Here is a 72089-nt window from a genome sequence, read left to right as displayed (position 1 = left end):
GTTTAAATACATTTTACTTACCTATGGACCGTAGTCGATCAAGTCCATATAATTTAAAACAAATATTTATTTTCATAAAACAATTTCCACAATTTCCCAATTAAATAAAATCACCGAATTTCGGTTCGTGAATGAACCATGTGCGATTTACTCACCTCGATATTCCCGTTGCGTCTTCAATTCACACAATACACACCGAAATCGCTCACCCAAGGGAGACCGTCAATCACCTAATCACACATGACCTTAACTTAGCCAATAACTCAAAAACATATTCAAACGACAATCCAACGGTCGGATCGAAATTAAATGATGATCCAACGGTCGGATCCTTACGGATAGCCCTTAGGATCACCCTCCAAAAATCATCACGAAGATCCAACGGTCGGATCTTCCTGAATCGTCCTTACAAACATCTCCACAAATTTATACGAAAATCCGACGGACGGATTCTCACGAATCGCCTCCCTAATCACTGTTTTGCATTTATACGAAGATCCAACGGTCGGATCTTCGCCCATGACCACACAAAGTCACTGGGACAGTCATAAGATCATCATATCAAAACTACAAGTCCATCTGACGGTCCTAACTTCACAGATCACAAATCTAACGATCGAAATCGATCGAAACTTAAGAATTCATAACTTAATCATACGATATCCAAAAATTGCGTATAATATATCGAAATGATCGTATTGAAATATAGGATCTAAAAATGTATAGAAACCATATTTTTGACCCCCGGAGGTGGCCGGAAAGGGCCGCCGGAGTTAGTGGCAGAGCCGCCGCCGACCACCACCAATGGTGTCGGGGCCGGGCTGCTCTTCTTCCTCTCATCATGCTTAACAACTTTCATAACTACCATGTAAGCTGAAAATGACCGGAAGTGGTTGAAATTACCTAAAACAGTCGAGGTGGCCGGAATTTTTCCAGAAACCGGCGAGAATTTGCAGAAACCGGCGAAGCTCCGATCAACGTAAAAATGTCCTCCTTTCGCTTCGATTCCTTCAGGAGAGTTGTTCAGAACTTAAAGACGAACTCACTGGTTCAAGAATCACTCAAAACGAAGCTCTACAGCTCGAGATATCTTGATCGAAAGCGTCGGTGGCCGGAAAATTTCCAGAATCCGGCGAGCTTGAATTCCGACGTAAAAACTTCAATTTCTCGCTTCGATCCCTTCATGAAAGTTGTTCAGAACTTTAATCTGAGTTCACCAGCTCAAGAATCACAAGAAATGATGGTCTGTAGCTCGAGATATCCGGATTTGAAGGTGGTTTCCGATTTAAAACCGGTCGAGCTCCGACGAACGTGAATCCGGTCACTCCAGGTGCGATCCTTCTGGGATGATGATCATCAGGTTGAGGCGAGTTCATGGAGCTATGGATCTTGGGTTGTGGTGGCCGGAGCTAGGAGAAAACCGAGGTTGACCATTTTTGGTTCAAAGGTTGCAGCTCCGATCTGCCGGATTTGTGGCCGTTCCGGTGGAAACACTCACGTCTAGCAGGTAGCCGGCGTCGAGGCGAAGGCAAGGGAGGTGGTTTGGCGTCGATTGGTGGCCGGAGGGTGGAGAACTCGGCCGGCGAAGTTTGGTGGCCGAATGGAGGCTCGGGGAGAGAGAGCAGGCCGACAGTTTCCATTTTTGGAAACTGATTTTCGTTTTTTTTAAATTTCCCAAAAAGGAAGCTTTATACTAATTTGGAAACTTTTTCAAAAAATCATAACTAATTCATACGAACTCCGATTTTTGCGTTCCGCATATGCACGCGATCGTATCGACGAGATCTACAACTTTCATGAAGGAAGTTTTCCCAAATTCCCTAAGTATAAAAAGTCAACTTTCGTGAGCCCCTAAATAACGTACGTTTTCGAAATAAAATCGTTCGAACTAATTTCACCACTCCTCCAAGCTTCGTACTTTCTCCCACGACCACGAAATCATTTCCAAAATGTCATCGGAAATTAAATTGAATTTTCGGGGTATTACAATCTACCCTCCTTAAAGGAATTTCGTCCCGAAATTCTAGCACGCTCATCGTCGAACAACTGTGAAAATCTCTATCTCATATCTGATTCCAACTCACAAGATGTATTACCATCGTCATGGTGACTCCACACACCTACACAAGCTCAACCTCCTTCCTACGAAATCTCTTCGTAGAACTATCCCAGATACGAACAGTTCTAACCACAAAGGTCATATCTCAATGGTAACTAAATCAATTCATCACTTCACAAATCACCACATAGAAACTCAATCATAATAGTAATGAGTCACGTATCACTACTCAACAAGTGTTATATCATCTCATAACAAAATCACGATAAGGTGTAGCCTTGGCTAACCCACACAATCTCCTCAACCATGAGGCATACATCACACAACCAACCATCCACAACCATTCCAGAACAAGAATCACAGGCAAAAGTTTAACTACAATTATTAGTCAAAGTTAACCACACAAATAATGTGTAAAAGAACAATGCTTCACTACACTCATAATTTAAAGAAGGTTAAACACCTCCACAACATCTTCTTATTCATCATGGGCCACTTGGCCTTCTTGTGGGCTCTGGGAGGGTCCACTAACCCGCGTTTACTCCCAGTAATGATAGCTTGGGCTTGCCCAATCCTTGGGCTAAGCATTTGAACCGGCCATTTGGGCTGACCATTTGGGCTGAACATTGGGCTTCCATTTGGGCTTAACATTCGGGCCGAACATTTGGGCTGGAAACTCGGCCCACCAATTTTCAGCTCGGCTACGGTATGAAGTTGTACATACCGTTGGTATACCGTATCGACTTTACATACGTATACATACCGTACATACCATATGTATATCATACCGACCGTATATACGTATGAATACCGTACAGACCGTATATACGTATGCATACCGTACATACCGTACATACGTCCGTATATCGAGCAAATACGAGATCCAAAAATATTTGTAGGAGGTAAGGTTCAAGCTCCCGACCTCGAACACGAAGGTTTTGCTCCCAACCACTGAAGCAAGAGCTGCTTTCATTAATATATGCACACGCGTTATATTTATTATGTCATAGGCGACATAAATAAAATAAAGGGGGAGGCAAGGTTCGAACCTCTGACCTCTTGTATAAGAGCTTTGCTCTTCAACCACTAGAGCACCAGCTGCACTCGTTATTCTCCATGCAACTCCTTTTATTTATTCTATCATAAGCGATAGAATAAAAACAAACTGTCGGTACACTCCACGTGCCACGACACGTCGCTTTAGTGATTTACGGAAAGCAGATCCCTTTCGGCGAAAGCTGTCTGCCACAGCGTCTCGAGATTCGCTCGGTCCCCTTACACGCTCTCCACGCGCCAACAACTTTTCCGTGTTTTTGGGCGACTTTAATCCAACGCGTAGTTTGAATCTCTGAGATCGTCCATCCAACGGTGGAGATCTGCTCACCTTGTTCTATAAATAGGTGCATTCGGGGGATGAGACTATTCACACCAAAGAAAAGAAAATTTCCCCAGAGTTTTAGCCATTCTCTCTCAATTCTCTTCTTCCATCCGATAACTCAAATCTCTTCTTCCATTAGATAAACTCAAATCTCCACCACCTATTTCATCAACTTCAATCCTTTTAACAACAATCTCTCTCAAACACTCAACATCATCTTCTTCAATTCTCACATTTTCTCAACCCTATCTTGTGCTCTATATAAACCTCCTTTTATCTCCTCCAGATTTTACTCGGTTTTGTCTAAGCGTGCAGTTTCAAATTCCTTCTCCTTCATCATGGTTCGAACCAAGATTACCGCTCGCATGAGCGTCAATCAACGCTGTGTTCTCTCTTTAGAAGAAGAGGGTCGTCAAGCGGCCGCTTGCGCTGGCCTCACTCGTCCTGGAGACCATCGTCCTATACGTGAGCGTAGCCGCAGTCCCCCTCCTCTGCCTCGTCGTTCTCCCAGACTGCATCCCAGCGAGTCCTCTTCCTCCCTAGCTGCTCGTGCTCCTCGGCCTGTGGCCACCCTGGAAAGCTTGTCAGACTCAATTGATGCACTGCGTTCCTCCCTCCGTGATGGTATTATGGTGACGGATTGGCGAGTCACATGTATGATCGATTACATCTCTGACATGAACCTCTCTTTGATCCGTTGCCATACCGCAATGAACAAGCTTGCTCAGGAGGTCAATAACATGCAGTGTCATCCTCCTGGGTTTCCTTGCAAGGAAGTTGCTGCGTCACTCCACAAGGACCCTCCTCCTGAGGCTGAAACCAGCAAAAGGGCTGCCACTCGTCCGCGCACCGCTCCTCATGTTCCTTGGGAAGATCTTGACTCAACCAGTAGTGACTCGCAGGACAGTGAAGAGGTCGATGATCAAGTCACCAAACTCAGGGAGGAGATTGCTGAGCTTTCCCAATCAAAGGGGAAGAAGTAAAAACAATTCATCTTTTAGTTATTGTATTTCTTTTTCTGCATTTTAACTTTCGTTGGACAATAACTTTATTTTGCTTTTGACTTGTAATAAGACTGAATGTATGTGGTAGTCTTTTCTTTAAAAACAACCAACAACGCCACCAAGAATCGAACCTTGGTCACCCATTGCTCTTTCAAAATTAGTCAGCTCTGCTGCACTCGTACTTCTAGTAATTCCTTGAAGTTTTCTAGATTAGTCTCCAACCTTACGTAAGACATATCTTGATTCACCAATCAATACTGGTAAAGCACCTAATATCTCACCCTAACTATACCCCCGTTCAAAATCCTATTCTCACAACATCTGTTCCAATGCATTGATAATACAACACTAGCACCCCTAGGGTTGCAAAACAACATTATCACCTCAGCTCATATGTCGACACAATGTCTCTTCACAATCAACCCTATCACAAGGTCGTATAAATCTTTCCATATGTCAAACCATACACAAAATCTATCATAGAGATATATCCCCAACAATCACTCTCAAAACGCAACTGTAAATCAAGTCACACAAAGCTCTAGCTAAAATCAAGGAATAATAAAGCTAAACACTTCCCAAGCTTTGCATACAACTTTTCTTTTCTTAGAATCTCCAGCACACACCATAGATGCTATTGCTACAGGTACCATACTTTTCCTCACATCGATAATAAACTCTACTACCCTCCTTATAGGTAACCTAGGTATCTCCCAAATTACATCACTACACTCAAAAATCAATATAGTCTTGAGAATTCTACCCCATAATCTCTCACACTCCTATCATCTTGAGTTAGTGAGATCAATTCTCTTTCCAACTGCTCATAGATTCTCAATTTATACTAATAACTCAATCTCACACAAGATTAGTATAGTTACCTCAAAGCCGCTTTATACACGTATCACAAGTCAATTACCAAACTCCACTAAGACATCTCGTTACAAAACAAGATATCTAATCCTTGATACGTACATCCCATCCAAAAACATCTGTACGTCCAACTTAAAAAGGAAAATTACTATCGATTAATACTTATATCCACATTGGATACGTGCATAGGTCAACACCATGTCCTTCATCCAAACACTTCAACATACGAAAGAACTTCATTTCCATAAAACAATCCTCACCGACTCATCAGAGTTAAATCCAGAGGTTCCTATTCCTCGAAGATCACAACTCGCGGAAACTAACTTATTCTAATACAACTTAGAAGACAACTCTACCGTCCTACGGACATACACGCTGTCTAGACCCCATACTAAGACATACCCAATGATTATACCAGTACCGAAGAGTATATGATGGGGATCCGCTGCAGACGGGCCATCACTCGGGAGGTACTGATTATCACCAAATATGTACCTTACGCTCTGATACCAAACTGTCACGCCCCGAATTTTGAATAAAGGATTCAAATCCGAAACATGAATTAATACAACTCACATAAATACAACCTGAATTTTTTTCTCAAAAACAACCACACCTCACATCGCTCGATATTACATAAACCAAATCTCAAATTTGTTTATTACAGCACACTCTCACCAAATTATATTGTAAGGCTCAAATGAGCATAACTCACCTCACAATTACAATTGCTGTAAAACTAAAACAAATTCTCTAACCCGCACGATCACCGTCCTGATTCTCCTGACCTGTAGGATTACCCGCTACACAATTTGAATAGTGTACCGGGATTGCAACAACACAAACCCGGTAAGCTTTTGACAGCTCGTATGAGTAAATGAAAGGATTGCACGATTTAAAGTAACCAAATCAACTCAAGCATAAATTTAACTCAAGTATTTTCTTTGCATAGTAATTGAAGTGTACAACGTCACTTCAAGCATCAATCAACTCACATCTCAACATGACTACTCAAAAACAAACAACTGTTTACTCAATATATACTCACAGGCTTATGATTTATTTATATAAATCATCCCATGCAGTATATTATACTTACAGGCTTATGATTAATTAGATTAATCACCCCATTCAGTATATCATACTTACAGGCTTATGATTAATTATATTAATCACCCCATTCAGTATGTCATGTCATACCCAAGGGCATATGATAACTCGTTTATCCCCCAAGCAGTATGATGGCAGACAGACTAGAGCTCTAACTGTATCGTAAAGTGTCACCTGGGCCAAGGTTCACCTTACGAATGACTGCATTCCTCAATTCACTCGACTCCTCATTTAATTCATCTCAACGACTCAACTATCGCACTTTACTCAATTACCCATTATCATAGACAACACAACATCTAAGATAAATCACATATTCCAAAGGGTAATGCTCAAAATATAACTCAGTAAATCACATCAATACTTCACCCGATGTCACACTATCCAATATATATTCCACGTAAATATATATATACGTAGTCACCCACACAAGAGTGACCACTAATACCAACTATAGTTCACATGCCATAAAATCTAGAAATTCATTTTTATAGTTTAAATACATTTTACTTACCTATGGACCGTAGTCGATCAAGTCCATATAATTTAAAACAAATATTTATTTTCATAAAACAATTTCCACAATTTCCCAATTAAATAAAATCACCGAATTTCGGTTCGTGAATGAACCATGTGCGATTTACTCACCTCGATATTCCCGTTGCGTCTTCAATTCACACAATACACACCGAAATCGCTCACCCAAGGGAGACCGTCAATCACCTAATCACACATGACCTTAACTTAGCCAATAACTCAAAAACATATTCAAACGACAATCCAACGGTCGGATCGAAATTAAATGATGATCCAACGGTCGGATCCTTACGGATAGCCCTTAGGATCACCCTCCAAAAATCATCACGAAGATCCAACGGTCGGATCTTCCTGAATCGTCCTTACAAACATCTCCACAAATTTATACGAAAATCCGACGGACGGATTCTCACGAATCGCCTCCCTAATCACTGTTTTGCATTTATACGAAGATCCAACGGTCGGATCTTCGCCCATGACCACACAAAGTCACTGGGACAGTCATAAGATCATCATATCAAAACTACAAGTCCATCTGACGGTCCTAACTTCACAGATCACAAATCTAACGATCGAAATCGATCGAAACTTAAGAATTCATAACTTAATCATACGATATCCAAAAATTGCGTATAATATATCGAAATGATCGTATTGAAATATAGGATCTAAAAATGTATAGAAACCATATTTTTGACCCCCGGAGGTGGCCGGAAAGGGCCGCCGGAGTTAGTGGCAGAGCCGCCGCCGACCACCACCAATGGTGTCGGGGCCGGGCTGCTCTTCTTCCTCTCATCATGCTTAACAACTTTCATAACTACCATGTAAGCTGAAAATGACCGGAAGTGGTTGAAATTACCTAAAACAGTCGAGGTGGCCGGAATTTTTCCAGAAACCGGCGAGAATTTGCAGAAACCGGCGAAGCTCCGATCAACGTAAAAATGTCCTCCTTTCGCTTCGATTCCTTCAGGAGAGTTGTTCAGAACTTAAAGACGAACTCACTGGTTCAAGAATCACTCAAAACGAAGCTCTACAGCTCGAGATATCTTGATCGAAAGCGTCGGTGGCCGGAAAATTTCCAGAATCCGGCGAGCTTGAATTCCGACGTAAAAACTTCAATTTCTCGCTTCGATCCCTTCATGAAAGTTGTTCAGAACTTTAATCTGAGTTCACCAGCTCAAGAATCACAAGAAATGATGGTCTGTAGCTCGAGATATCCGGATTTGAAGGTGGTTTCCGATTTAAAACCGGTCGAGCTCCGACGAACGTGAATCCGGTCACTCCAGGTGCGATCCTTCTGGGATGATGATCATCAGGTTGAGGCGAGTTCATGGAGCTATGGATCTTGGGTTGTGGTGGCCGGAGCTAGGAGAAAACCGAGGTTGACCATTTTTGGTTCAAAGGTTGCAGCTCCGATCTGCCGGATTTGTGGCCGTTCCGGTGGAAACACTCACGTCTAGCAGGTAGCCGGCGTCGAGGCGAAGGCAAGGGAGGTGGTTTGGCGTCGATTGGTGGCCGGAGGGTGGAGAACTCGGCCGGCGAAGTTTGGTGGCCGAATGGAGGCTCGGGGAGAGAGAGCAGGCCGACAGTTTCCATTTTTGGAAACTGATTTTCGTTTTTTTTAAATTTCCCAAAAAGGAAGCTTTATACTAATTTGGAAACTTTTTCAAAAAATCATAACTAATTCATACGAACTCCGATTTTTGCGTTCCGCATATGCACGCGATCGTATCGACGAGATCTACAACTTTCATGAAGGAAGTTTTCCCAAATTCCCTAAGTATAAAAAGTCAACTTTCGTGAGCCCCTAAATAACGTACGTTTTCGAAATAAAATCGTTCGAACTAATTTCACCACTCCTCCAAGCTTCGTACTTTCTCCCACGACCACGAAATCATTTCCAAAATGTCATCGGAAATTAAATTGAATTTTCGGGGTATTACAATCTACCCTCCTTAAAGGAATTTCGTCCCGAAATTCTAGCACGCTCATCGTCGAACAACTGTGAAAATCTCTATCTCATATCTGATTCCAACTCACAAGATGTATTACCATCGTCATGGTGACTCCACACACCTACACAAGCTCAACCTCCTTCCTACGAAATCTCTTCGTAGAACTATCCCAGATACGAACAGTTCTAACCACAAAGGTCATATCTCAATGGTAACTAAATCAATTCATCACTTCACAAATCACCACATAGAAACTCAATCATAATAGTAATGAGTCACGTATCACTACTCAACAAGTGTTATATCATCTCATAACAAAATCACGATAAGGTGTAGCCTTGGCTAACCCACACAATCTCCTCAACCATGAGGCATACATCACACAACCAACCATCCACAACCATTCCAGAACAAGAATCACAGGCAAAAGTTTAACTACAATTATTAGTCAAAGTTAACCACACAAATAATGTGTAAAAGAACAATGCTTCACTACACTCATAATTTAAAGAAGGTTAAACACCTCCACAACATCTTCTTATTCATCATGGGCCACTTGGCCTTCTTGTGGGCTCTGGGAGGGTCCACTAACCCGCGTTTACTCCCAGTAATGATAGCTTGGGCTTGCCCAATCCTTGGGCTAAGCATTTGAACCGGCCATTTGGGCTGACCATTTGGGCTGAACATTGGGCTTCCATTTGGGCTTAACATTCGGGCCGAACATTTGGGCTGGAAACTCGGCCCACCAATTTTCAGCTCGGCTACGGTATGAAGTTGTACATACCGTTGGTATACCGTATCGACTTTACATACGTATACATACCGTACATACCATATGTATATCATACCGACCGTATATACGTATGAATACCGTACAGACCGTATATACGTATGCATACCGTACATACCGTACATACGTCCGTATATCGAGCAAATACGAGATCCAAAAATATTTGTAGGAGGTAAGGTTCAAGCTCCCGACCTCGAACACGAAGGTTTTGCTCCCAACCACTGAAGCAAGAGCTGCTTTCATTAATATATGCACACGCGTTATATTTATTATGTCATAGGCGACATAAATAAAATAAAGGGGGAGGCAAGGTTCGAACCTCTGACCTCTTGTATAAGAGCTTTGCTCTTCAACCACTAGAGCACCAGCTGCACTCGTTATTCTCCATGCAACTCCTTTTATTTATTCTATCATAAGCGATAGAATAAAAACAAACTGTCGGTACACTCCACGTGCCACGACACGTCGCTTTAGTGATTTACGGAAAGCAGATCCCTTTCGGCGAAAGCTGTCTGCCACAGCGTCTCGAGATTCGCTCGGTCCCCTTACACGCTCTCCACGCGCCAACAACTTTTCCGTGTTTTTGGGCGACTTTAATCCAACGCGTAGTTTGAATCTCTGAGATCGTCCATCCAACGGTGGAGATCTGCTCACCTTGTTCTATAAATAGGTGCATTCGGGGGATGAGACTATTCACACCAAAGAAAAGAAAATTTCCCCAGAGTTTTAGCCATTCTCTCTCAATTCTCTTCTTCCATCCGATAACTCAAATCTCTTCTTCCATTAGATAAACTCAAATCTCCACCACCTATTTCATCAACTTCAATCCTTTTAACAACAATCTCTCTCAAACACTCAACATCATCTTCTTCAATTCTCACATTTTCTCAACCCTATCTTGTGCTCTATATAAACCTCCTTTTATCTCCTCCAGATTTTACTCGGTTTTGTCTAAGCGTGCAGTTTCAAATTCCTTCTCCTTCATCATGGTTCGAACCAAGATTACCGCTCGCATGAGCGTCAATCAACGCTGTGTTCTCTCTTTAGAAGAAGAGGGTCGTCAAGCGGCCGCTTGCGCTGGCCTCACTCGTCCTGGAGACCATCGTCCTATACGTGAGCGTAGCCGCAGTCCCCCTCCTCTGCCTCGTCGTTCTCCCAGACTGCATCCCAGCGAGTCCTCTTCCTCCCTAGCTGCTCGTGCTCCTCGGCCTGTGGCCACCCTGGAAAGCTTGTCAGACTCAATTGATGCACTGCGTTCCTCCCTCCGTGATGGTATTATGGTGACGGATTGGCGAGTCACATGTATGATCGATTACATCTCTGACATGAACCTCTCTTTGATCCGTTGCCATACCGCAATGAACAAGCTTGCTCAGGAGGTCAATAACATGCAGTGTCATCCTCCTGGGTTTCCTTGCAAGGAAGTTGCTGCGTCACTCCACAAGGACCCTCCTCCTGAGGCTGAAACCAGCAAAAGGGCTGCCACTCGTCCGCGCACCGCTCCTCATGTTCCTTGGGAAGATCTTGACTCAACCAGTAGTGACTCGCAGGACAGTGAAGAGGTCGATGATCAAGTCACCAAACTCAGGGAGGAGATTGCTGAGCTTTCCCAATCAAAGGGGAAGAAGTAAAAACAATTCATCTTTTAGTTATTGTATTTCTTTTTCTGCATTTTAACTTTCGTTGGACAATAACTTTATTTTGCTTTTGACTTGTAATAAGACTGAATGTATGTGGTAGTCTTTTCTTTAAAAACAACCAACAACGCCACCAAGAATCGAACCTTGGTCACCCATTGCTCTTTCAAAATTAGTCAGCTCTGCTGCACTCGTACTTCTAGTAATTCCTTGAAGTTTTCTAGATTAGTCTCCAACCTTACGTAAGACATATCTTGATTCACCAATCAATACTGGTAAAGCACCTAATATCTCACCCTAACTATACCCCCGTTCAAAATCCTATTCTCACAACATCTGTTCCAATGCATTGATAATACAACACTAGCACCCCTAGGGTTGCAAAACAACATTATCACCTCAGCTCATATGTCGACACAATGTCTCTTCACAATCAACCCTATCACAAGGTCGTATAAATCTTTCCATATGTCAAACCATACACAAAATCTATCATAGAGATATATCCCCAACAATCACTCTCAAAACGCAACTGTAAATCAAGTCACACAAAGCTCTAGCTAAAATCAAGGAATAATAAAGCTAAACACTTCCCAAGCTTTGCATACAACTTTTCTTTTCTTAGAATCTCCAGCACACACCATAGATGCTATTGCTACAGGTACCATACTTTTCCTCACATCGATAATAAACTCTACTACCCTCCTTATAGGTAACCTAGGTATCTCCCAAATTACATCACTACACTCAAAAATCAATATAGTCTTGAGAATTCTACCCCATAATCTCTCACACTCCTATCATCTTGAGTTAGTGAGATCAATTCTCTTTCCAACTGCTCATAGATTCTCAATTTATACTAATAACTCAATCTCACACAAGATTAGTATAGTTACCTCAAAGCCGCTTTATACACGTATCACAAGTCAATTACCAAACTCCACTAAGACATCTCGTTACAAAACAAGATATCTAATCCTTGATACGTACATCCCATCCAAAAACATCTGTACGTCCAACTTAAAAAGGAAAATTACTATCGATTAATACTTATATCCACATTGGATACGTGCATAGGTCAACACCATGTCCTTCATCCAAACACTTCAACATACGAAAGAACTTCATTTCCATAAAACAATCCTCACCGACTCATCAGAGTTAAATCCAGAGGTTCCTATTCCTCGAAGATCACAACTCGCGGAAACTAACTTATTCTAATACAACTTAGAAGACAACTCTACCGTCCTACGGACATACACGCTGTCTAGACCCCATACTAAGACATACCCAATGATTATACCAGTACCGAAGAGTATATGATGGGGATCCGCTGCAGACGGGCCATCACTCGGGAGGTACTGATTATCACCAAATATGTACCTTACGCTCTGATACCAAACTGTCACGCCCCGAATTTTGAATAAAGGATTCAAATCCGAAACATGAATTAATACAACTCACATAAATACAACCTGAATTTTTTTCTCAAAAACAACCACACCTCACATCGCTCGATATTACATAAACCAAATCTCAAATTTGTTTATTACAGCACACTCTCACCAAATTATATTGTAAGGCTCAAATGAGCATAACTCACCTCACAATTACAATTGCTGTAAAACTAAAACAAATTCTCTAACCCGCACGATCACCGTCCTGATTCTCCTGACCTGTAGGATTACCCGCTACACAATTTGAATAGTGTACCGGGATTGCAACAACACAAACCCGGTAAGCTTTTGACAGCTCGTATGAGTAAATGAAAGGATTGCACGATTTAAAGTAACCAAATCAACTCAAGCATAAATTTAACTCAAGTATTTTCTTTGCATAGTAATTGAAGTGTACAACGTCACTTCAAGCATCAATCAACTCACATCTCAACATGACTACTCAAAAACAAACAACTGTTTACTCAATATATACTCACAGGCTTATGATTTATTTATATAAATCATCCCATGCAGTATATTATACTTACAGGCTTATGATTAATTAGATTAATCACCCCATTCAGTATATCATACTTACAGGCTTATGATTAATTATATTAATCACCCCATTCAGTATGTCATGTCATACCCAAGGGCATATGATAACTCGTTTATCCCCCAAGCAGTATGATGGCAGACAGACTAGAGCTCTAACTGTATCGTAAAGTGTCACCTGGGCCAAGGTTCACCTTACGAATGACTGCATTCCTCAATTCACTCGACTCCTCATTTAATTCATCTCAACGACTCAACTATCGCACTTTACTCAATTACCCATTATCATAGACAACACAACATCTAAGATAAATCACATATTCCAAAGGGTAATGCTCAAAATATAACTCAGTAAATCACATCAATACTTCACCCGATGTCACACTATCCAATATATATTCCACGTAAATATATATATACGTAGTCACCCACACAAGAGTGACCACTAATACCAACTATAGTTCACATGCCATAAAATCTAGAAATTCATTTTTATAGTTTAAATACATTTTACTTACCTATGGACCGTAGTCGATCAAGTCCATATAATTTAAAACAAATATTTATTTTCATAAAACAATTTCCACAATTTCCCAATTAAATAAAATCACCGAATTTCGGTTCGTGAATGAACCATGTGCGATTTACTCACCTCGATATTCCCGTTGCGTCTTCAATTCACACAATACACACCGAAATCGCTCACCCAAGGGAGACCGTCAATCACCTAATCACACATGACCTTAACTTAGCCAATAACTCAAAAACATATTCAAACGACAATCCAACGGTCGGATCGAAATTAAATGATGATCCAACGGTCGGATCCTTACGGATAGCCCTTAGGATCACCCTCCAAAAATCATCACGAAGATCCAACGGTCGGATCTTCCTGAATCGTCCTTACAAACATCTCCACAAATTTATACGAAAATCCGACGGACGGATTCTCACGAATCGCCTCCCTAATCACTGTTTTGCATTTATACGAAGATCCAACGGTCGGATCTTCGCCCATGACCACACAAAGTCACTGGGACAGTCATAAGATCATCATATCAAAACTACAAGTCCATCTGACGGTCCTAACTTCACAGATCACAAATCTAACGATCGAAATCGATCGAAACTTAAGAATTCATAACTTAATCATACGATATCCAAAAATTGCGTATAATATATCGAAATGATCGTATTGAAATATAGGATCTAAAAATGTATAGAAACCATATTTTTGACCCCCGGAGGTGGCCGGAAAGGGCCGCCGGAGTTAGTGGCAGAGCCGCCGCCGACCACCACCAATGGTGTCGGGGCCGGGCTGCTCTTCTTCCTCTCATCATGCTTAACAACTTTCATAACTACCATGTAAGCTGAAAATGACCGGAAGTGGTTGAAATTACCTAAAACAGTCGAGGTGGCCGGAATTTTTCCAGAAACCGGCGAGAATTTGCAGAAACCGGCGAAGCTCCGATCAACGTAAAAATGTCCTCCTTTCGCTTCGATTCCTTCAGGAGAGTTGTTCAGAACTTAAAGACGAACTCACTGGTTCAAGAATCACTCAAAACGAAGCTCTACAGCTCGAGATATCTTGATCGAAAGCGTCGGTGGCCGGAAAATTTCCAGAATCCGGCGAGCTTGAATTCCGACGTAAAAACTTCAATTTCTCGCTTCGATCCCTTCATGAAAGTTGTTCAGAACTTTAATCTGAGTTCACCAGCTCAAGAATCACAAGAAATGATGGTCTGTAGCTCGAGATATCCGGATTTGAAGGTGGTTTCCGATTTAAAACCGGTCGAGCTCCGACGAACGTGAATCCGGTCACTCCAGGTGCGATCCTTCTGGGATGATGATCATCAGGTTGAGGCGAGTTCATGGAGCTATGGATCTTGGGTTGTGGTGGCCGGAGCTAGGAGAAAACCGAGGTTGACCATTTTTGGTTCAAAGGTTGCAGCTCCGATCTGCCGGATTTGTGGCCGTTCCGGTGGAAACACTCACGTCTAGCAGGTAGCCGGCGTCGAGGCGAAGGCAAGGGAGGTGGTTTGGCGTCGATTGGTGGCCGGAGGGTGGAGAACTCGGCCGGCGAAGTTTGGTGGCCGAATGGAGGCTCGGGGAGAGAGAGCAGGCCGACAGTTTCCATTTTTGGAAACTGATTTTCGTTTTTTTTAAATTTCCCAAAAAGGAAGCTTTATACTAATTTGGAAACTTTTTCAAAAAATCATAACTAATTCATACGAACTCCGATTTTTGCGTTCCGCATATGCACGCGATCGTATCGACGAGATCTACAACTTTCATGAAGGAAGTTTTCCCAAATTCCCTAAGTATAAAAAGTCAACTTTCGTGAGCCCCTAAATAACGTACGTTTTCGAAATAAAATCGTTCGAACTAATTTCACCACTCCTCCAAGCTTCGTACTTTCTCCCACGACCACGAAATCATTTCCAAAATGTCATCGGAAATTAAATTGAATTTTCGGGGTATTACAGTATATTAGTGGGAAGTTTTTGTAGAAGCAAATTCATATGAGAATCTATATATATTCCTATAGTTGGACCACATATTGGCAGAAGCCTTGTACTCTTAATTTCATGAATTTGATAGCTAGAATAAGTTAGTTTGTATTGATATTGAAAGGTTCCCAGTTCTTCAGTCAATCAAAAAAAAAAAAAAAAAACTAACATGCCACTAGTTTATTAATACATATGATTTACAAAAACTACTGAACTTTGAAACTAAAGATTGAACTTAGTACTCGTATATAAGTGTGTAATTAATATACTTACCGGGAGAGGAAATAGATTGATATGAAAGCTGCTGTCCAAGGAAATCGATAAGTAGCATATTCAAGACTGCCGCAAGGGCCTAATTATCTATTATTTGAGCAACGATTAAGAGAGACAGAGAAGGAGAAGCTGCATGACTTTGCATCTGTGAGGACTTTGAGGCAAGCAATAGGCCACAAGCTCAGTAACAAGATGATTAGTGTTGATGATAAAAGTAGTCGATCTGCAATTTAGAATACGTTTGGTTTTGGAAAAATCTTGAAGATCAGTATTCTAATTAGGTTAGGTTAATCTCATCACGTCTTTTATTCAGATAAGGAAGTTATTTTATTATTATTATGATTTTTATTATTATTTTTAGGCTAATTTAAAAATGAAAATAATTAGATAATGCTGAAAATTGTTCAATTGAAGGTGATGACGTGGTACATGCCATGTAGGACGCCACATAATTTGGTATTAGTTTTTTGTATAACTTTTTGGTGTATGTAGCACTACTCATTTTTTTTTTTTTTTTTGTCATCTCTCTCTTGCAAAACAAAAGAAGTTACAATAAAAGCAAGTTGACCCCAATTTTTAATTTAATTGCACGTAATATTATATATATATATATGTATATATATTAATTTAAAATATAACTATGAGGATAAGGATCACAGTACTATTTCCGCCCATACCTGATTTTGAAAAATGAAGATCGGGGATCCCCATCCCCATTTCCTAATGCAAGACCACCATAAACCTCCACTAGCAACTGCACATCTATATTGTTATTAAGAGAAGAGAGTTTGCTCTCCAAAACTGAAATTTTTGACCAATTTAACCTTTATATATTAAAAAACTATGAAATATAATTCATCAATAAGGATAATATGGTAAATTGTAAAATATAAAAAAAATTTAAGAAAGCAGAAAATGTGATAGTTGTGCAGGAAGTTTTTCCACTACCTTTAATTTCTCTCCAGACACATAGTGTGTGGGCCCAGCTAGTTGAACATTAATGTGACCCACTCTCATATGGCCGACCTAAAGTTTTGCTCTCACAAAATCTAGTTAAAGACAAAGTAAGAATGAGAAAAGACCCCGAATTGAGAGCTACATGCGACAGCCCTAAGAGGCGCGAGGAGGGTGACGAAGGGAAAGGCCCTAGCCTAGTAAGAACATGCTTGAGCTGGTTCATAAACTATGCGATTGATCATGAACTTTTTAAGCTGATATATAAGAGTTTTAACTCGTCTTATATTCACTTCGAGCTTAATATTGGGTTTAAATTAACTAAATTCCTTTTATGAGCAGAAGTCAAATGAGCCAAAAATAGCCGAACATGCAGGAGCTAAGTTCATATTATATTGAGCTAATTTACAGCTCTAAAACTAGCTATATATTTCTCTATCCGAACCTACCGAATATTTGGAAATGAACAATTCTTAGGTTCACCCCTAGGGTGAACAAACATATTCACCCCCATTGTCGATTAACTCAATTTGACTTAATAAATTTATAATCCAACGGTGCATATCTTAAATTAGCCTTTAAAGATCATCTCTGTAAAAAATCAATTGAATCGAAAATCATTTAATTATCTAATTGAATCAAACAAATGGAGGGTTCTAACAACACTTACTGTTATTATGATGAACCGTCCATGTATTTCATAGAAATGAATAACTAAAAGGTCTTCAATTTGATTGATTTTTTACAGAGCTAATCTTTGTATTACATTATACAACATGAATGGTCGGATTAGAAAATTATAATGTTATTATGCGTTAACCACAAAAGATGGTGAATATGTTCATTCACCCAGGGGTGAACCTGAGAATTATTCTTTGGAAATAATAAAATGGAATGAGAACTCCATACCTTTTCTGGTTAGGCAAAAAATCATAAATGACAACTAAGTTATGACCCGTTCGACAATTAACTCACTGACTTTTCAAAAATATCACTTAACTCACTTACATTTACTATTAAGTGTAACTCATTGCCATTATATATTCCTTTAAAACCCGTTAAAATTGAGGATATATTTGTCTAAATACTAAAATATACATTTCCAACTTAAAAAATATAGATTTTTTTTGTTTTCAAATTAAAATTCCTATTTTTTAAAATTCTTTTTTTATTCGAAGTTATCAGAAAACTATAAAAAAAAAACTGAAAAAGAAATCAAATAACAAAAAATTCATTTTTTAATTTCAATATTTATTATTCAAATATTTATATGTAATTTGACGAAAATGACCCTCTCCATACTAATTTATAACAAGAGTTAACAACATAATAAATTGTGTTAGACGTGAGTGAGTTATGTGAAAGACAAATATATATATTTTTTTGAAATGGGGCTGGTGCGGCTGCCCTCAAGTCTTGATTAATGAAATTGCAGAATACATGGGGGGGACGTAAAACCTGAACCCCATATTACAATAAGCATAAAGAGAACATCCTGAAATAATACCAGGATTCTCTACAAAATCTATGTACTCTCACAAGCACCAATTAGCAAAGAGTGCACAAATAGCTACTCCATTTGCTTTTACATAGCGGTGACATACCGGAAAGATAACTCTATAACGAAGAAACATCATTACAAATATCACATCTTTCCCACTATGTTGCCGCACGGAAATAAATCCGGCGACACTCAATTTCATCCTGCCACTAGGAGGTTGCGTCCATTTGATCAAACAAACAGCTTGCCGCCTCGGTAGGCCAGACAAGGCACACAGAGTGTGCATACCGGGACAACGCCCACTTCGCCCTACCAATCTCTGGGGAATTATTTTTGGCATTAAGCCATATTTAATTAAATGATATTTTTAAATGATATTTTTAAAAAATAAGTGAGTTAAGTGTCGAACATGTCATAACTTGGTGACCATTTGTGATTTATTCCCTTTTGGTTATACCGACAGTTTCCCCACTTGTTTTTTTTATCGCTTTTCTCTCCTTTTTACCCACAATAATTAATTTTGCACCTGAATCCCGCACTCTCATGAAAATGAATAAATGATAGTGAGTTAGCAAACTCCCATCCAAACCCTAACCAAACACATTGGAGCACTCCACGTGGACATCTCGTAGGCAGCTGCGTTCCAACCAGTCCAGCCTATAAACCAAGACCTAAACCCTCCTCCGTAGACATATCCCCATCTACAATTTCACAATCAATTTTAGTGATCTTCATCATCATCTCATCTCTAAGTATCACGTTTTACCCTAAATTATATTTGAATTGATTTCAAAACCACTTCGCAAGTCTTTTTTTTATTTTTTATTTTTTAAATTTCCATTTTCTTTTCTAATTTAATTTTGTTCAGATCTAAATCGTAGGCTAGTTTGATAGGGTTTCGCATATGCATGTTACAGCTCAAAACTTCCGGAAGAGGACTGACCCGCAGTAATATTACGAACGGTGGAGTTGTTGATCATCGGGAAAACATGAAATTTTCTGAGAATTTTGAAGAAAGAGAACCTAGTCATGAGGTCTCTAAGTAAGTTCTTTGTTCGACTGAGTTAGGATGATATTAAACAGACATGCATTAATTCTTGACACCAATGTTTCTCGGTGTTATTAATTCTTGTGTTCTTTGTTCTAAGTCATTTCTTTGATGTGATTATGATTCTTTTTCCCCATCAGTTTTGTGGGAGTGTCTGCAGCTTCAAGTAGCGGAATAGCGAATGGAGGTCAATTAGGGTTAAACACCAGAGAGGAATTACAGGTAAAAAATTAATGGGGATAGAGACTTGAAGAAATTAGAGGCGCCCCGAAAGGGGTTGGGGGGGCTGGTGGGGTGCGATCGAACCCTTATCCTATTTGTGTATAAGTTTCTTCTTGTGTTACATAATCTGATCGAAAGTTGAAATGGCAGGGATTAAATCGAGTTTAATATAACTTAAATCTTTATCATTTCCTCTAATTTGATGCAGATGGACAGCAGTATTTCACAAATTGAGGTAGACATGAGGATACCTCAACATGCAACACCATCTCAGCAAGTCTCATTGGAGAATATGGGGTCAAATGTCCAGGTTGCAAGCAATATTTCCAGAGCCAGTGATCTACTCATGGCAGTAACTTCAAGTGCTGAAGTCAACAGAATGAAAATCAGTGAGTTAGCTTCGGAAGCAATGGAAGAGCTAACTAAATTGGCCCTAGCTCGAGAACCTCTATGGCAGTGTGACATAGAGAGCAATACTGAATTTCTTAGTGATATCGAGTATCTGAGGGAATTTGGACACATAAGTACGTCATTGATAGAAATCATTAGAATGGTTGAGGTGGGAGACTCTCAATCTGACCTGCCAAGATTCGGAAGCATTAACAATTCTGAATTTTCCATGGAAAGTGAATATAGGCCAATATCGACAACAAATCAACCTGGAAAACCAGTTAGTTTGGAATCTTCACGAGCTATTGACTATGTCAAAATGAAAGCAGTCAACATTGTTCAATTGCTAATGGATTTGGTAGGATATCTTTTGATTAAGCTTAAACCTTTTGTTCCTTTAACTGACAAGTTTGAACAAATAAACATGAAATTCTGATTGGTTATATTTTGTTTTTGTTCAGAAGCAATGGCTACTGGTGTTTCCTAATATTGTATCTAGAGCAAAAGTAGTGGGAGTATTATCATCAACAAGATTCGAAGGCAACTATGATGGAACTCTGCAAGTGGTAATCTAAATGGCCCTTATTTGTGGTAATAGGGTTATTTAGGCAATTTTCTTATCTTACATATATAACTAAGTTTTCATCTCATACAATGTCTTGCATACTTTATTTATCTGACAAAGTTTGATTTTCACTGCAACGATTATTGTGTTCTTGCAATTGCTAGTTCAAAGGAAAATCTAAAGGCAGAATGTACAAACCTACCATATCATGATATGAGACAATGATGCATGCCATTTAGTTTCAGATGTTAAATTTCCAAATTCCAATCATGCATTCTTAGGGTTACATATATATACATCATTTAGAGTAAACAATTATTCCTGAACATATGGCAATATCACCTATAGCAAGATCTTTTGCAAAATAATCACATGCCATTTATAAGATAAGAAATCATGCATGTAGTGATATTATGGAGTTTTCTGAGAACGTATTAATTCTTTGTAGTCAATCTTGTTGCTATAAACATGATAATTTAGTGGTTATTTTGCTAGCTAGTTAGCTAAGCTAGTAGCACTTAATTTGTAGGCACTGTAATCCCATCAAATACTTCTATAAATCTTTCCTTATTAAAAGTTGTTAGTAGTGCCTATAATCATAGATTAGTATATCCGTATCAGTGTGATATAAAGGGTTCTATTGGCGTTATATCACAGACGACCATGAATCGTTCATTGGTGGAGGACTCACTGCCATGCCTATTGATGTGTGGACGACTGATATTAGTAATTTGCAAAAAAAAGAAAAAAAAAACTATTAGAAGTATACTTACAAGTATTCATCATGGTATCATAAAGTTAACTATAGCATTTTGATTTCCAGATGACAGCTGAGTTTCATGCCCCAACACCACTTATTCCCGCTAGAGAAAGTTATTTTGCAAGGTATAGTAAACAGCTGGACAGGGGAATGTGGGTAGTTGTTGATGTATCCTTGGAAAAATTGTTTCAGTTTCCATCAACAAACTTTCGAAGACAACCATCAGGATGTTTAATTCAGGAAATGTCAAATGGATGCTCTAAGGTAACAATTGAGACTTTATTACCTACATGCTTATTTATTGAGAAAAAGCTATATTCAATCATCAATAAAATTTCTGTTCATGTACTATAGGTCATATGGGTGGAGCATGTGGAAGTGGATAATAGAATGGTTCACAATATGTGTAAGCCACTGGTCAGTTCTGGTTTTGCATTTAGCGCAAAGCGTTGGGTTTCCACTTTAGTTCGACAATGTGAATGGTTGGCAACTTTAAATTCTACAAGCCCTCCTACATCAGATTGTAGTAAGTAATTTTGCAATTCATTTGATTTGTTCCCGGCACTTTGACTAAAACTTGAAACAAAAGGAAAAACCAAAAGCTAAAATCGAAAATGTTAGCGAAAAATTCTTTTTAAAATGTTGTACTTTTATGTTGATTCATAATAATGTTTTCCTAATTCTAAAAATGCTAGGTGAAACTTTTAAACCACCTTATGTTGTAGCTGTGCCATAATTAAGTTGCCACATAGAAACCATTGGCTCGACTGGTTTTGATTTGATTCCGAAAGTTAATTAACATCTCTAACTAGCCTATCAGAACCTTGGTTAAGTTCTATCGGTTATCAGACAGTACATTTAACAGTCTTCATTCTGAAATTTGAACTACACTAGATTTTGATTAATTGATATATACAGTATTAATGTTTTTTTTTTTCCTTCTGAGAAGTGTTCGTATCGCGAGCTGGAAGAAAAAGCTTGTTGAAGCTTTCGGAGAGGATGATGAGAAGTTTTGTTGCTGATATTAGTGCTTCTACAGAAAACAAATGGAGGGCACTACCTGTATTTGGTGCCGAAGATGTAAAGGTCACAACTAAAACTAGCTTAAATGACCCTGGAAAGCCTCCAGGTACCACCTTATTATTTGCTACTTCTGTCCATCTTCCAGTCCCAAGAACTCAAATATACAATCTGCTTCGCAATGGTGAATCTCGAATCATGGTATGTACAGTACACTTAAAGTTTGATAATGTGCCTTTGAAACGCATACAAATTAATCCTTATTAGGTTGGAAAGCATTAAATTTCTTAGAGCCAAATCATGAATAAGAGTATATAAGGATCATATGAATCCTCTGTGACAGGTTTTCTAGGTACGTAGAAGTAGGATTATGGAAAGATATTTTCCACTGGTTATTATCAGTCATACATTAAAGCTAGGATCACAATATCTTACATTACGTTACAGAGTCTCTTGCAACTAAGAGATCCGCATTTTAGAGGAGTAGATGACTCATGTTTGTCATTGAAATTAATGGTATATATTGCAGTATCCTTATATCATTAATAGAGAAGTAAATTTAAGATTTTGTTATTTAAATCCTTTCAATAATTTCTATGCCAAAAGGCTGATGAATTTCCATTTACATTTGTGCATTACAGTGGGATATGATGTCGTATGAAAAAGATACAAGAGAAATTGCTTATATCGCAACTGGGGACCATCCAGGAAATCGCGTTTCGATAATTGAAGTAGAAAATGTAAGTTTTGCACATATCCTTCTATCCACTGAAGCAGGAGGCAGGAAAGGGCAGCGAGAGTGGTACTTCACAATCCTCACTTTCCCTTCCTCTAACTTTGCAGGGTGTAACGAAGGAGATTGAAGTTTTCTACTTCCAGGAGAGTTACACAGACTCAAATGGCTCGTACATAGTTTACGCACCGATTGACCAGTTCGCCATGTCTGCTCTCTTGGATGGCGCAAACCCAGACCATGTTGCTATCCTCGCATCCGGGTTTTCCATCCTTCCTGATAGACCAATGGCCAATGATGAATCTGGTGGAAGTCTGTTGACTCTTGCGTTGCACATCACCGAAGGAGGAGCAACGGAGGAATATATCCCTCCTCAAACTGTTCAAAATATACTCAACATTATTGCCGGAACTGTGATTCAAATCACAGAAGTATTATCAAATGATGGAGAATAGTGTTGAATCAGAGCAGTGAGTCAAGTTCCTTACTTCTGAAATGAACACGTTGTAATTAAAATTTGATTATTCAAATAGGCTATAATTGCAGCAGAAATATTATTATTTTCATTAAGACAACTATTGCAATATCCAAATGCGAAGTGCTGACACTAAACTGGTATTACATAACAACTAATCTAACTAGGTACTCACAAAGAAAGTTGTCTTGCTCAAGAGCTCATGTTTCACAAATGGAAAGAGAATTACCGCAGCAAAAGCAAAAAATGGAATCTCATCGTACAAACTCACTTCAAGAAGAAATATTTAAGGAAGTGCACCAAGATAAATATGATTGTGAGCAAATAATTGACTTGAAGAAGATCAATCACATAGAACACAACCGTCGTAAACATACCTTTGGTAAACCATTGATCCGATCATTAAATTATAGTAGTAACTTAACTCTCCAATACAACTATCTTTCTTTTCGTCTGCGTCTTCAGGTGGCGGAGAAATCTTAACCATTTTTCTCAAGAAAACAAGGCTCACTGATTGATTAATTGAAGAAGGTGATATATATACAGGACTAGTATGCAGACATATCAAATGGCCGCTCTTCAGCGGTATTTATGGTTGAAATAGAGGGTTCTCGAATATGGTCTATTTATAAAAAGATTGGCGGTTTACAAAACCGCGGTGTAATTTTGGAAAACAATGGGCGGTTTTGAAGCTTCGCGTTTTAGCTTAGTTTAATAGTTAAATGATAGCCATAAGCAAAAGCTAAGCTAGGTGCCAACTAGCATTTAGTCTAGTAAATATGGCATTTCTTTCCAACATAATATTAGTAAAGGTTTCAAAAGTTCGAATTGCTCATCCAAAATAAAAAACAGAGAGATAAATAAAAACTGAGATATTTTATTATAGCTTTTCAATATAGCAATAAATTATAGTACAAAAAATGGTATCAAATGGTTTTTTTTTTGTACATTTTACTTTTGTATATAAAAAAACACCTTTTTTCTTAATACCTTTTGATTAGATAATTTTTTTCTCATTTTTTGTAAGCTTTGTTTTTTTTTTTTAATGTTAGTTTCAGTATTTCTAAGTTCAGTAAGGTGGCTCACTCGATTGCTAAGTTCATTGTCCGGAATAGTGGATGTCATTTTTGGTTATGAGGAAGGGCCTTCTTGGCTCATGGATTGTATTGATAAAAATTTATCTGTCATCTCTAGCTCATGGGGTTTAGACACTACGTCCCCCCCCCCCCCCCCCCCAATGTATTATTCTTTAGTTAATAATATGAGCATGGGGCTGAGCGTTCCAAACCCCATTTCAACCAAAAAAAAATTTCTTTTTTTTTTCCTTCGGATATTAATTTTAATTGAACATGGGGCATCTAGGTTGTTGGTTTATAAATTTCTTTCCTGATTTTTATCAGCAATGACCATAAATATATATGGATTAAAGAACTCTCGGGAATCTGAAGGGAGTTATCCTCAGGGCTCAGGCATAGTTTCAAACTTCCAATAAAGACTATGGAGAATATCACAAATGGTCATTCAACTTTTACATGTTTGACACTTGGTCACTCACTTTTTAAATATATCACTTGGGTCACTCAACTTTAACTATGTTATTTACTTTAGTCACTTCGTTAATTTTTTTATTAAAAAAAAAAATTATTTTCTACAATATCAAGGATATTTCCGACCAACCAATTGTGAAAAACTGATAAATTTGAATTGGAATGGATAGGAGAAGTGATTAAAGTGAGACAAAATGCCCTTTTGGTGGCTAAAGTGATTGACAGAGTAATAGTTGAGTGACCAAAGTGATATATTTGAAAATTGAGTAACCAAAGTGTCGAATGAGTCATAGTTGAGTAACCATTTGTGAAATTCTCCCTAAAGACTAACCACCCTGAACCGTAGTCTTCGGTGTTAAGCTCAAAAACCGCGTGCAGAAGCTGTTTATTAAAGAGTTCACGATTTGAAGGAGGGAGCCAAAACCGCAGGGAAGGCGACAATGAGGGAGAGACGGATCGGGAACCACGTTGCTTCATGCATGTAAGAGATGAAGAACACTTAGCTAGCTGGCTCAACTTGTTCTTGAATGCTCATGCAAATGGGACAAACCCAGAGTAAAACGGATGCTCTATGCTGAGTTGGGTATTGCAAATATCCGGAGAATTTTTAACTGCTTTTGTTTTTGCATCAGAGAAAAAGGCTGAGCCAAAATTAGGTTCCCTAGGTGGTTTTGTTTTGCTAAGTAGCCGTTACAGCTTTGAAATAGGGTTGCTCACTGTGTCTTTGTATAAAATAAGCATATTTTTTCTTTTTTTTTGTTGTCTGAAATAAATAAGCATATCTTGTTGTATAAACACGAGGTGATATAGAGAACTCTCTTCGGGCCTTGCACTTTTCGCATGGGTTTGAAAACCCGACCAGTCTAAACAAGTATAAATTTATTTGGGCCCTCAATGAAGAAGCAAAACCATATTCTCTTTAATTTGAACATTAACATGCTGACAATATCCCAAGATTCATTTCGCCCTATATGTCGTCCAAATCTCGACACTCCCTTGTCCATGTGCCCCTTAAAACCAATTTAGAGTATTAAAATTGAGACGAATGCAACTTCTGAAGATAAAAACTATAGCCGCTTTTGTATAAATGGAAATGAACTGCGGCCGATTCTCACTAATACTATACTAAGTCAAATCTGCCACTTTTTTCTTTCTTTTTTTGGTTTGGGAGGGGAACAAAGCAAATCTGCTACATTTTACATGTCAATCATACGGGATCTAGTTGATTAGTAAAAAGTAAAACCACAACCACATTTTGAACACAAAGGAGTGGAAAAAATCAGCAAGAAATGATAGACAAATGTGAAAATCAGAATACCTTTCCCCATTGAAGATCCTAAGAGCGATCCATTCATAGCAATAACTATGCAAATCCAAAATCAATCAATAGCAAATCTTTGTTTTCTTGGGTAAAGATTTCATTCATTTAATTTATTAATTGAAAATATGTGGTACTTATGTAAAGTACATAATGCATGCATGCCAGGAAGGAGCTACAACCAAGTAAACTAGATCATCTTTACATCCCAAAATGGCCGACTAGAGTTTGTTCAGCAACACTCTTTCTTCACCTCATTTTAACCCTCGCCTTGGTCGGTTATATTGCCTCGGCCAAGAGAAATGGTCTAGCTTGAAGCTCATCCCCAGAGACTCGTCAATCTTCATACTCACTGATTTATCCCGGAAATCTCACCAAAACCAACAGAATTCAAAAAATGGTTGAACTCTCCAAGATTGATTAAAGTTAACTACTTAGAGTCATTGTACTGAAAACATTCACCTTCCTGTGTATAAGCATAGCCACTTCTACCCCGTACAGGTTGTTTGAGCCCAAAAGTAATTTTGGCAATATCCTTCAGTGGATCTAGCGCAGCGGGCCGACACCTGCGGCCCAAAAATAAACATACTTGGTTTTGGGTTACAACTCCGCCTATTCCGGAATCCATGAGGAGAGCGAAGTCCTATTGGAATCAAGTAATAGAGATTGACTAGGAAACTCCAGTCAATAATCCTTCTACGACAAGGAATGGTCGAAACCCTAGGTATATATACCAGGTTTCAAGGACAGATTAAGGACCTCTCTCATATCAATCAATCCTAGCGATTACAAAGCCTCCCAGGAGCAAACCTTCAACCTCGTTGAACCCCGGTGACCGCGATACAGTCCCAGTCTCCCAGCGAGCCGACTGCTAGCATCACCAGATCAACCCGGCGACCGTACTTCCAGTCCCAGTCTCCCAGCGAGCCGACTGTAAGCGCAACCGCCATTGTTACTTCCAGCGAAGCAAGGGTAACGCCCTCGCACCCAGCGAAGCTAGAGTCACGCTTTAGCGCAACCCCGTGCTTCTCCCAACTTCCCAATGATTGCTCTGCTTAGTCTACAACACTAAGTATCGATTTGGTGAACGCAAGAGACCACAACCAAAGCCCTTACCCAGTAAGGCAAGAAGTCCTTCTCCGGAAGGCTAGAGAAGAACCCCGTGACGAGGTTGGTGCTCTCCTCGTCCACGGTCGCTTGAAGAAGAAGTCAGGTCAAGGGACTACCCCGACGACTGCACCCCACGGTGCTGGCACGCCTGCGCAATCACACACTCAAAAGAGACAGTTTGCAAGCCAACTGGTTTTGGAGCCAAACACAGGTATATGATTATCTTGGTAACCCTAGCTCACACTTCACAAACATTACTTGTGGACACCGGTAGCGGGCTAGCGGCCTTACTTGGAGTATTGGACGCAATGCAAGCCTTGCATAAACTGTTTCAACCAAACTGATCCCATTTTCACACCAACTTCTTACCTCTACCTACAAAAAGCTTCCTCCGAAACACCCACTTAGCCGTGTATATAAATGTGCTGGCGGAGAATGTACCTGCAATCGAAGGTACATTGGCGGGTCTGCCGTCACGAAAGGCATTGCCTCTTTAGAAACGTTTTCACTTCCATCCAAGACTGGAAGTCCTCAGTCCATTCCAAACTTAGTCTTTGGGTGCTCAAATGACAACCATGCATGCCAAAACATTCCTTTCAAAGACACTGCAGGGCTGCAGGCTCCATTTCAGGGGTCTTGGGTTTTAATTTGACTCCAATATTCATTTGCAAGTCAAATGGGGAATGTCATTCACGGCCGCTTTTCTTGCTACTTCACTTATAGTGACACTCCAATTAATGTGCTAAATTTTGGAGAAGACACTATTATACACAATCCTCACATAACTCAATTGGTACCAATAATATCCCAATATACCGCAACTTTACTATTTTATTTTGGTTGATATTAATGTTGCAGGACGCCGCTTAGGGTTTCCACCACTGGGTCTTTTCTCTTAGACGAGAAGGTACGGGAGGAACCATCATAGACAGTGGATCAATGCTCACCTTTCTTCATCAAGTGCCTTACCGAAAGGTGATAACAGAATTCATCAACTACTACCTTCGTCTTGGCTTTCAGAGAATCAACTCAACTGGAACATTAATATTAGAGCTTTGCTATATGGACAGAAGCCCAGCTTTGAACAATATGCAGGGATGACATTTCATTTTAAAGGTGCTGATTTCGAATTATGTACAGCCAAAATATGTGTATTTTTCTGACAATCGGCCTAGCGCCAGGTACTTTTGCGTGACATTGATGCCAAGCACTATGAAGACCATAATTGGATCATGGCAGCAACAAAATTAATACACTGTTTGTTGTGATCGTAGTTCGAAACTGTTCCAGTTTGCTTCTGAGGAGTGTACTGCTAGCTGAGATCAGGAGATTTATTTGTTTTTTCTTCTTCTGAGCATTATGAAAACCGTGATCGGATAATGCTTGCAGCCTTGCAGAAACAAAACTTACAGAGAACAATAAAAGATCTCATTCATATTTATCGAACTAGCTAGTTCATACATTAATAGTTGATTACTAAAAGGGTCAAAAAGAAGGGATTTTTCCATTCAAACATAAAAAAAAAATATGCATAACAACGCCATATAATTAAGAGTGCGTTGAGCCTTAGACTTAAAAAGGATCGACTATCGATCCGGTAAGCCTATGGCAGCTTCTTCGTTGCGGATCTGAAGTACGTTGGACTTTGAAAGATCTTACAGTGTTGGAGTGCGGGACAGTTACTGGGGTATAGAATCTGCCAAAGATGAGAATAATAACCAGCAAGCAAATAATGATCAAATTGTTAAGAGTATAGGGTCAAAGTCACGGTCAATATAGATGGTCAATATCAAGTTAGTATAAATAGGGGCTTATCCTTTACTGTGAGAGTGTTAGTCATCTTTGTAAAAAAAAAAACTACATTGAAGAAATATCAGTTTTCCCTTTCTCTCTCGTTGTTCTTCTTCTTCTTCATTCTCAGTAGTCTCCATAGCTTTTCTTCTAGATTTCTTCATCTTTCGTCAACCTTACCATGAATTTGAACATGGTATCAAAGCGAAACCAAGAGCCACAGGGAACTTTAGCAATGTCATAGTCTGTCAAATCTGTGAGAAACCAGGCCATGGTGCATGGAAGTGCTTTCAAAGAAATTCCCAACAACAACAAGGCACATCAAGTTCTTCAATGGTATGCAAAATCTGTCACAAACATGTTCACTGCGCCTACACATGCAAAATCAGGAAATCTGTTAAATTGGAGGAGAAGAACTTCGAAGTGGAGAAGAAACAGTTACTTGCTAATAAAGAGGTTTTAGCTAGGCTTTTGGCTGAAATGGAGAAGATAAAGGCTAATAATGAAGATAAGCTACGGAAGATCAGTGAGGAGAGTGATATAATGAAAGTAGGTGAAGAAGAGAGGTCACAATGTCAGCGGTTGCTGTCATATTTGAAACTGGACACTGACAAGTACATGCAACAGAAAGAATTGCTTCTAAAGGAAGTTGGAGATTTGAAGCAACAAAAGGAGCTTTTTGAGAAAAAGTGGGAAGAGCTGGATGAAAAAAGTGTAAGACCTTATTGAACTAGACATCAACACTTTCTGCAAATTGACATTGTGAGGAGTTTTAGAGTTTCAGTTTGTAACATCAGAGTATTTAATAAAGCTTGTAATCGAAAATAGTTTTATTAATGCAATCTGTTTTTGAATTTGAATTCAAACATGTATGGTTATTTAGATTAATCCATTCAGATAAACATAAGGAAGTTATAAGGCAGTTGCTTAATGGAAGGAACTGCCACAACAGTTTTTCTGATATAAGGAGGATTACAACGTCCTCATTTGATCCCTGCTAGAACACCAAACCTAAAACAAAATTGTCCCATTAACAATCTGAGATTGAGGGTGCATCTAGGAGAAGCATCAATGGATTCTGGAACTACATCCTGTTAGTATCATATACTTTTATCAGTTTTGTTTTCTAGATATAATGTTCAATATGCAGCAGATTCTTGATTCATGTTGTTCTAGAATTACAATCTTATAATTGGCATAGCCTTGTTAATTATCTAGTATGACGATGAACTTAGAATCAATCATAATTCATAATCATATATACACTATGCCAAAAAGGCCTTCAGACGACACACTTCAGACGACATAAGTATTGTTTTATGTCGTCTGAGTTTTTCAGACGACATAATTTTTTTTTCTGTTGTCTGAATATAGAGTAAAACCATACTGGTTTAATTTGGAAAAATGGTGAGCATTCAGACAACACTTTTTTGTTGTTGTAGAATATGGTGATTTCCTATCTCAAATTTGGAGGGATATCCAAAAGTTGATTAAGTACTTTTCCCTCTCAAATAGCCAAGCCCTAGTTGACTGGAAAATGTTGCAACATTCAGACAACATTTAAATGTTGTCCAAGTGTGAAGCTTGTTTGAAATTTTTCGAAGTTATTTTGACTTGTGCTTTTTGATATAGAGATAGACCTCGACACAATTAGTTCACTCGTCCTTCAACTCTCTCAGCTCGACCTAGTTAGAACCCGCGAAAACGAAAAACTCAAACACCAGCCTCTCTCCTTCTCTCTCAACTCTCTCAGATCTCGATTCTCACTCTCTCCTTCATCTTCTCACTCTCTGGATTCTTATTCTTTGTCTCTCCTTCTTCTTCTTAGTCTCTACTTCATCTTTTGCATCTGGATTAATGGAGCTCTCCAGCAACAAGTAGAGCTATTTTCGATTCAGTTATTGGTAAGCAATTTAGGGTTTCAATTGTTTTTTAGTTTAGTTAATTTTCGACTGGGTTCAATCTTCGATAGATTTTAGGGTTTTATCTGCAGATTTTGGGTTTGCTTATTATCCAAAATTTTGATTTTAGGGTTTGATTTTGATTAGCTTTTTCTTCTATTTGGGGATGGGGTGATTGAAATGGATATAGCTATATTGGGGTTTTGTCTTGGGGGTTTGTCTTCGATTTAGTGCTGTGGTTTTCCTTCGATTGAAATGGATTTATGTGTTGGGGTTTTGTTTTCCATGTTGTTTGACAAGAACTCCTTCTTCTTTCAATTAAAACTGATTTGGGTTTTGGGGTTTTGAGTTTGGATAATTGTTCTTCTGTTTTGTAACATGTTTCTTCTGTTTTGTTGGCCTTGATAGGGAAACACAATCAACAGACTGATATTGGTATGTTTCTTTCACCTGATGATACATTAATCTGCTTAGAGACTAATCCAGGATCTAAATGGGCAAGTTTTGTATTAAAGAAGATATTTGTTTGTCTAAACGATTATGGAATTTCCAATCTGGACCTTAACTTTACCAGTTTTAGTAGACATAGATTAGGCTATGCAGCTATTCATCTCCTTTCATATAATTTACATGCTTTCCTAACTTACAAGACACAAGAACTATTTTTGGGTACAATCAGGCAAAAGTTATTGATCAGTTCTAACTTTAATACATCTGTTACTTGGATAAAAGGAAAACAGTATGAAATCTATGTCTTTGTGCAAGACTTTCCTCTCTTTTAGAAATGTAACTTTCACACATGGTCTTCGCAGGGAATCAACTTGCAATTGGCAAGGAAACATGAAGACGACTTGGTGTGATATCCCGTACCCGATTTTGGAGCCTATTTGATTTTCTATCTATGAGTTAGACCTTTTTATATGCTTAATTCTTATTCTTTTCTTCCCACAGTTAGTTCTGTTATATATATATATATATATATATATATATATATATATATATAGTTATTAGATAATGGTTTTAGTTTATCACTTTTGTTCTATTGCTTTCTTTTCAATTTGGGAAGATAAGAATGCTGGTTGCCGACTAAAGTGAGGCAAGGAGACGGGAAAGAAAAAAAAAAAGAAACAGGGAGAAGAAGGGAAGAATGAAAAGAAGAAGAAGAAGAAGGGGTGTAACGCCCCAAGCTGCACCTCACCAGCTTAAGCACGTCACAGTGCCGCGAGTCTCTAAAACGTAAACCGAACGCTCGATTTACATCCTAGAGAACCGCTAGGCATTTTGCTTGAAAACTTTTTGTAAAAAAATACAGCGGAAGCTACAAATATTTTTGAGGTGAAAAACTTGAGTTGTTGAAGTCTATTTCATTCGTCCAAAACTTGAATGAATGTTCACACGAAGGATACGAACTTTAAGGAATGAGCAAGCTAACTATCAACAACTTTCGGAACACGAAGTTCGAGAAAAAGAATGTAGAACAAAGTCCAAACAATGGTTTACCGGACTTATTCCGCACACCCAGCTCCGTCCGCTTTTGTCCCGTCACCAGTGCACAGTACCTGCATCCAAACTGTTGTAGGGGTGAGCTTTCGTCCTCGCTGCTCAGCAGGAAACTCTACCACGACTAGGTTTGAAAATCAACTCAACTTTGTAATCATTTGGATTTGGGCCCAGTGTAAAAACAAAGCAAATATTTATATATAAGAACGACAAACTTAAATACTCGATGCATGATTAGAAAACTACGTGCGCTTTACCTGATGGCCTGATTCCGTAGAACCAACATCTGACCTTACCAGTCACAGAGCGCCAAACTTAACACACTAGCTACACACACAGAACCGTGTCATCATTGCGATTGCGCACCGTCCGACCGGTGTAGCTAACCCTCCGGAGGTTTAGGGGTGGCTAATCCCCAAGGAAGTCATCGACCACCTTTCCGCTCTCACACACCGCCATCAACAATCTTATATGCACGTTAACTTAAAAACATTTCAAATTTGAACTAACAGTATACTTCCATCATGCATCACGTATATAATTAAATACGGAAAATCACTAGCCAGTAGAGAGTCCCGAGTCCCCTACCTGGATTCCGAAGCTTTACCATTTCACGTTGTTCGGAGATCACGAACCTTCCGTTCCTTGGGTAGCTGGAGTCCTAAGTTCCGACATTTCGATAGTTAATATCGCATTGAATTAATAACTGAAATCTCGACGATTAACAAATCGTACAACCAACTTTTCCTAGTTTGACCAGGAGTTGACCAACTTTGACCAATCGAGACTTGTTCGATAATTGACCCAAATTACCGAACCCTTACTTGAAATTACGATATCGACCAAAAATATATATATTAAGTGCACCCGATTTACTAAGGCCACCCAACATATATAATTTCTTTTCTCTACTTAATAATTTCGTCACATAGTAATTCGATGGAATTTACTATGGACACCCAACATGATTCCATCTTCATACAAGGTGTGCCCAAATTACCAAGGACACCCAAACATAACTTGATCTTTTTCACATTGTCAGAACCAATTCAACTGAACGCATACTTGCATATTTATGCTTTGTCATTTTCACCAGAATAAGAAACATACTACAACATCCATCACCAAAATCATTTAACAACTACAATCTTAGCAAACATGGACAAAACAGCAAGCTCACAACATAGCTTTCGATTTCTTCTGACTAACTACCAATTTACTCTTCTCAAACACAACATCACAGCATGCATGCTACAAGGCAGCCCAGTTTCCAGAAGTGTAAATTCTCAGACCTTCAACAGAACCCAACTCACCTTGTGATCAACTAGATCGAAAAGGAACCTCGAATTGCAGGTGCAGCTGAGCAAGAGATGGAGCCCAGGAATGCCCGAAAAGCCACCGGCGTCGAAGAACACGGCAAGGCCGAGAGCAACCCAGAAACAAAATCGTCAAAAGTTGATTAAATCTAAAAACTGATCATACTGGGATGTAGAGCATGACGAGGAGGTTTGGTTTCATACCACAAGCAGCTCTGTCGGTGGCCCGATTCGCCGGAGTTTGCAGAAATCGCCGGAGGAGACCCAAGGCTTTCCGTCGTCGAATCCCCGCTTGTAGTCGCTGCATGTAAGATCTGGAACCACAGGGACGTAGACAACGCGGAGGCGAAGGGAATGGTGGGTGTGCGACGTCGTGGGGCGGGCGGATGGTGGCGTGACGGTCGGGTTTCTTCTCGGGTCGCGGTGGCGTCTGGGTCGGAGAACTCTAGTTCTCTCTCTCTCGAATTCTCCCGAGTCTTCATACTGTTCCCCATATATATATAGATGTGTCAAAGGGATAATGGACGGCTAGGATCAAGCGGTGGGGAAAATGGATGGCTAAGATTGCTCCACTTGTTTTCTAATTCTCTAATTTATTTTCTAAAATCCCATAACTTCGGAAAATCGCTATAAATAGCTCGGTTATCCGGAAAATTCTCTGAAAATTTCCACGAACTCGTCGTGCCGTAAACTTTACTATCCACCTCCTAAATTGAGGATTTCACTTTATGTACAATTCTGAAAATATTCTCGAGCACTTTGACAATTACCGAGATCGTAAATAAATAACTTGTCGAACGATCTCAATGTAAGCTCGATAAATTTCCCGGGGCTCACAAGGGGGAGTCGGATCGAATAAAAAGAAAGAGAACAGAGAGGAAGGAAGAGAAAAGAAAGAGAAGAGAGGGAGGAGGAGAAAAACAAGGCAATCAGGGAGAAAGAAGAAGAAGAAGGGAAACATATGTATTGTGGTAAGCTTCTATTTAAGGTATAATTTTGTGTATGGAAACTTTTAGAATATTTGCTGGCATAGAAATATCTTGTTTCCAACATGCTATGTTTTGTTATGTTTGGCTCACTTATAGGTAAATACTATAATCTCGAAAACTATATATGATTAAAAAAGTATTTGATGAATTGGTTTAGCAAAGCTGACTGTCTTACATGATTAAAATTCTTCACACTGAATGACTACAGCATCCAATTTGTCTTTTACTTCATCTATATCAACAACTTTTCTAGTATCTACTATGTTTTCAAATGTGAAGACTTCTGCAGGTTTGACTCTTTTATTTGTCTTTTCATGGAAATATAGTGGACTAGTGGGAAATTCTTAACTTTAATATTGCAAGACAAGTTGATTGACATGACTATCATGATTGTTTTAATGATAATAGTCATAGGTTATATATGCGTCTTTGGAATTGGCTTTTGGGAGCCTCTCTTTTTGAGTTCTTTCTCCACACTCTGTCATTCCCTAGTAAGTGGACTAAAACGTACCATACTTTTTCTAACCCTGCCACTTCTTAATTATACTTTACAAAACTCACGAAATTGTGAAATTTGTTATGGTTTCTTGTAAGAGGTTGGATCACTCTTCTAGAGCTATATCCTGGCTTCTCTGTATATCGCGGGTTATATGAGTTTGCTCAGTACTCCTTCAATGGCAATTATATGAGGACTGATGGGATGGGATGCGGTGGGGAGATTTGAGTGACAGAGAGAATGGATGAAAGAGGTCTGGATTATCATGGTTGTCGAGTGGTTTGTGGTGCTTTTTCTTGCATATTACCTAGATTAAGCTGTATCATCATCAGGAAGTGTGAAATATCATTTTATTTTCTTTCAAAGCGGAAAGAAGAAACTGTGGAGTGCTTTGACAGTCCCACTTTCAATGACTTAATTGTGGATTGCAATGTAAAAAGTATTGAACTGTGGAGTGCTTTGGCAGTCCACTTTCAATGACTTAATTGTGGATTGCAATGTAAAAAGTGTTGAAATGTGGAGTGCCAAAATCACTTCCTGTTAGGATTACTATGATTTTTTTTTTCAGCTGAAGCAAATAAGGGGCCTTCCCCTATCAGTGATTGTTATATGATCTGACAATAGTTCATAAGTTTAGAACCCTTTGCATATCTCATGTTGTTTACGTTTATAAATTTTTAGTGGATATTTTCTTGATGCATGTGTTCTGGATAGTTATGAGTTTTCATCTTACTGGAAACATAAATAAAGCTTTCGCTTCCTTTCCAGATGGAGAAAGTCAACAAGTTGCTACTAGAACCGGATACAAGTCATGCAATTATTTGCAACAATCTCAAAAAGGTTTATCCTGGAAGAGATGGAAACCTTGAGAAATTTGCCGTGAGAGGGATGTCTCTTGCTTTGTCTTGAGGGGAGTGCTTTGGTATGCTTGGCCCTAATTTTGCTGGGAAGACCTCTTTTATTAATATGGTGAGTATACTGATTGAACCTTCTCCATTAACTTACAATAAATGAAATGTTCCTTCTGCATATTTTTTTCCCCTGTTTTCTGGTGGAATCAGTATTCATGTCATTACCACTTTACATCTAGCTGGAAACTTCGTATAGAAAATAATGTTATATTGCTCCAATATATAGCAGAAATTTTTATTGGAGATTTATAATTTCAAAATATGAGTGAATAACTTGGGTCACTTTAGCCCGAGATATAGCTATTTACATTTCAATAGGAAGTGTAAGTTGATAGTGCTTCACTCTACTCACTCTGCTTTGGTAGTGCTCTGTCTGCTAAGTTGATATTTCTAGGTTTTGTTCTCCCTTGTGGATGTTGTCCTGTGACTTCTACATTCTTACATGTTATTGCCCTTGTGATTCTTTGGGTTTATGGCATCTCTATATCTTTCAACAGATGATTGGTCTGACAAAGTCAACCTAGCTTTGGCACGGCTTTTGTTCAAGGTCTGGACATCAACACTCGGATGAAATATATACCAGCATGAGAGTTTGTCCATAGCATGAGTAAGCCGTCATACATGCCTGATTTATCAAGAAGGCATAAATTTCCTTTCTGGTCTTTCCCTTTATAAATTTAGAATTTAAATAACTTCTTGAGTTTGGGACATTTTGCAGCCTACTATGGGAAACCCTGACTGGAAGGGAGCATCTGCTTTTTTATGGAAGACTTGAGAACCTCAAAGGTTCTGGATTAAAACAAGTAAGTCATTACATACATTTATTTATTTTGTGCTTGCAGATTAAGCTTATCTGTTTTTCCTTATTTTTTTGTCTGAATTTTGTTTCTCTAGGCAGTGGAAGAATCTTTGAAAAGTGTCAATCTGTTTCATGGTGGGGTTGCAGACAAAAGAGCTGGAAAGTATAGTGGAGGTATGAAGAGAAGGCTTAGCGTCGCAATTTCACTGATAGGTGATCCTAAAGTATATGCTGATCACTTTTTAGCTGCTCTAGCTGTGTGACAAGTTTCCTGGACGTGTAAATTTCTTGATATCCTATTTACTGCATTCATTTGCAAACTCTATGTAGATTGTTTATATGGATGAGCCTAGCACTGGACTCGATCCAGCTTCAAGACATAATCTATACGGGCAAAACAAGATTGTGCGATCATCCTAACAAGTACTCTCTCTCTCTCTCTCTCGTTTTGCCTTTATTAGAAGTGCTTATGTTGTTTACGTGGACTCCACTTGTGCAGATAGCCACAGACAGCGAATAATAAGTTGGATTGATGGCACAGGACAGCTATCAGCTACATTTGACTTCACAACCAAGGGAGTTCTTCAGGTATCATCCATTTTCAATCGGTCTGAGATGTTTGACTCCCAGCTGACTGCTACACCCACATATGCACACATAAAATCTCTCTCTTGAGTGAACATCTACATTTGTTCTTGTTTTGACCATTGGATATGAGTCCTGGCCATTATAACCATTAGTATCCAGTAATTTATGCCAAGTTTCCAAACATTTTTGTTATGAATTTGTTTATTTCTATATAAGAAACTAAAATAGGCAACTATTACATGAAAATATCTTCTCATCTAAGCACATGAGTACCCCAAGTATGCGTGGTCATGTTATATTAGTTCATTTCTACAAGACTGGCATCTTAATTGAGATTTCCTTTTAACATGTTATGTTTGTTTCTCCCCTATTTTGGTGATAATCATGCATGCTTCTGTGTAGGAAGCTGTCAAGGGACAATTATGGAGATTATGTGATCCCCAAGGGAAGCCACCAGGTGTAATATAGTAGTACAGCTAGCTAGTTCCTATATTTAACTTGTGTCTAATAGAAATTCTTCCTTCATTAAGAATGTGGACTTGTTTGCAGATTCAAATTAGTAGATATGGGCCATTTTGAACTGATGCTCATGATTAGGTTTGTGTACATGAGACAATGATGGATTAGTTGAAATTGCAATGAATGCTTTTGGATGTGGATTTTATGGTTTCATGAACGGGTAATTTTAATTTCCAGATGCATGCATACCAATTGTAACAGGAGACTAGTAATATGTGTTATTTCAAATTGCAAGTTACAACAAAGGCACACCGAACGTGTGGTTGCAGCTGCACAAAAACAACACAAAAACCAATAAGAAGTCTATTGTCTTTTTGACAATGGGACAACAGAAAATTGTAGTCTGAAAGGCAAAACAACAACATAAGTTAGTTGAAAGTATTGGCTAAAGTGTATAACAACAACAAATAAGTGTGATTGGACGTGATTACAGACAATATAAAACATGTACTATTAGTAGTCTTTTTTATATTCAGACCACAAATATTTGTCGTCTAAATAATCTCAAACGACAGTAAATTGTCGTCGTAATGAGACTGACATAACAGAAAGAATATGATATCTATTGTCTAAACCATTTCCCAACATCACATATGCATAATTTCAAAATCTTTCACACAACACTTAAATGTCATACAAACCTATCCTAGAACGACACTTAATTGTCCTCTGATGCTATTTACGACCACATATAATTATCGTTTAAAGTAAATTAGCACAACTTTTAATTGTTGTTGTATGAGAGAGTTCCCAAAATGCAAAACTCATCAGACGACAGAACACTTCTGTCGTCTGATGCCCCCAAGAGATGACACCGTACTAGACGACACATTTTTGTGTGTTCAGACGACAGAACAGTTCTGTCGTCTGAAGGCCTTTTTGGCATAGTGTTATATGCAGAAGTTGCATGAACAGTTTATCAAATGTTCTTGCTGCTATAAAGATAAGAGTTGCTATATATGATCAAGTATTTAGATGTTCAGAAATAAATTGCATTATAACAATTGGTATCAGAGCCTACTATGCTCAAATTAAGATTGTTAAGATATTCATGTTTCGGTTCAAGTCTCATGATCACATCTTACATATTGCTGCATAATAGTTTCATGTTCTGGAATCCTTACTGTAATTCAAATTTGTTCGATTAATGCATAAATGGTGCTTATATATGTTCAATTTTTGATTTTCAATTACACTACAAGATTGATAAAATCATCATGCTTTATTTATGATACATATCTGCAAGTTGATTAGATGGTGTATTACAATATTCCTGAATATGTGTTTGACAGAATATAATTTCAGAAATTGCTGCATATATGATCACAACATAGTATGCTGCTAAAGTAGCCATGTATTCATGATTATATGCAAACTGAAGTGTTTTCTGGATCATGATTATGCATATATATATCCTGCCATCAAAATGGTTGTTATATAAATGCATAAACTGATTGATTCATTTATCAACAGAAAACAAAAGACTCACTTATACGTAAAATTAATTTGATTCTAGTTTCCAAAGAAATTAGTATTCAAACATTTGGTCATTTGAGTAGCATATACATGTCATTAGACATTCATATGATATCAGAGAAAAATGTGTCACAAATGACACCAAAATTCTTGAAAATACCATAGTCTGCTGATCAATGTATTTGCACTTCATTAAAATGTTGTTCAAAATTTGAATTAACATTTGGGACATATATTTCTAGTGCATAATTTCAGTTTTACAGCACTAGTATGACTGACTTAGATTGAATTGCATACAGCCATGCATTTTCTTATAAGTATCAATCAGATTCAGTTGCTCAATGAATTGAACTTAAGAAATAGAAAGGTGGTATTGAACTGCATCTAAGAATCCAAGATTTTGATCATATGTTGAGGGAGGAACCACCTGCAAATTATTAATTGTAAATAAAGCAGATGCAAGAGTCTAACATGGAGAGGATGCGTCGAGAAGGAATAGGCAATGATGATGAGATACGGACAACGAAGTTGAGGGAACTCAGGCTTTGGGCATCTTACAGAGGGCATACACTTACTCGAACTGTAAAGGGGATGATATATTATTTTTGAGCTCTTAAGATGTTGGTTTTCTGGATTCTGCATTAGAGATGGACATTCGGGAAGGTTCACAAGAAATTGGTTCTATGATGCGAGACATTGGTTTGGACGGTTTGACCTCGGAGAGGTCACCTTCTTCCAGGAGTTTAAGTAGAACAAGCAGTTGTGTGAACTCATTGTACAAAGGTCATGAAGTTGGAACTGCTTTGATGAAATATATATATATATATATATATATATATATATGATTGCATGCCAGATATATGGAAAACAAAAGGCAAAGAAAGATCTCCATGCTGATGAAATTTTATATCTGATGAAAACTAAGGAAGCACTTCGAACTGCCTGTATTGATGAGGTTTCAACTGGCACGAATGAGAAGGAATATTATTCTGTTCTTGTCAAGTATGATAATTAATTAGAGAAAGTAGTTGAATTCTATTGCATTAAGTTGCCTAGTCCCTTAAAGCTCGGAGAGGGAAAACCAGAGAATCAAAATCATGATATTATGTTCAATCCTGTTGATATGAACCAAGACAATAACTTTGAGGAGGCATGCAAAATGCGGAATCTATTGGAAGAATACAGGCACTATCATGGTATCCGGAAGCTTACGATCTTGGGAGTTAGGGAGCATGTCTTTACTGGTTCTGTTTCACACTTGCTTGGTTTATGTCAGGTCAGGAAACAAGTTGTCATCTTAGGACAGCAGGTGTTGGTAAATCCTTTGCAAGTTCGAATGCATTATGGTCATCCAGATGTCTTTGATTGATTTTGGTTCTTGAATTGAGGTGGCATCAGTAAAACTTTCAGGGTGATTAACATCAGTGAAGACATTTTTGCTGGCTTTAATTGTACTTATTTGCATGGAGGCAACGTCACCCACCATGAATACATCCAATAGTTGGACTATCTCAATTAGTGCATATTTTATTGAACATTCAGAAAAGTCAAAATTTTCAAATTCTGCAGTTCAGAAAGAGGGATAAGAATTTTTAGAACTCATAGAGCAACTTGTTATAATGAGATGTTCGACCAAAGTGAAATAGAAGAAAGAAAAAAAAAAAAGGTTCAAGAGCAGAACATACAAACCAGAGTTTAGAAGAAATGGAAACATTGGAGTGAGAAAGGTTAGGGTATCCAGGATTATATATTTGTAATATGTGGTAACACAAATGTTGTATTTTGGTCCACAGTTTGGCAGGTTTGAAAGAACAATAAATTAAATGAGTTTTACAGAACTGAGTGTTGAGAATATTATGTAATTAGTTGAGAATATTATGTAATTAAGAACAGATTTCTTGTATCTTTATTTGTATCCCTAGATTATAGGGTTTCCTTGTTGATCAAGGTTGTATATCTGTATATATTGGTGATTATCAATAGAAGAAATAACCATTCAGTCACAATTATAATTCTTTTATGGTATCAGAGCAGGCAACGTCCTGACTCTTCTTTCTTCTGCAAATTCTTTTGCAGCCTTTATCCTTCTTCGTTTTCCCTAACCCTCCATGGCTGGAGACGATATATTTTCTGAAACTCCCAATGGTGGCAGCGGCACCAGCGGCACCTCCTCTGATGAATCTGCAAATCCGCTTTTCCTCCATCATTCAGACCATCCCGGTCTCATCCTTGTCTCCAAGAAATTGACAGGAGACAATTACAACTCATGGTGTCGTGCCATGAGGATCTCCTTGAGTGCGAAGAATAAGACCGGATTCATCACCGGTGCAATCAAAGAACCATCTGCAATCAAGAAACCAGAGGAGCATGCTCTATGGCAGCGATGCAACGACATGGTCTTGTCCTGGATTCTCAATTCTCTTGAACCAGACCTTGCTGACTCGGTTCTCTCCTGCACAACACCTCATGCAATTTGGGAGGACCTTAGGGATCGCTTTGCCTTGGGAAACGCCCCACGTATCTTCCAGGTTCAAAGAGACATCTACAAGATTGAACAAGGCCAATTGTCAATCGCTGCTTATTATACCAAGTTGAAAGCACTTTGGGATGAACTTGCCTCATACAATACAGTGGAGAATTGCACTTGTCGGGCACAGAATGACCGCACCAAACTCATGCAATTCCTTATGGGCTTGAATGAATCGTATGCAGGTACTCGTGGTCAAATTTTACTAATGAATCCATTACCTTCTGTGAGACAGGCCTATGCTTCAGTAACTCAGGAAGAGAAGCAGCGAGAACTTGGCGTTGCTGCCCTTGCTCCATCCAATGCAGCAGCAATGGCCATTCGTAACTATCCCAGGCCAGGATTGATACCTCGTCGCAATCCTGGCAATCAAGGCAGCAGTTCTCGCAATCGCACTCCAGTTCAATGCACCTATTGTGACAAATTTTATCATATTGAGGAGACTTGTCACAGGAAACATGGCTTTCCACCTGGTCATCGGCTCTATAAACGCTATCCACAACAAGGAAATCGACCTCCACCACACAATGATGCCTCTGCTAATCATGTTGATTGCACACCTTCATTTAAGGAGCTGCAAGCCACACTTCCCAACCTGACTGAAGATCAATACACTCAGGTTATTGCTGCATTGAATCCGAAGCCGCCAACTCCTCAGGCTAATGCCGCTTCTGCTACAGAGTTTGCTTCAGGTTTGTCTTTGGTGGATCCTAATCGATGGATAATCGATAGTGGAGCAACTCACCACATTATTAATGCACCACATCTTTTTACTAGCCACAAGAATGCATCTTTTCCTTCTGTTTCTTTGCCTAGTGGAGCCAAGGCCAACATCACTATGAAAGGGTCAATTACCATTAATAATGCAGTTTTGCGGGATGTGCTTTGTGTTCCCTCATTCGATGTCAATTTGATGTCTGTTGGACGCACTATAGATGATTTGCACTGTTCAGTAACTTTTTTCCCTTCTTGGTGTATTTTGCAGGATTTGGCTACGAGGATGATGATTGGTGTGGGTAAGCGACGTGGAAATTTATACTATCTTGTGGCGTTGTCTTCCTCCATTCCTACCACACATCCCTTTGCCGGTCACATCACCATACCATCTGATCTCTGGCATCGCCGCTTGGGACACCCCTCTCCTGCTCGTTTACAATTTCTAGCCAAGAATTCTCTTTCTTTTGATTTTGATTCTAGTCATCAATGTGCGGTTTGTCCTTTAGCTAAACAGACCCGCCAACCTTTTCCTTCTAGTTCAATAAAAACTTCTCGATGTTTTTCCCTTATTCATTGTGATATTTGGGGACGTCATAAGACTCCTTCTCTTAATGGTGCTCATTATTTTTTGACTATAGTAGATGATTTTTCTCGTTTTACATGGGTTTTTCTCATGCGTCACAAAAGTGAGACGCAGCATTTACTTCGACATTTTTTTGCCTATGTTAAAACTCAATTTAATACCCATGTTCAGCAATTTCGTTCCGATAATGGTGCTGAATTTCTTTCTTTACGCAACTTCTTTCAAGATCAAGGAGTCATTTTTCAGCATTCTTGCGTTTACACACCTCAACAAAATGGTGTTGTTGAGCGCAAGCACCGACACCTCCTAGAAGTTGCTCGAGCTCTTCGTTTTCAATCTCATTTACCTCTTCAATTTTGGGGTGAATGTCTTCTCACCGCTGCCTACACCATTAATAGGCTGCCCACTCTTTTACTTCACAAGAAAACTCCTTTTGAGGTACTTTATAATAAACCTCCTGATTATTCTCGAATGCGTGTTTTTGGATGTGTAGCTTTTGCTACTTCTGTCAATCCTTCATCAAAATTTTCTCCACGTGCTCATAAATGTATTTTCCTTGGATATCCGATTGGTCAGAAAGCATATAAGTTATATAATCTTGAAACCAAAAAGATTTTTACAAATCGTGATGTTATTTTTTTGGAGGATACTTTCCCTTTTCAATCCTCTTCTCAAGGGCTTTCGTCATCTTCTCCTCCTTCCTTGTCGCTTCCTGTTCCTATCCTTGACAACACCATCTCAAATCAACCACCTCCAGCTCCTCCCTCTTCATCTCTCGCACCTGCGTCGCCCAGGATTGATACCTCGTCGCAATCCCAGCCCCGGATTGATACCTCGTCGCAATCCCAGCCCAGGATTGATCCCTCGTTACAATCCTCCAGCTCCCCTCCTTCCTCTCCTCTTTTGTTCGACACGGATACTTCTGTCCTCAATCCTATTGACCAACCTGTTGTTCCCATTGAACAACCTGCCATTGAACCTCCTCCTTTGGCCGACCAAGATCCTATCCTTGCTCCGCGACGCTCACAACGCCCACATGTTCCTAATGTCCGTCTCAAGGACTACGTCTGCTCGCAAGTGATTTTGCCTCCACACACTTTGTCATCTCCTCCGCCGAATCCTCTCAAAGGTACACGCTATCCTCTCTGCAATTTCATCTCTTATCAGCGTTATTCACCGCTGCACCTATCCTATGTTGCTGCTATTAGTAGGGATGAGGAGCCTACTTCTTATGCTCAAGCTGCTTCTGATCCTAAATGGCAAACCGCCATGGATGCCGAGCTTGCCGCTCTTGTTGCCAATAATACTTGGACTCTTGTTCCTCTTCCTCCTGGCCAACGCCCTATTGCATGTAAGTGGGTATACCGGATTAAACGTAAGGCAGATGGTTCTATTGAGCGTTATAAAGCTCGTCTGGTTGCCAAGGGTTTTACACAGGCTGCAGGCATCGATTACCATGATACCTTTTCCCCCACTGCAAAGATGATTACTGTCCGTTGTGTTCTTGCTCTTGCAGCCTGTCAAGCCTGGTCCCTTCATCAACTTGACGTTAATAATGCCTTTCTTAATGGGGATCTCCATGAAGAACTGTATATGTCACCTCCTCCTGGTCTTCGGCGACAGGGGGAGAATTATGTTTGTCGCCTCAACAAGTCCTTGTATGGTTTGAAACAGGCATCACGGCAATGGTTTGCTAAATTCACTGAGACGATACTTTCTGCTGGTTTCACTCAATCAAAGGCTGACTATTCCCTCTTCATTCAGAAGGTTGGTAATTCCCTTACGGTATTGTTGATTTATGTTGATGATATTCTCATCACTGGGAATAATCTGGACTCTATTAAGGCTCTTAAACAGTTTCTACATACCCGTTTTAGAATTAAAGACTTGGGTGATCTTAAGTATTTCCTTGGGATTGAAATTGCTCGTTCAGGAAAAGGTATATATTTGTCCCAAAGGAAGTATGCATTGGAAATCATCAAGGATACCGGTTTTTTGGGTGCCAAACCTGTTGAGTTTCCAATGGAAGAAACAAAATTGTCAAATAAGGGAGACTTGCTTAAGGATCCGGCAGCATATAGGCTTTTGGTTGGCCGCCTCATATATCTCACCATCACCAGACCTGACATTACCTATTCAGTTCATGTTTTAAGCAGATTTATGCATGAGCCACGTTTACATCATATGGCTGCAGCACTTCGGGTTGTCAGGTATTTAAAGTCATGTCCTGGTCAAGGCCTTCTTTTGCATAGTGAAAACGATTTAAGTTTGAGAGCTTTTTGTGATTCTGATTGGGCGGGTTGTCCCATTACTCGCCGTTCTACCACTGGCTATTGCGTGTTCCTGGGAAAATCTCTTATTTCATGGCGCACCAAAAGGCAGAAAACAGTCTCTTTATCAAGTGCTGAAGCTGAATATAGAGCTATGGCAGGTACATGCTGTGAGCTTACTTGGTTGCAAAACTTGTTTCCTGATTTGCACATACCTATTGCCAAACCTGCCATGTTATATTGTGATAATCAAGCAGCTTTACACATTGCTGCAAATCCAGTTTTTCATGAAAGAACTCGTCACATTGAGATGGACTGTCACTTCATTCGTGACAAGATAGTTGATGGGTCCGTTCGCACTAGATTCGTTGGAACCTTGCAGCAATTGGCAGACATTTTCACAAAAGCGTTGGGCAAAGAAAGGTTTAAGAATTTGTTGCACAAGTTGGGAGTTCTTGACATCCACTCTCCAACTTGAGGGGGAGTGTTGAGAATATTATGTAATTAGTTGAGAATATTATGTAATTAAGAACAGATTTCTTGTATCTTTATTTGTATCCCTAGATTATAGGGTTTCCTTGTTGATCAAGGTTGTATATCTGTATATATTGGTGATTATCAATAGAAGAAATAACCATTCAGTCACAATTATAATTCTTTTTGAGTAAAGCAACTGGCAGCCTTCAAAATATATCAATGTCTTCACCAGTTTCTTTTGGCCAGTAGAACCAAGATCTTCCAGAAACCTCTCCAAATGAAATGTCTCACAGTAGCCCAACTTTTGTGAAGAGAGATGATCGATAGATGAAATTGTTTGAGCAAATTTGCAGCGAGGTATGCGCTCTAAAAGTGGCCTCTTGATATTAAGAACAAGTGATATGTCTTTTGCAAGAAGATATTTCTGAGCATCTCAAGAAACAGATTTCTCCACCAGAAGGACATCAGGGTGGCGTGCTTCGATCTTTGCTACTGTCATCTTTAAATGGTCCATCTCCTGCTATAAAAGAGTATCAAAACTTGACAATAGGTTAGAAACTCGCTGGTACTCAAGACCACCACCAAGAATCATGAACCGAGGTTTCTCCATTTGAGATGAAGAGAAAATGCAGGATCAAACTGAAACTGAAGTAGAAGTTCCAGCAACTGTAGACGAAAATCAAGTTCAAAGTCAGAGTGAAGTGCATATTCCTGAATGCCCTCAAAACACAGAAATTGTTGTAAACGACACATCAGAAGTTAGAAAATCAACAAGAACAAGAAACTTGCAATTTCCGGTGGTTACACGTTATATTTCACTGAAGTTGAAATTGATTTGGGGGAAGAAAATAATCCTATATTACTCAAGGAAGCCATGCAGTCAAAGCATCAGTTAATGGAAAATGGCAATGCAGCTTAAATTGTTGAGCAAGTGCAAGAATGAAGTTGGACTTTGGTGTATAAAACAGAAGACTTGTACCCCACATTTTATCATTAAACAAAGTTAAAAGAAAAGCTACAAGAGCTCTTAAGAATCGTTCTTTAATATCCTCCACTTCATCACTTGAAGTAGGACACTGATAGACAAATTATGTGCAGCACATCATCGTTGACCAAGTCCATCAAGTAGAATGTTGAAAATAATGTCTGGCAAGCTTTCCTGGGAAGAAAAATTTTTACTCTTCGCATAAGCACTCAATGAAGGTAAGAATGAAGCTACAACACTTCCTCCTGGGCACTTCCACGAGCATAATATTTCAGCAGCAAGCCAGGATCGAGTCGGCTTTTCATTTGTTGCTTCCACAAAGAGAGGGAGAGTATATGTAACATAACCCCCAACAGCTCTATCAATCCCAATTTCTGATATCATCTTGTCAATAAATGAAATTAACTTGCAGTGGCCAAAGTCTTGGATAGAAATATCCTTGGAAATTATTCCCTCTGGCCTGCTAAAATTCTGAACTATCAACAAAGGCCATCTATCACCTCAGCAGAGAAGTTGGTCCAACAGATTTTGTTCCTTATAGGGACCCTGAGAGAGACAGTCCAGAATTTCAAGCTGATTATATTGTGTGAAGTACTATCAGGTAATGTATCTTCTTTAGTCAGTCAGTCATTTATGAAGTCATCATTTGATATCTATCATTTGAATAAAATTAAGTTTCAACATTTGGTTGCTGTATAGGTAGAACATGTACATATGCAGAACCATGTACATATAAAGAGCCTGATACTGATATACTAAATCAGTGAATATGTACATATGCAGAAAAACTTGATACTGATATGCCAAATCAGTAAGTTAATACAGCTCTTTATCTAGTTGAAATTAATTTTGGATCAAACATGTTTTACAAATTACTGTAAATAAAGTAAACATGTACAAGATCATACTTGAGGTAGTTTCATGTAATTTTACTTGCTGCATTGTGATCATAGAAGACTAGTGATTTTCCAATTCATTGTAATCTTCTGTAGTTCAATGCAGTTTAGCAAAATTGACAGGACTTTGAAAAACAGATGATGTCCTTGAACTCTTGTGCACACTTAAGAAAACAACTCAACAATGTAAGTTGATTTTGTATGATATCTAGTTCAGTGGGAGATTGTAAGACCTTATTGAACTAGACATCAACACTTTCTGCAAATTGACATTGTGAGGAGTTTTAGAGTTTCAGTTTGTAACATCAGAGTATTTAATAAAGCTTGTAATCGAAAATAGTTTTATTAATGCAATCTGTTTTTGAATTTGAATTCAAACATGTATGGTTATTTAGATTAATCCATTCAGATAAACATAAGGAAGTTATAAGGCAGTTGCTTAATGGAAGGAACTGCCACAACAGTTTTTCTGATATAAGGAGGATTACAACGTCCTCATTTGATCCCTGCTAGAACACCAAACCTAAAACAAAATTGTCCCATTAACAATCTGAGATTGAGGGTGCATCTAGGAGAAGCATCAATGGATTCTGGAACTACATCTTGTTAGTATCATATACTTTTATCAGTTTTGTTTTCTAGATATAATGTTCAATATGCAGCAGATTCTTGATTCATGTTGTTCTAGAATTACAATCTTATAATTGGCATAGCCTTGTTAATTATCTAGTATGACGATGAACTTAGAATCAATCATAATTCATAATCATATATATATGCAGAAGTTGCATGAACAGTTTTTCAAATGTTCTTGCTGCTATAAAGATAAGAGTTGCTATATATGATCAAGTATTTAGATGTTCAGAAATAAATTGCATTATAACAAAAAGAGCTGCAATTGAGAAAGAGCTGAAGAGTGTGAGAGAACAGAAAGCTCAAGAAGAAAAGCTCAATCGAATTGAAGTAGTGAGGTTGAAAAATAAAAGGGCGGCAACACAGGATTGTATACAAAGGGAACGAGAAGGTCTTGCCATGCCAGCTTTCATTGCAATTTCCAATCAGAAAGCATTTGTTTCTGCAACTCCAGATAAAACTCTTCTGCATTGTAGGCAAGCCTCTCATTCAATGGAGCTATGCCAGGCACTACCACTCATTCCTCCGTGCTGAAAACACATCTCTGATGCAACCTAGTGCTTGGGGATCCCAGCACTAGTTTGAGGGGGATGTTAAGAGTATAGGGTCAAAGTCACGGTCAATATAGATGGTCAATATCAAGTTAGTATAAATAGGGGCTTATCCTTTACTGTGAGAGTGTTAGTCATCTTTGTAAAAAAAACTACATTGAAGAAATATCAGTTTTCCCTTTCTCTCTCGTTGTTCTTCTTCTTCTTCATTCTCAGTAGTCTCCATAGCTTTTCTTCTAGATTTCTTCATCTTTCGTCAACCTTACCATGAATTTGAACACAAATATCTCCTGATTAATGTGGGAGGGTCGACTTCAAGTTGGGCACACAAGTAGTTCTTGGAGCATGCACGCATTCGGTGATAATTTTGGCAGAAACAAGTGTTTTGCAATTGAACAGAGCTTCAAAGAAAACAGTGGCCTGTTCCATTTTGCTACACGAATTGTTGTCCACCGTTGAGCCTATGCAGAAATCTACATGGACCTTGGTGACTAAAGACCAAAAAAGGTGATTCCATTTGGAAGATAAAACGGCAGTTCTAGCTGCGACCCTAGTAGGAAGGAAGGCTACGATATGAGAAAGGATGTCATCTGGTAATTCACTGATCCTATCTTTCTTTGTGACTTTAGTTCTCCTTGTGTTCAAAGCACATTGGGGAGAAGTAAGGACTTTGGCCCGTGATGAGGTAGACCTCCTAACCGAGTAGTTATCTCGCTTTGTTTTCGGTCGCATGATTTTGCTTTGATGGTGCATTTTGAATACTTTATGCAGAGAGTAAGGGGCTTGTGAACTTGAGATTTTAAGGAGTGCGTTACCACGTGAACTATCTCACCCTATATTCCCCTCGATCCCCTATCCTGGTTCTTAAGCAAAAGGGTTGCTTGCGGAAAGAGAAATTTTATTCACACATTGTTAAATATTAAATACACCATCTCCTTCTTTTTCTTTTTTCTTTTTTTTTTTGACACCCTATTTTCATATTGTTCACGGTATCCCAAAGACTTCTTAGGCCCAAAGATTAATGCGCTGGGGGCCCAGACAGCTAACAGGGCAACGAATAAGGTTAAGGTGTTGCGAAGTCTTCACAGATTTGGTTCAACAAGTCGTATTGCTATAAGCCACAGGCACCAACATAAAAAGAGAAAAAACAAATGTTGCCGAAGTTTTGGTGACAAAAAAAAAAAAAAAAAGAGTTTAAACTTGGACTTCAAGTCACACCTCCAACACGTGACAACCACATGTTTACGGCGCACCTTGAAGTGGGGGCATATGAAGTGAACTAACGACATAATTTATCATTTTCATGTCTAATTTTACAGAAAACAGATGTGTATGTATCATATTAATTAGCTAGAAGGATTTTAGAGTTGTAGTGATAAAAATAATTAATTATTAGATGGGATAAAGGCATATGAGGATAGTAATATTTTAGGATATAACAGTTGCAAAAACTATAAAAACAGGTTAGCCGCTCTGCCGCAAAACAAAGGGGTCAAACCCTAATCCTAAATCGACGTCTTCTACGTCGATCTGTCTCTGATCTCCAACCAAACTACAACCTTTTCAACCTCCTCTCATCATGTCCTCCATTAATGAAGTCACTGCTAGTTTTACAGCGTCGCTGGCGTTGGCTGGAAATGACATTCTGGACATCTCATACAAGACCTCTGATGTCAAAATTCTTTGAGACGCAAGATTTATTGCGTCAATTCTGGCGTGCATTGATGGCAAATTTAGGGATCAAGAGCGACCTCAAAATCATTTTGTGACAGCTTTGGACCTCAAAAGAGACCGCAATAAGGTGTTGTGGGGTGGTCCTTGGCATTTCAATCAAGCTCATTTGGTCCTTCAAGAGTATGATGGTCAGATAGTGCCTCATACCATCAAAATGGACTCGTTCTTCCTCTGAGTCAGAATCAAAAATATTCCGCTAGCGCTAGTGTCACGCCTCGAATTTTGAATAAAGAAAATTCAAATCTGAAACGCGATAACTCAACAAATCGCCCAAATGCTTAATTTTTTTTTTCATTTAAACTAAGCAACAAAATAAACTGAGTCTATACATGTCAATACATACTCAATCACTAGAGTCAATTATTACATCACCAAGTGTTTACATAACTCTGAAGCATCAAAGTAAGAATGGAAATGCTCACTAAGAGCATACTACATACAGCAGTATGATAACAAAATAGGTCATGAACCTAACACTGTTGCAACAACACTCCGCGATCTAAACCCTGGTTGTCCTGACCAGCAGGAATAACCCCTACACCATGAAATAGTACACCGGGTTGCAACAACAAACCAGGTAAGCCTTTTAAGCTCGTATGAGTAAACTTAATTAAAATGACACAAACAACGCATGCTTAACAATTCTGAAACTCATGAATAAATTAAGCAACCAAAACAACTCCACAAATTAGTAAGAACCCAAGTCTCTCATGGACAATAAAAGAAAGAAACACGCGAAACTCTCTTCTACAAATATGTACTCATGAGAGTGATAACACAAAGTTATCCCCCAAGCAGTACATTGGCAGACAGACTTGAGCTCTAACTGATCGTAACCACTCACCCGGCCAAAGGCGTGGTTCCCAATTTCCTTGCCTCAATCACCATTGTGACAATAGGTCCTCAAACCGAAAACGTTTAAAAAGTCCCACATGACTCAAAATTTTACACTCAACTTAATCACAACTGTGACAATAGGTCCTCAGACTAAAAACATTTAAAAAGTCTCACATGACTCAAAATGTTACACTCAACTCAAGGTACTCTTCAACACAATAAAAATCAACAATTGCATAATATTGCATTCCCGAAAAGAGTAAATGCTCAAAACAATAACCCGAGTAAAATCACAATTATTATACTTCTCACAATGCCACACCATCAGGATATATATATATACACACACACACACGTAATCATCCACTCAGGAATACAACTAATACCTATTAATGTCTGAGATTTAGCGGTAGCTAAACCTCGGTTAACGTTGGTCAGCTAGGCGGACCGCTACTTGTAAAGATCTTGGTGTTTCCGCTAGCTGTCAAATAAAATACATAGGGAGTCAGAGGGAGACCGCGGTTGGCGGTCTTCTCTGCTCCGATGCCTAAGTTAGTCAATGTATTTATGTTGACAGAATAACGTTAGGTAAGTAGTATATGCGTATTTAATGAAGAGAGAGGAGTGGACCTTTTATATGTGAGGAAAAGACTGATTTCTTCCTTGTTTTCGATGTGGGACTGATATGCTTATATTCCCAGCTTTTGATGCTTTAGCGAGGTGATTTTGGCGCGGCGCGTGGCGGCGTGTCAGCGGCGATCTTGGGCTGAGCCAGAGCTCAGGCGATAACCTGTCTGGTGGTGTTTCCGTAGGTCAGACCCTTGATAGCTGTTGGTACTGCTGGCGGTAGCATGAGCGTGGCTCATTATAGCTAATTATGGTTTAGACAAATGCTCATGTAAGTACAATACCAACTATAGTCCACAATCACAAAAGTCGAGAAAAATTATTTTTATAATAGGACTAAATTCAGTTTAGTCCTTCAAATTTTAGGCCAAACATCACTTTGGTCCCTCATTTTTTTTTTTAAATCAAACTCATCCCTGATCTCTCAAATTGCATCAACCTCGTCCAAAATTTGAATCTGGCGCCAAATGTGACATCATCCACTGCGCTGGAGCGAACAAGGAGGTCCCACATTTCTGATTTTGAACCCACAAGAAGGGCAAAATGGACAATTCATATTTAATCTAATTTCTAATTCTTTTTCTCTTATTTTCTCTCTCTTCTCTCTCTCACTCACATCTGAAACCTCTTCTCTCTCTCTCTCTCTCTCACACACACACACACGCACACACATATTCCCAGCCACTGTGAACACCGGCCGGCCACCATAAATCTCTGCTCACAAGCTCCCACTACCCACCACCTCAACCAAACTCCACACCCTCTCAAAACCGAAGTAACAGGAAGCCTCGATCAAATCCACCGTTGAAGCCTCTCTCTTCGCCTCCACCTCTGCCTCTTGATAGGCGTCGTCCTCATCTTCCTCTCCGGTGACTGACTTGGACTTGTCGAGGCAGTCTAGAGGTACTTGACCCGGTAGATAGAGGGAGATCTTAACGTCAAGCTTTCCTTTTATGCTAAACTCGAAGCTTGGTTCACACAAGGAGGAGGTTCATTTCTGTCTTTTTTTAAAACAAAAAAAATTATGTAATTTGTTGGTTGTTGAATGGAAGTTGTTGATTGCTTGGTTCTGTGTTTTGGGTTTCTTCAATTTTGGGTTGTGGTGTCTGCATTGCATTTTGGTTAGGTATTGGATTGGTGGGTTGTCATGATGATCAAAGAACTCCCCCAAATTGGACTTGAACATCTTAACCTCGTTGACATGATCGAAGAAAAATCGGCTGGGATGGTGGTGAAGGCGGCGGTGGCGTCGTCAGAGATGAGGGGGTTGGAGAGAGAAACGTTGTCGTTTTGGGAGATGGGGGTTTGGTGGCAGTAGCTGAAGCGGTGGGATTGGGAGTGGGAGAGGCGGGTGTAGAGGAGAAAGACGGAGAGGAGGAAAGAGGAGGGCGAAGATCATGGCGCAGATGCACATGTCGTAACGCGGGCGGTGGGGCCTTCAGGAACGGATGCTTCTCAGCATTTCGGGGTGGGTTTTTGGTTGCGCAAATCGGGTTTCATCGGAAGTGGACAGAGTGAAGAGAGTGAGAGAGAGCAAGAGAGAGAAAATAAGAGAGAAAAAAATAGAAATTAAATTAAATATGAAATGTCCATTTTGCCCTTCTTGTGGGTTCAAAATCAGAAATGTGGGACCTCCTTGTCCGCTCCAGCTCAGCGGATGACGTCACATTTGGCGCCAGATTCAAATTTTGGAAGAGGTTGATGCAATTTGATAGATCAGGGATGAGTTTGATTAAAAAAAAAATGAGGGACCAAACTGATGTTTGGCCTAAAGTTTGAGGGACTAAACTGAATTTAGTCCTTTATAATAAAACCTCATTTTAACTTACCTATGAACCGTAGACGATTAAGTTCATATAATTTAAAACAAATATTCATTTCCGAAACGATTTCACAATTTATCAAATAATTTTGAATAATAATGTAACTCCGTTCATAAATGAACATCGTGAAATTTACTCACCTCTAAATCCCGCTGCGTCTTCTCTAACAGCCGAGATAAAGTACAGAACACACTTCATCAATCACCTAAGTAAAATAAGGTCTCAACTTAGCACACGATTTAAAACGAAAGCGATTATGGTTCGAACCGAGCATTTGAACCAAAAATCAAAGATTTCGTTAATCGAGACAAAGCTTCCTCCGAGACCTCCCAAGGTCTTCAGAACACTTTTAGGATCAATTTAACAAAATTATACGACAATCCAACAGTCGAATCCTTAAAGATTGCAAATCGAGAAAATCAAAACTACGTAAACTTAGCATGATTCAAATGATCATAACATGACCTCATAATATATCAACATGCTCGTATCGACAAGTAGGTGACAACTATTAAAACATAATCCCAAAAACTGGTCGAACGCGCTGCCATGCGCCCCCGTCAGTGGCTGCACGTGGGCTCCACGCGTCACCGGAAACTCCAAAATTAGGTCATGATACCTATGCCAAAATCTTCCCAACAACATATACAAAAACTTTCACAACTAGCACAAAGTCAGAATCTAAGCCATTTGGCTGAGGAGAGGAGATTGTGTGCAAGAGGTCAGGGGTTCGACTCCCTTCTCTTGCCAAGTTTTAAACATTTTGTATATTTGGTAGTATACGTATATACGGTAGGTACGGTATACCGACGGTATGAGGAGTTGCATACCGTAGCCGAGCCGAAGATGACTTTCGGTACGGCTCATCCGAGCCGAAAAGTTGGTAAGCCGAATATTCGGCCCAAATCGGTTTGGCTCGGTTCGAAATCGGCCCGGCTCGGCCCATTCGGTCCAAATGGCCAGCCCTATAAAATTGGCACCTGGGGTTATCGAGGAAATTTCTTTCTTCTTTGAATACATGGTAGGCAAGTGCAGGCTATACAATTTGATCTATCATGCGGATGGTGCTTGCAAGCTAGCAGAGCGTGCAACAGTGAAACAATTGGATGTGCAGAAGGAAAATTGGCTGGAACTACCTAGTTCTTGCCAAAGCTTTGCATATGGAAGTTTTGCCAATGGAGCCTTCAGGTTCAAGGGTGTTCAGACACTAGTTTTGCCCTCAATCTCTCGGAATCTCTTTGGTCCTAGAGATATAGCTAAACCACACAAACCTTTGGTTATTAGGCAGAAGATTTTGAAAGCCTTTCATAATGTGGACAACTCTAGGGCTCTAGTGCTAGTTGATACGAATGCTTGTGTTCCCGTTACTGCTTTGTAGAACAACACTTATGAACAGGAACTGATTCCTATTGATACTTTGATGGACATAACCCATGAGAAGGAGCTGGTTCATGTTAATGCCTCGCCAAGCAACACTCAAGAGCATGAGTTAGTTCCTTTTGATGCTTTGCAGGACACAACTCATGGGAAGGAGTTGGTTCTTGTTGAATTGATGTGAGAACAAACTCAAGAGATGAAAAAGGAACGAGTTTCTATTGAAACTTTGCAGGAAGACAAGAAAAAGATAGAGAGAAGCAATGGCGCCCTTCCTCCCCTTGCTCCTCTCCAAAAAAGCTGAAATTTTTAATGAATGATTTGCTTGAGGGGAAGATGAATGTTGCTGCCCCCATGAAGAAAGTAAAGGCCCAGAGTTTCACTTTACGGCAAAATCTCTTAGACTAATTGAAACTCCCAGGTGGAATGCTGGTGCCTGCGAAAGTGATGATGTCTAAGGAACCTTTGCCAGCTGAGAAGGTGGAGGTAAAAAAGAAGAGAGGTCAACCATTGGGCTCCAAAAATAAAGAACCTTCCAAAGATAAGGGCAAGGAGAAAGTTTGGGATTTGTAACTAGAGTAGTTTCTAGCCTGCAAACTATAAGTTTGTTTTTACATCTTGATAATGAAAGCTTCTGGTGCACCGCAATTGAGCGCATTGGCAAAAGACGCTTTCTTGCAAAGTTACCTTTTTGTAGGATAAGTTTTTAGTTTGCTAGGCTCCTTGAATAAATGAGCGTTGGATGTTTTAAGTGTAATGGTACATGAATTCGCCATTGTATAGAAGCTGTGTAATGTGCCATTCTAGCCTCAGAGTATTAATGAAATCTTTCATTTACTCAAACTAAAAAAAAAAAACAAAAAAAACAAAAAAAACAAAACAAAAAATAGGAGGATAGTGGGAAAATGGATCTAGAACAAATTGTATGAGCGTCATCTATTGAGGATAGTAGTCATAATAAGCCTCTTCATTCTTTGAGCAAGAAAGAGTCCTTCAAAATCTTTTGAGAAGTAGTTAGATTGTTTTTGAGTTTTAAACTTTTAATATGTATAAACAACATTATGTTATTCTCCACAATCTAAAAAAATTGCAACGCGCCTCATGCGCCCGAGAAATCTCCAGCAAAACCCTAAGTCGGGCCTCCGCCCATGGATATCTGCGGCTCCGATCACCGGTGGTCGCAGCCCTATACCGGCGTCTTCTGCTGTCCGTGCACCAAACGATCAGTCTGCATCTAATCCACTGTGCATCATCCTTAGGGCGTTACGGTGCTTTTGCTCCTACATAGGCACCGCGATGGTCGGCGTCTACTCACTGTTTTTCTTCTCCCTGCTGTGATGCTGCCATTCAAAGTCCTCAACTGGAATTGTCGAGTACTGGTTAATATAGAAGTGCAGAGTGCTTTGGTTGCTCAGGTTTGTCATGTCAACCCTAGCTTGGTGTTTGTCTCGGAAACCCTTGTCGAACCAATACTTATAGAGGACCTGCGAGTTGAAATGGGTTTCTCTGGCTGTATTTGCTTTCCCAAAAGGGATGGCTCACTAGGTTTGGCTTTATTCTGGTCTTCAGAGTTGAAGGTGAGTCTTCGTACCTACTCCGCACATCACATTGATGCTGAGATAGGGATTCCTGGTGTCGTTGGAGTTTGGCGATTCACAGGCATCTATGGATCTTCAAGGCATGGTGATAGGGTTCACACTTGGGACTTGCTTCGTACTCTGGCAGCACAAGTGAATCTACCATGGTTAATAACCGGCGACTTTAATGAGATTTTGTGTGCAGCTGATAAATCCGGTGGTCCACCATGGAATGCTGCGATGATGACACGGTTCAGGGAAGCCTCAACTGATTGTAATCTGGAAGACATGGGGTTTGTGGGTTCTCAGTTCACATGGTTTAATCGGTTCACCAAGGAACGTTTGGACCGTGGTTGTTGCACGCAAGATTGGCATGCTATGTACCCGTACTCTAGGGTTGTCACACTATCTCCAAACATGTCAGATCACAACCCCATTGTGGTGGAGATAGTTGATGCACCAGTTGTCAAAGTGCCAAGGCTCAGGCACTTTAGGTTTGAGAATATGTTGATGCAACATGGCGATTGCGCTGCTGTTATTCAGAAGGGATGGTCCATTCCCTCTGTAGGTGAACCTATGAAGCAAGTTGGATTCAAAATTGGTTCAACTGGCAGGCTATTGATGGAATGGGATGCAGGAACATTTCGGCAGAGAAAAACCGAGATGCATCTCTTGCAATCTAAGATGGATATGTTGATGAAACTCCTTTATGATCCTGTTCATTTTGAGCAGCAGAAAACTCTCCAGTTTGGATATAATTAACTTTTATCTTTGGATGAAGCTTATTGGCGTCAGAGCTCAAGGGTGCTATGGTTGAAAGAAAGGGATCGTAATTCAGCCTTTTTCCACAGGAAAGCGTCTAACAGGCGCAGTCGCAATAAGGTGGTAGGTATCACTGATTTGGAAGGACAATGGCAAACTGATCCTGCATAAGTGGCTTTCAGTTTTTATTGATTACTATGAAAATATTTTTCATTCTAAGGGTTTTGATCCTGCAGCTCTGGTATTAGTTCTTGAACATATTCATCCATGTATTGATAATGATATGAATTCTTCTCTATTAGCTCCATATTCAGATGAGGAAATCAAGAAGGTTTTAATCCAGATGCATCCATCAAAATCACCTGGACTTGACGGTATGTCTCTTGCTTTTTTCCAAAAGCATTGGGCAATTGTTCAATATGATGTGTGTTTAGCTGTGAGGACTTTCTTAAACACAGGTCTTCTGGATTCTGAGAGCAATTTTACTCATTTGACTCTTATTCCTAAAATTAAAGAGCCTAAAGTTGCAGCTGATTTCAGGCCTATAGCCCTTTGCAATGTGGTGTATAAAATTGCTTCTAAGGTGCTTGCTAACAGATTGAAAGTTTTATTGCCTTCTATTATCTCTCCTCTTCAAAATGCCTTTGTTTCTAGTCGTTTGATATCTGATAACACTCTTGTTGCATCTGAAGTTGCTCATTTTATGCATAAGCTCCGACATCAGAATGAGGGATTCTTCTCCCTTAAGTTAGATATAAGCAATGCATACGACAGATTGGAGTGGACTTTCTTGATCTCTATTTTATCTAAGAACTAAATTCAGTTTACCCCCCCTGAGGTTTGGGGGTAACATCATGTTAGTCCATGTGATTTCAATTTAATCAATAACACCCCTGCACTCTCAAATTTCATTAACCGTGTCCAATTTGAATTCCTCCGTCCAAATTGGACGTTAATGGCTGACGTGGAACCTAATGGGGCCCTCAATAAGGGCTAAAATTGTCAATTAAATCAAAAAAAAAATTTCTTTCATAATTCTATTTATTTGTTTTCTGGATAAGAAAAATTCTATTTATTATGATTAAGAAGAAAAAAGCAAAAGTGGTACTCAGGTTTCAGAACATCCGATCAATAAAACCTTTTTTAGACCAAAAAAAAAGTGGTACACCCCATATCAAACTATAGGATCTGAAGAGGTGGTGGAGGGGATGGCCTCATATTCCACATCATACACCCCAAAAAAAAGAAACCCAGAATTCGTCCTCGCCCAAAATCACTTTGCCTTCAATCTCTACAAAACCCTAAGTCCATAACTTTGATTTTCCGATTATTCAAAAAAAAAAAACAAAAAAACTTTGATTTTCCGATGGTTCCAGTCGACCCTCACTCGTTTACCGATTCGACTCACCCACTCACCACCCACGTTTCCCTCTCTCTCTTCTTTGACTTCTCCTCCTCCACCATCCACGCCTCTGCCCTCCACACATAATAAAGAGAAATCAAACATTCATTAGAATTTGGAAATTGTTCTAATCACTTTGTTAGGGGCATCAATGCAAATCAATTCAGGCAATTCCCAATTCACCAGAAGCACAAAAGCATGAGACTTTGAACTTAGATTTTAGAGATATGTGAAAATAATAAATACCCAGATTCGAGCAATGGCATCTTCACCTTTCTGAATCGAACTGGGTTAACTGGCTGCAAATGTCCTTTCCAGGTATGGCCTTGAGCTCATAATTTTAAGAAGAAGAAGAGCAGTCCTCAAGCTGGGTTCATAGGCTCATAGATTTGCTCTTTGTGTTTATGTGTTTATGTTTTGATCTGCAAAATTGATAGAGGTTATGTTGAAGGATTTATGGTGCAAAGTCTAAATTTTATTGATCTGACATGGCTAGGCAATCGAAAAGAGATAATTGCAATTGCAACTTTTGTTTCAATTTGTTGGAATTTGATTTTGGGTTTACTCTTTTATCCTTCAAGTAATGGTTGGAATTTGGAAAGCAAACTAGGCAACTAGCTCCCGTTATCATTGAATCAAAGCGCAGCTTCCATCTTTTGCCGCATTATTATTCTAATTTTTTTTTGTTGGTATTTTCATTTGCTTTTTCTTTTTTGAAATTTTCTTAAATAGATTTAAGGGTTACAAGCGTAATTTAGCCCCTCAAGTGGGCCCGAGCGTGGGAGATTGAACATCCACATAAGCAATTAACGTCCAATTTGGACGGATGAATTCAAATTGGACACGATTGATGAAATTTGAAAGTGCAGGGGTGTTACTGATTAAATTGAAACCACAGGGACCAACATGATGTTACCCTCAAACCTCAAGGGAGTAAACTAAATTTAGTCCTTTATCTAAAATGAGTTTTGCACAAAAGTGGATTGATACTGTTATTTGTTCCATTAGAACAGTGCGTTATTCTATTCTGCTGCATGGGAAACCTACAGGTTATATTACTCCATCCAGAGGCATCAGGCAGGGGGACCCTCTTTCTCCATATTTATTCATTTTGTGTGTTGAAGGTCTCTCTTCCCTTATTTCTCATGCAGTATCTCAGGGTTCACTGAAGGGGCTGAAGATGAGTCCTCGAGCCCCAACTATTCATCATTTATTATTTGCCGATGACAGTTTTCTATTTGGAGAAGCCTCTATGGTGGAATGCACTACCTTCAAGTCTATTCTGAATGTTTATGAGCGTGCTTCTGGCCAAAGGATTAATCTACAGAAGAGCAGTGTTGTCTTCAACAAGAATGTAAATCCTAATACTAAAGCTAATTTAGCTTCTATTTTGGGGGTGCAGTGTGTTGAGGACCATGGCAGGTATCTAGGGCTTCCCCTTCATGTGGGAAAATCAAAAGTGGCAATTTTTTCTTACCTTAAGGAAATATTAACTAAGAAACTGATCAGTTGGCGCACAAAAATCCTGAGTTTTGCTGGGAAGGAGATTCTGGCAGTGGCTCAAGTTATCCCAACTTATGTCATGAGTTGTTATATGCTTCCTAAAGGTCTTTGTGATGATCTCCACCAACTTTGTGCTCAATTCTTTTGGGGAGGTTCAGATTCTAATCGCAAAATTCACTGGCGATCATGGGATAGGGTGTGCCTGTCTAAAAGTGAAGGAGGCTTAGGTTTCAAGAATCTGCATGCTCATAATTTATCTCTGCTTGCAAAATAGGGATGGAGGTTAATCACTAATCCTAATTCCTTGTTGTCTCGTTTGCTCAAGGCTAGGTATTTTTCGGATGGTTCTTTTTTGGATGCGGATATGGGGGATTCCCCTTTGTATGCATGGAGAAGCATTATGGAAGCTAGAACTGTCCTTCAAGCTAGATTATTTTGGCAGGTTGGTAATGGTTCATCTATTAATGTTTGGAGTGATTAGTGGATTCCAAATGTTCTCATCATCAACTTTGTAAACCAGCTGCTTGTAACATTGAGTTAGTCTCTTCCTTGATAAGATGCGGATACCAAAAGTTGGAGGGTTGATATTCTGCAACGTCTATTTTCTCAAGAAGTTGTTGATGCTATCTTGTGTGTTCCTCTCAGTTATAGAAATAGAAGAGATCGTTTGAGATGGAAACTTGGGAAGAAAGGTAAGTTTTCTATTAAAACTTCCTACTATGTAGCTCGGGATGTGGTGATGGGGGATGTCTTTGCTTCCGCTTCTCTTGGTGATCCTTTCAGTGTTCTTTGGAAGTCACTTTGGAAAGCTAAGATACCTGGGAAGGTCTCTATATGTATTTGGCGAGCTTGTCATAATGTGTTACCAACTAGGGATAGTTTGAGCAAGAAGGGTTATACTAGTGATATGGGTTGTCTGCTTTGCCATCACCAGTTTGAGAGTGTTGGACATGTGTTATGTGGCTGCCCTACTGCGCAGGAAATCCTTATTGCTCCTCCTTTTTCTATTCAGGTTCCTATTACTCATTCTTTTATTTTTAAGGAATGGTTACTTGAACAAGCATCTACTCTTTCATGTGAAAATCTTTCTAAGCTGTTGATGTTTTTATGGGGTATTTGCAAGAATAGGAATGATAAATTGTGGAATGATAATGCTAAAAATGCTTCTACAATTGTTGCTTGTACTATGGCTTGGTATGAAGAGTGTTCCTTCAGGCTAATAGGGGTATGACTTTGGTAACCGATAGGAGGACGAAAGCTAGAGTATATTGGTCCCCTCCCATGAGTGGCTTGTTGTGCTTGAATGTTGATGGTGCTTATGTTTCTTCACTATAACATGGAGGCATTGGAGGTGTTCTGCATAATGAGAAAGGTGAGTTCATTGCAGGCTTTGCTTATAGAGTGCCTAATGTGTTCTCTGCTTACCATGCTGAGCTTCTTGCTATTAATCTGGGTTGGAGCTTATTTAGGCACTTGGTGTGTCTAATGTTGCTCTAATGAGTGATTGTTTAGAGGCTATGAAGGCTGTGATAGCAAAGGATCATGACTTCTCTACTTTGGGAATCATTGTTGAAGAAATTAAAGATTTGTTAGGTGATTTGCTTTCTATAGTTGTTCGTCATACTTATAGGACTGCTAATCATGTTGCTCATAGACTAGCAGGATTTGGTTTTGATTCTGACATTCATATGGAATGGTTTGCTCAAGCTCCAGAGTGTGTTTTGGATGCCCTACAGTACGATTGTAATCGTATAAATCATTAATACAATTTCATCTTTATCTCAAAAAAAAAATATTCTCCACAATCTAGCATTTAATGAAATTCTTACAAATTTGCATACTTTTGAATAGTGAAAAGATCCTTTCAAAAAAAAAAAAAAAAGAATAGTAAAAAGATTTGAATGGATAACTTTAAATCATAATTGAATACAACAAGATTTTAAAGAATTTTTAAAAATCTCAATTGAATACTTATGAACTGTTAAATACAAAAAAAAATCTTGTAGATTCTTAAAAATTTAAAATAAATACAGTCGCTAAATTCTTTACAAAAGCTTGGACAATTCTCTTATCATATTTTTTTATAATTTTATTAATCAAGATTATAACGGAATCGTACTGATTCTTATTTAAAAAAAAATCACATTAAATTCAAGAAAGAAACACATGAAACTCAAATAGTAACAAAATAGTTGAAGACTTGCCCAAGAATTTGGGTTGGAATGAATTTTGATCCCATTCATATTTGTGATCTTTCTCCACAACTATCCTTGTTAATGGAGAATTGGAAAATGACAGGAACGGTGTGGCAAAGTACACCTAACCGCACTAGACTACAACGTACAACATTTAGAAACAGAACCGAAGAGGTGTTAGCTTTTTAGGCACCTCCCTGTCAACTCCTGTCAAAGTATAGAAAAGTTGATGAATACTTTAATGCAAAAGATGCGCACACTCACATGACTCTTTGCCAATACATATTTCTCTGGACTGAGATTTCAGAGCAAACCCTCATTGTAGTTTGTTGTAGATTTCAAAGCCCAGCCCCCTCTCCACCAATCCCAAGCGGCAAACTATATTAAAAATAAAAAACCCATTTTCCCTTTCCCTGGCTCATATATTAGATGTACTCTGTTCTACTTCTACCAGACCTACTCCGATCAGCGATCTGAAATCGAACCCCCTTTCATTCTTTTCTCTATTTTAATCAATACCCTTTGATCTTTTACTATATATTCTGGATTTTCAGTTACTCTAGCCTTTTTCAGGTCAAACCCAATTTCTACTTTGTCTTCTCTTTCACTCTTTTTCAGCAGCCGTAATAGTATTTGGTTTCATCTTTTCTCCCCCAGAATACCAACTCTGACCGGTTGATCATATCTGGGTTTTTTCTGTACTGGGTTTTTTGTGTACTTCACAGAAAACCCAACTTGAATTTTCACCAAAGAATCAACCTTTTTGCTGCACCATGATCTGCTCTGTGAAACAATCCCCGGCGATCACAAATGGCTGTGATGTTTTTCTCCGGCCAAAAGCTCGGCCGTCGGTGCAAGGATCTTTGCATTTGCCGTCTCTGCCTTTGAAGAGCTTTCAAAGGTCGGTGCTTTCGGTACAGAAGCCTCTGCACGTCTCTAGTATAGAGACCTTTGGATCACTCAAGGCTCGAACGAGTTTGATCAAATGTCAGGCTTACGAGGCAGATCAGTCAGAGCCGATCGAGCTTCCAAAGGTGGACACTCGATCGGAGGCGGCCAAGAAGTTGAAGATCGGTGTGTATTTTGCTATGTGGTGGGCTCTGAATGTGGTGTTCAATATTTACAATAAGAAGGTGTTGAATGCGTACCCGTTTCCTTGGTTGACCTCCACTCTGTCTTTGGCATGCGGGTCTTTGATCATGTTGGTGTCTTGGGCTACCAGGATTGCTGAGGCGCCCAAGACTGATATGGATTTTTGGAAGGCTCTGTTTCCTGTAAGTTTGAATTGGGTTTTGTTTGGCTGGATCCTTTTGAATTGTTTTTGGTTTTGTGTGAATGATGGATGGAGTTTGCTGAGAAAGTGAGGGTTTTAACTTGTTCTGCTTTATGGTTTTTAGATTTTGTTTTGTTTTTTGAAAGTGAGTGAGGATTTTTGAAGGTCTTTGGTTGTGAAAATAACCATTTTGTTTGGATGCTGAGAAATCAAAGGAAAATAAATTAAATGAAAGTTCTGATATTGAAAATGTAAGTGAAATGAAAACAAGCTAAGGAAAATGATTTGACTGAGTTTAGTTGTTGCCTTTGTTTTAGATATCTCAATTGTTGACAGAGGTTTGAACTTTTTATGCTAGCCAAGCAATGATTTGGAGATTTTGGTGTTTTACGACCATTGGATTGAAATCTCTATTTTTCTGGTCGGTTATGGATTTTGATTGTAGTGTTCGTTGATTTCGCTGCAGGTTGCTGTGGCACATACAATTGGACATGTAGCTGCAACTGTTAGTATGTCTAAGGTTGCAGTTTCTTTCACCCATATCATCAAGAGTGGAGAGCCTGCTTTTAGTGTATTGGTTTCGAGGTTCCTGCTGGGCGAGTCCTTCCCTACTTCGGTCTACCTCTCCCTTCTTCCAATCATTGGTGGTTGTGGTCTTGCTGCCTTGACAGAGCTGAATTTCAACATGATTGGTAACCAAACTTTCTCCCTACTGAAAGCAGAATTTTTAAATTGTTAAATTATTGATTTCTCGACTTGTGACTTCTTGTTGAAAAAGAAAACAATATAAAAAATTTCTGTTGTTGGGACTTCTCCAGAATAAAGTTAAGTTAGCTGCTACTGTTGCATCAGCTAAATACTTGCGTGCATATTTTGTATTACAATTAAACTTGCATTTTCTGATGGAGATTTTCATTCTTCATACTGCACCTTTCACCTTGTTATTTTATCTGAACTTAGATGCCATAGCCAGCTTCTTTGTTGGTCCAGTTTTTTCCAAAGACCAGAGCGAGCTTTAGCCAGTTGCATTTTTTTTGGTCTGCTTAATTACTATTTCCATTATAATGATTTTTAGCGTAATTATAGCATGTTATCCTGTGATTCAAAGATTATGTTTTTTATTTTGCTATTATTAGGTAAATAGAATCTTAAATTTTGTGATTTTCTGTGTGTTTCAGGATTCATGGGGGCCATGATATCAAACTTGGCATTTGTCTTCCGAAACATATTTTCAAAGAAGGGCATGAAGGGGAAGTCTGTTAGCGGAATGAATTATTATGCTTGTCTATCTATTATGTCTCTCATAATTCTCACACCATTTGCAATTGCGGTGGAGGGACCCAAGATGTGGGCAGCTGGATTTGAAACAGCCATGGCGCAAATTGGTCCCAACTTGATATGGTAATTTCACGTCAACTGTCATTTGTTGTTGTTCTGTATATATCTTTTATTTTTTTCAGGGCACATTGTAAACACATAATAAGTAATGTCTTCTGGCAAGAACAAGCAATCTGCACGCCATAACTCTCGTCTGAATGGTCTAGGAGTGTAGGGTTTGTTTGATCCTTTGAATTTTCACTTAATAGGTACTCTCTTCTAGAGATATCTTGGACCCCCTAGTAGAATGCAGATGATGAAAGGGGCAAGGCATGTCTTGGTTGGAATGTATTGTGTTAGAAGTTAATCTAATTATGTGCATGTTGTTACTGATTAGAGCTTTATACATGCAACCAAAGTAGTAAATTTTTTACCTTATTGAGAAATGATCCTGTTATCCTTTTTTTTTTTTTTTCTGCTGAAGGTTTGTTGCTCATGATTATGATGCAGGGTTCTTTATTTTTTTTGGTCTTGTAATGGAATTGGAGGAGTTCATTACATGACCTATAGTTTCTCTTTGTTTGTTTGAAATGTCTCTTGCAGCTATGATTTTATGGTTCCGTTTTCTTTATTTCCCGCACAGAGTTTGAAATATCATGAAATGTTGGTTCAAGACCATGCATTGTAACTGTTGTTTTAGACCTAGAATCACTAGCAGAAAAATTCTTCGTGTTTGTTCTTGTTTAAGGCTATGATACCTTTGTTTATTTATTTATTTATACCTGCCTTCTAATACTTATGAGCTGCTGTTGGTTATGAACAATAGGTGGATGGCAGCCCAGAGTGTCTTCTATCATCTATACAACCAGGTGTCATACATGTCGCTAGATGAGATCTCTCCTTTGACATTTAGCATAGGGAACACCATGAAACGTATTTCTGTCATAGTATCCTCCATCATCATATTCCACACACCTGTCCAGCCTGTCAATGCTCTTGGAGCTGCTATTGCAATTTTCGGAACCTTCTTGTATTCCCAGGTAAGCCCATTTTCTCTTTATGAATTGAGCTGATTGTTCGTTATTTATTTATGGCTTTTTTTTCCCCTCTGACTTGAAATGCTTAGACATTGCTGACAAATTTCTTGGATTACCACTATTTGAAAAGTATTATAATATGGATCAATTGCATATGGACTTTTTTCCGCTACTAGGAGCTCTTGTTGCATGCCTTTGAAATTATGATATGGTGTTTGGAATTAATACTTGCCTGCACATTTAGCCCAATTTTGTTAAAGGGTCTGCAATGTGGAACCCAGAATCTCTTGATGTAAATGAGTTTTGTCGGTTTGGTTTCCGATGTCCTCGAAGTTTGAGTTAGGATGTGGATAAACTATTGTTTTCATATTATAACAGTTTCTTCGATGCAATTTGACTAGTCTGTATATGTAGACAAAGTTTATTTGGTGTTATATGTTTCATACCTTTTGTTTGTAAATACAGACGAACATTATTTGTTTCTATACAGTTCATGCCTTTTGTTTGTATGTGATAGATTCCAACAGAAAGTTTGGTGATATTTTGTGGGGTGAGGGATGTATCACGGGTTTATATTAGTATGACATTGTAAACTTACATCTGCTATATTCTTTATAAGTTCGACTCCACTTTACAATTACATCTCCAAAAATTCTATAACAAATAATCTGCCTTCCCTTCCCTTTTATTGCACAGACATTCGTTGGTTAAGTGTTAGGTAGAGCCTCGGCTCAGAAATGGAGCAACTATGGGTAGACGTGTTCAATATAGATACCTAGGAATATCATGTTTTGCTACCAATTAGCAGTGGATCTGTTTAATGTTAGGTGAACCGCTGTCATGAGATGCTATGCTTGGACCACCGTAGCCTACCAAATTGTACTTTAACTACTAATGTTTGTTTCAGCATTAATATACTTGTTGACCATATGATAATATGGAATATGTTTGGTTTATCCCTAAATATATTTTGCTTTTCTTCAGGCAAAGCTGTGAGGAGCCTGTGCTGGGGAAGACTTACGTATATCGTGTATCATAAACGACGGGAAGGGAGACTTCTGGTGTAGAAAGAGACGGGAAGAAGAGGTGCTGTGAAACTCCATGGTTACCGGATTTTTGGTTATATGAATAAACCAAGAGCGTGTAATTGTAGATACTAATAATGGTTGAAACGGCACTAGTGTTATACAAGGAAAGTAGGCACTATTTTTTGCTCTTTTTTTTTGTTTAAATTCATGGAGACTGAAGAGAGATATTTCAATAAGCAAGGATTAATATCTGCAACAGTGTGTATCTGTTGCTTTGAGAAGCATAAATGACAATGTGGGCCCTTGGCTTAATCGCATATGTTGTTTGTTTACGGCTCTTGTTTAGAATCTAATTATGATTACAGCATATCCAATTGATTTAGTGGATATGCTTTAGCTAATAAGACATTAGAGCTGGGACCTTCTTGGTGCATGTCGCCTTCAGTGGCAATTTTTCATTTGAAATTTAGGAAAATATCTTTTTCCTTTGCATTTTTGGTTTGTAGGGAAACTGAAATTTTACTATAAATTTTCCAAAGACCCCGGTATCAAAAACATTAGCGTGTTGCTGACGAAAATCCCATTGGGAAAGGGTATTTAAAAATCTAATCTTTACTGAGGCAAATGTAAGAGTTCCTCAATGCCAACGAAACTGTTCTTGGTAAAATGTAATTAGACAATGATGCGGAACAATTGTTGTCGGCAAAACTTGCGTCCGAAAGTAATTATACAAACTTATTAGATAATTAACTTTATGATGAAGAACAACATTTTCGATGAAAATTATTAAACAAATGAGGAACAACCATTGCTAACGTAGATAAACAAATTTTTTTTTTTTGTTATGAGGAATAAAATTTGCCTATGAATCAGTCGTCCGCAAAATATTAACAAATTTAATTCTTTTGTTACTTTGGAGGACAATCACACGATGATATTTTGTATTTTTACATATGAATTTTATATTAAGAAATGAAATTCACATTCCCCATTTCACAATTCATACTCCATGTTTCTTTTTTAGTATATTTAGTTTTGTCTTTTTGTAGTGTGAATTGTAAAACATATGATGTTAAGATGTTAAAAAAGGAAACCACGTGGTGTGGTGTGTTGGTCGAGCTGCCTAGTCTGGAACCCCCAGGTCTAGCGTTTGAATCCCAGCTCCACCCCGTGGCCAGCAGATTTGAGGGACCTAGGTTGATTAAACACTAAGGTTCGTGCGTCTGCGGTGCAGTGATTAGTCCGGATACGCTGGGATACACTGCATGAGGGTGTGTGTGTGGTTACTACTGTCGTCCAATCAAAAAAAAAAAAAAAGATATTAAAAAAGGAACATGGAGTGTGGATTGTAAAATAAGGAGCGTGAACTTGATTCCCCTTTATATTTAACATTTAGTGCTTTTGTTAAGGAGTTATTTCATAGAGGTATATTATATTCACACGATCTAATTTAAATAACTAGATTGTGTCCGATTGGCTTTGAACACTTATTTGGACTAGATTTGCACAATGATCCGAACACTTTGTCGCATCTCTTCAATTAGATTTCCTTGAATCCAATTATAAATTTTTTTTTTTTTTTTTTAACCTCACCCATCTCCGCCTTTGATGGGACTCGAACATGTGACCTGACAAATGAGAAATCATTGTCTTACCAAACATTGAAACCCCAATTGCGCATTTTGGACCACAATCAAAAGATCACATATAATCTGATTAGATGCGAATTCTTCAAAATAAGTTGGATTGAAAGTTTGAAACCATTGCACATAAATAGCAATTTACTAAGCGCTGTTGAAGTGACGCTTTTGCCCTTAGTTTTTTATGTCAATTGTGCGTTGTTATTCGATAGCGGCTACAGTGTCATTCTGATTTTGCCCCTGCATTCTGTCCGGACTTTTACTCGATTGCCCTGAGTGTTGTGTTGTGTTGCCTTTCGCGCCATGTGCCCAGTTCTTTGGTTGCCACGGCCGCATCCATCCATTTGTTTTGGTAGTTGAGACTTGAGAGAGAGAGAGGCCGGGGGTAGAGATTCGTTATGTTTTTTTGTTTTGTTTTGTTTTGGATTTTTTTTCTATCAAAATAAATATTCGGCCTATGTACAATGTCCATATAAAAACTTCACTCCAGAGACGGTGCAGTGAGTAATCGAATTCCATTTGATTTTTCAGTCGTGGTAAAGGTGTCTGGTATATTAATCACCCTTTTTTTTTTTTTTTTTGGTAGGGTTTTGCACTAGGGTTAGGTTCAGAATTCCCGTGAGGAATGGGAATTGAAGTTTGAGAAAGGGAAAGAGGTGGTGTTGCATGTTGACGAGTCTAGGTGTAAGCTTAATTCTAGGTATGGTTAATTTGATGAGTTTGAATTTCTGGTAAAAGCAATTTTAAGGTTACTTATGCTGATTTTGGGTAATTTTGTGCTTATTAGGATTAGGAAATTGTGTTTTGGTTAATGTTGATTTCTTTTTTTTTTGTCCAGGTTTCACTCAGCTGAGCATTTGCTAGATGTATGTATGAACTATGAAGAATGTGGGATTAGGTGATTTAAAGCCACGCAAAGGCTCTACCATTTCCCTCAAGGGTATGATTTACTCCATTATCTACCGCCTACAATAGATGTTGTGGTTATGTTTCTTATCTTTCTGTAACATAACTCCTTTATACATGATCTAATTCTCTGTTAAAATCAGAAGCTGAAGGATTTTAGCCATGTAATTGCTTACCTAATCCTCTGCACAGGGGTTTAGTTCTCACTAACAGTTGTGAGAAAGCTTTTCTGAAAGTATTCTTGAGGTAATTTTGTCTGCTACAATTTCATTTTATTATCAAGATTTTGTTGTATTCAATTTATTTATGATTTGTATTCTTATGAATTTTGTGGCAATTTCAGTTCGAAGTATACAGGTAAGAGACCTGGAAAGGGAGGATTCTGGAAGAGTATTGAGCTGGGCTAAAGACCCCAGGGATGCTATTGAAGGTATTGCACTCTCAATTTGTTTATATGTTGTGAAATGAAGTACTGTGAATATAAACATAGTGCTTTATTTGATTTGTTTGTTGCCATTTGATCGATCGGTTTCGATGTGGGTGTCAGTGTTTGAATTGAAATATCAGTTGTTGATCCAATTGTTTTTTTCTTTGTTATTGGATGGGTTGAAATGATGAATCCTCATACAATTGCCAGAAGGTATTTAGTATTTGTTTCTAATGTCGATCTTTCTGAGAGAAGTCTTGCTATATAAAATGTTCTGGTGCGATGTATAGGCAACCCCATTTGCCATTATTTATTACTTTGATCAATGATGGTATCACTGAGAAGAACGATAACCACAACTTGGAATCCAATTGATTCTTGCAACATCATTGTATTATCTGTATGGCCAATAAGTCACCATCATCCCCCAGAAACCAACATGGTTTTGCCAATCTAATTACAAAGCAATAGCCAAGAGGCTCTTATTTAAAGAAGGATCTTTGATCTCTACCATTAGAGGACCTATTATCTATCAAAGACCCACCACCCGCTACAAATATATGCACATAATTTAGGCCTAAATTAAATATTTTTCCATGTAATAGTTATCAAATTGAAGGTGACTTTCTATTATACTCATACTTCTCCATAAACAGAGCATATATATACACAAGCCCTATTACAAGAGCACTATTATTACAAAAGAATATTTCTAATATACCGGCATGATTTAAGCCAGGATTCCAGGGATGTCGATCACTTTACTCCAGCATTTAGGGATGTAGGCCACCTTTGTCAATCCAACACTCCCCCTCAAGTTGGTGCATACAGATCACGGATGCCCAACTTGTCAAGTGAGTCATAAAAAGCTTTTCTCGAGAGGGCCTTTGTAAGAATATCCGCCAACTGTTCATCAGTAGGAACGAAGGGAAACAAAAT

The 72089-nt window shown here is 38.9% G+C and overlaps 4 protein-coding genes, 3 long non-coding RNA genes, 1 other non-coding gene and 1 pseudogene across 8 annotated transcripts; 7 read left to right on the top strand and 2 right to left on the bottom strand.

Annotated features, from left to right (window-relative positions):
- Positions 1 to 19490: 19490 nt before the first annotated feature.
- On the top strand, positions 19491 to 23802 carry LOC133730852 (homeobox-leucine zipper protein MERISTEM L1-like). Its single transcript, XM_062158365.1, has 9 exons — positions 19491 to 19617; positions 19764 to 19845; positions 20054 to 20593; positions 20697 to 20801; positions 21624 to 21824; positions 21915 to 22086; positions 22510 to 22832; positions 23222 to 23320; positions 23424 to 23802. The coding sequence occupies exons 1-9, from the start codon at positions 19565 to 19567 to the stop codon at positions 23766 to 23768; spliced, it is 1920 nt and encodes a 639-aa protein (XP_062014349.1). The 5' UTR covers positions 19491 to 19564; the 3' UTR covers positions 23769 to 23802.
- Positions 23803 to 32865: 9063 nt separating this feature from the next.
- On the bottom strand, positions 32866 to 33534 carry LOC133733337 (uncharacterized). The gene is made up of 2 exons (XR_009857642.1): positions 33213 to 33534; positions 32866 to 33025 (listed from the first exon to the last, which is right to left on the bottom strand). It is a non-coding gene; the product is annotated as an uncharacterized LOC133733337 (long non-coding RNA).
- Positions 33535 to 33950: 416 nt separating this feature from the next.
- Positions 33951 to 34852, bottom strand: LOC133733336 (uncharacterized). The gene is made up of 2 exons (XR_009857641.1): positions 34476 to 34852; positions 33951 to 34314 (listed from the first exon to the last, which is right to left on the bottom strand). It is a non-coding gene; the product is annotated as an uncharacterized LOC133733336 (long non-coding RNA).
- A 470-nt stretch (positions 34853 to 35322) lies between these two features.
- On the top strand, positions 35323 to 38657 carry LOC133734815 (ABC transporter A family member 7-like; annotated as a pseudogene).
- Positions 38658 to 40629: 1972 nt separating this feature from the next.
- LOC133734918 (small nucleolar RNA J33) lies at positions 40630 to 40708 on the top strand. The gene has a single exon (XR_009858663.1). It is a non-coding gene; the product is annotated as a small nucleolar RNA J33 (small nucleolar RNA).
- A 1449-nt stretch (positions 40709 to 42157) lies between these two features.
- Positions 42158 to 42785, top strand: LOC133730851 (uncharacterized). Its single transcript, XM_062158364.1, has 2 exons — positions 42158 to 42679; positions 42762 to 42785. The coding sequence occupies exons 1-2, from the start codon at positions 42158 to 42160 to the stop codon at positions 42783 to 42785; spliced, it is 546 nt and encodes a 181-aa protein (XP_062014348.1).
- On the top strand, positions 42757 to 44454 carry LOC133728395 (uncharacterized). Its single transcript, XM_062155810.1, has 2 exons — positions 42757 to 43268; positions 43562 to 44454. The coding sequence occupies exons 1-2, from the start codon at positions 42785 to 42787 to the stop codon at positions 43594 to 43596; spliced, it is 519 nt and encodes a 172-aa protein (XP_062011794.1). The 5' UTR covers positions 42757 to 42784; the 3' UTR covers positions 43597 to 44454.
- A 2535-nt stretch (positions 44455 to 46989) lies between these two features.
- On the top strand, positions 46990 to 48876 carry LOC133733773 (uncharacterized). The gene is made up of 2 exons (XR_009857888.1): positions 46990 to 48209; positions 48308 to 48876. It is a non-coding gene; the product is annotated as an uncharacterized LOC133733773 (long non-coding RNA).
- A 14874-nt stretch (positions 48877 to 63750) lies between these two features.
- On the top strand, positions 63751 to 68494 carry LOC133734569 (glucose-6-phosphate/phosphate translocator 1, chloroplastic-like). The gene is made up of 5 exons (XM_062162192.1): positions 63751 to 64796; positions 65262 to 65487; positions 65974 to 66196; positions 66939 to 67152; positions 68134 to 68494. The coding sequence occupies exons 1-5, from the start codon at positions 64296 to 64298 to the stop codon at positions 68143 to 68145; spliced, it is 1176 nt and encodes a 391-aa protein (XP_062018176.1). The 5' UTR covers positions 63751 to 64295; the 3' UTR covers positions 68146 to 68494.
- Positions 68495 to 72089: the final 3595 nt, after the last annotated feature.

The sequence above is a fragment of the Rosa rugosa genome, chromosome 2, assembly GCF_958449725.1.
Source record: "Rosa rugosa chromosome 2, drRosRugo1.1, whole genome shotgun sequence".
In the NCBI taxonomy this organism is placed as follows: Eukaryota; Viridiplantae; Streptophyta; class Magnoliopsida; order Rosales; family Rosaceae; genus Rosa; species Rosa rugosa.
This window is presented reverse-complemented; position numbering and strand designations above follow the sequence as displayed.

Excerpts from the sequence above, each read along its gene's own strand:
- LOC133730852 (XM_062158365.1), top strand. The coding sequence starts at position 19,565 with ATGAAATTTTCTGAGAATTTTGAAGAAAGAGAACCTAGTCATGAGGTC. Across the intron at positions 19,846-20,053 it reads ACACCAGAGAGGAATTACAG|ATGGACAGCAGTATTTCACA; the intron begins GTAAAAAATTAA and ends AATTTGATGCAG. Across the intron at positions 22,087-22,509 it reads CCCTCCTACATCAGATTGTA|TGTTCGTATCGCGAGCTGGA; the intron begins GTAAGTAATTTT and ends CCTTCTGAGAAG.
- LOC133730851 (XM_062158364.1), top strand. The coding sequence starts at position 42,158 with ATGGCTGGAGACGATATATTTTCTGAAACTCCCAATGGTGGCAGCGGC. Across the intron at positions 42,680-42,761 it reads AACTTGCCTCATACAATACA|GTACTCGTGGTCAAATTTTA; the intron begins GTGGAGAATTGC and ends AATCGTATGCAG.
- LOC133728395 (XM_062155810.1), top strand. The coding sequence starts at position 42,785 with ATGAATCCATTACCTTCTGTGAGACAGGCCTATGCTTCAGTAACTCAG. Across the intron at positions 43,269-43,561 it reads TGCTACAGAGTTTGCTTCAG|GATTTGGCTACGAGGATGAT; the intron begins GTTTGTCTTTGG and ends TGTATTTTGCAG.
- LOC133734569 (XM_062162192.1), top strand. The coding sequence starts at position 64,296 with ATGATCTGCTCTGTGAAACAATCCCCGGCGATCACAAATGGCTGTGAT. Across the intron at positions 65,488-65,973 it reads GCTGAATTTCAACATGATTG|GATTCATGGGGGCCATGATA; the intron begins GTAACCAAACTT and ends TGTGTGTTTCAG. Across the intron at positions 66,197-66,938 it reads ATTGGTCCCAACTTGATATG|GTGGATGGCAGCCCAGAGTG; the intron begins GTAATTTCACGT and ends TATGAACAATAG.